The sequence below is a fragment of the Tursiops truncatus genome, chromosome 12 (assembly GCF_011762595.2).
Source record: "Tursiops truncatus isolate mTurTru1 chromosome 12, mTurTru1.mat.Y, whole genome shotgun sequence".
Lineage (NCBI taxonomy): Eukaryota > Metazoa > Chordata > Mammalia > Artiodactyla > Delphinidae > Tursiops > Tursiops truncatus.
In genome coordinates, this window is record NC_047045.1 from 34,510,192 (window position 1) to 34,582,280 (window position 72,089).

The window sequence follows — 72,089 nt, forward strand, 5'->3', positions numbered from 1 at the left end:
AAATAAAATGAATCAATTACCTTGGTATCTATATAAAATGGACAGATATGAATTACTTGTTATAAAATATTGAATAATTATTTCTCCCAATTTAATTCAATATTACAGATTGTGTAGAACTGGACATATATGCTAAAATTAATAAAGTCTTTTCAAAAAATTCAAGAAATGTGTAAGCAATATTGGACATTTCTATATATTTTACATTCCTAAATTTGGCTCTAAAGTATTCATCCCAACTTAAGCCAATTATAAAGGATACTTTGAGGAAAATATAATTGGAGTGTCTTATAATTATATTCTTGATATAATGGCTTACAGTAGAATTTTATTGCTTTTCTCAGTAGAAATTCTAATAATGATATTCAGATCAAATATTCTTTCAATTAAAAAAATAGAATCCACATCTTGTTAGCTAGCAACACATTGCTCTGCTTTCTAAGCAGTCCCTAGCATCCAACATACATTATACTTCCAAATTAATGCAATATTGTGACAAGATTACTTCAAAATTACTTGTGGGCTCATCAGAGTTAAACTCCAGTTTGTCACATGAAGCAATATATTTTTTTCTCGGGCAAACTCAATTTTTTCTAAAATTAAACAACTTCTGACATATCTTCATCAAGTGAAGATCAAATTTTCTTTCTCTTTTTTTTGATATAGACACGTCTTGGATACATCGTTTATAAAGAGTCATAATCCTTTAGATCGAAACAAAACACAATGTACCTTTAAAAAAACATTTCATTGAGGTATAACTGATGTATAAAAAGCTATGCATATTTAATGTGTACAACCTAATAAGTTGGAGGTAAGTATTCATCACTACAAACTATGCCATAAACATATCCACTCCCTCCAAAACATTCCTTCCACTCTCTTTTATTTATTATTATTTTGTGCCTTTTTAAATATACAACACTGTATTGTTAACTACAAGCACTGTGCTGTACAGTAGATCTCTAGGACTTACTCATCTTGCAAAACTGAAACTTTGTTCACTTTGACTAATATGTCTCCATTTCCCACTCCCCCAGGTCCTAGAAATCCCCATTCCACTCTCTGCTTCTGTGACTTTTACTGTTTTAGATTTTTCATGTAAGTGGTATCATGTAGTATTTGTCCTTCTGTGTCTGACTTATTTCACTTAGTATAATATCCTCCAGGTTCATCCATGATATTTCAAATGGTAGGATTTCCTTCTTGCTAAAGGCTGAATAATATTCCATTGTATGTATAGTATACCACATTTTCTTAAATATGATGACAAAATTAGAGATTAAAAAATAGTATTTTGGTAGGTAGTTGGACAGAGTGTTTATTTTTAGATAACTCTTTATTTCCAAATTATAAAGGAAATCATGTGAGCTCCCTAGGAACAATTTTTAAATTAGTTATAGGAGGTGAATTCTATATGCCTTCAAGAAAAATAAGAATTTCCATTTATGAAGCAAATATTTTGAGAGGGGATATTTCAAAATATTCATGACATGAGCATACCAATTCCCTTTTCAGTGACCCAGATTTTACTTGAAGTGGCAATGGAATAAATGTAGGGGCTTTGGAAGCCCTACCCCACCCATACTTTGGTATCTCCCTATTACCTGAAGAGAAAATTCATGGTTTAGCTTATTTAATTTGTTGTTCTTTATATGTTGAAGCGATGGCAAATTATCAAATGCATACGTGCTATACATGTAAGAATATATATTCATAAAATAAAATTGAGAAGCACAATTTTCATTTGTACATCTTCAAAAATGTCCACAAATGCTTTTGTGCAATTCATGAATATACATGATCAAGCAATGTACAGTAATAGTGGAATAAGAGTGCCATTAATTCAAGGTAATTACAAAGGAAAGCACTTAACAATTACTCAAAAATCATGTTATTACATGTTTGATAGAAATACTCTGTTATATATATATTTTTTACAGATAGAAAAAGATTGTTCCATAAGATGGAGCAATTTCTGAAAAATTATTAAGAATTTTCTTTTTCTGAAGAGTCTGTTTTCCTGGAAATGCAATAAATTCAGTTAGCTTTGTAGACATAGAACTAACACCCATGTCTAAGTGCAGTGAAAAGAATAACACCTTAATTAGAAAGTGTCTAAAGATCAGTTACTCTCATATGTCTATCAGGAAATATTATTGTGGGCCTGGCATGTTCCAGGCACATTACCCATACATGGAATATATTAGGGATTCATGGGCTCTACATTTAGGTGCTCAGACTCTAGTGAGCAAAAAAAGAGTACTTTTAGTAGCGTCCTAATTGTAGTATAATAAACACACTGGATCTACAACACTTAACAAGAGGATGGTGAAATTAGTAATTAACTATTTTATAAACTGTCTGGAAAAAAAAATAAAGAAGTGAAGGGGATGACAAATATTTTTTAAAAGATTAAAGCTATTGATAGTAAATGTGATTGTTATAATAAGTAAGTGCTTTAAAGGGATATGAAATTGTGGTCAGGCAGTGAGATGTAAGTGGTTTTTGATATGACAGTAAAAGTGAGTGACTAAAGTGAAGTGAAGGCACATATGCATTAAAATGAGAGAAAAAACTATATCCCAAAGATATCATATGCAAATTAACAGTATGCAAATTAACAAAATGTGGGATAAATGCAGAAATTGGGCAAACAGTAAAAATAAATAAAACCTGAGACAGATGCCAAGGTTTACAATAAAATTATTCAAACAATACTTTTGAGAGTGAACAATTTTGCAAATAGTTATTTGAAGATAACTGATATGAACACAGTCATTCCTAGGCAAATTAAGCCTTATGTTCACTGCATAATGCACAAAGAGATGAAATATTTGGAAATATCTGGGATGATGAGTGTAGGGGGTGAGTACAAACTAAGAGCATGAACCTCAAAGGAGAAAGGTTATTGGTAAGAGGGAAAAAAATATATGATCTGGGTCTGTCTTCTGTGAGAATGAAGACATCATTCCTACCTAAGTAGTTTACTTGGGTTAGAATTAGCCCTTTCAGTGCTCTAGGAGGAACCCGGATTTTACCCAAGGATGGGAGGTATAGGAGCTGTTCAGTGAAGGGAACGATGACAGAGTGGAGTTTACTTATGATGGAAGAGAAGCCAGGTTTCTCTCTAGGGAGAATGACCAGGATAGAAGAACTTTCCTAAATGAACAAATTCCCCAGAACACAGAATTTTCAGAGCTAAAACTGGGAGTGTCCTGGTTAACCAGGTTGGTCATCCTAAATCAAGGCTGAAGGTATAGGAAATATTCAGTAAGGAGACTGATGATAGAAAAAAGTTTGCATATGATGGATTGGACAATAGAAGGTTGAGGAAAGGAGAGGAGAGTTTCTAAGGGAAAAGAGATAAGCAGAGGCCAGGTCTTAAAGTGACTTTACGTCATGCTAACTAGTTAAAATGGAGGCACTCCTATTTTTTAGAAGAAAAAAAAAATTCCAAAATCTTCTTTTGCAAAACAAGTCTCTAATGGCTTAGGGAACCTTGCTTTTAATAAATTATTAAATTTAATGTAGGGAAACCCATACAGATTTTAATAACCAAGGAATGAAATAAAATAATAAAATATGCAACCTTTATATCACTGTGTAGGATATGGTTCATATACAGCTAGACTGAGAAGATGATCTTTATCTCTTGCGATCCCAGATGACTATCTTTGAGTCTTGGCCAAGATAAGGGCAGTGGAATTTAGGAAGTGCATTCATGATGCCCAAAGCTCTCTTGATGATCCATAGGGCCAAAACCACACCTGCTGGGAAATTCTGCCTTGAACTCTCCTGAAGCAAGATTCCTCACATAGATATCTGGTTAAATCCGGAGATAAGTGAGTCCATGTGTGTATAAGGACCTGCAGAGCTTCTAAATAATACATAAATATCCCGGGGATATCAGAGTACAAGATATTCTCGGACTTCTGCTTGCCTGCACTCTGATTCTTTACCTTCACTGTGTCTTTTGCCTTTAAGTAAAAGCCTTATATGAGTATGCTCTGTGGCATCTTGTGAGTACACTGAAATATTTGATGTGGTCAAATCTCCACATTCATTCTATAAAAAAATAACTGTATTTTCAAGATATACTTCTAAATTGATATGTAACTTCTATACATTTTCTGTTGTGTTTCATTCATAAAGCATCTGTTTCCCAGACAGTAAGGAGGGAAAATAGAGGGGAGAAATGATAGAATTAGGATTTATTTGTGCTATGTCACAGTTTATTTCCTAAATAGGACAACTGAACTACATGAAAATTATGTAAAGGAATAGTTGGCAAATTTTCCTAAAACATTTCTTTAATCTCTACTCTCCCTAAAATTACCTTGAATTAATTATCATATTCTAAGAATATCATAAATCATCAATGGTAATAACATGGAATGATCTCAGGATATATAGTATGCTGAGGACAGAGTTAATAGATGGAGTATTTTATAAGCAAGTCTTCTGTGTATTATTTAATGAGAAAATATAGATATTTTGTTGAGAAATGAAAATATTTTATGTAGCAATAGTATTATATAAAGGAATTTCATTATTAGTAAAATTTTATTCATTATATATTAATAATTTATTGGACCTTTAATTTTAAAACTTTGACAAATAAAGTTTAAATAATTAAGTTTTATATTAATATTATGGGATTACATGAGTTTTGCATTTGGAAAAATTATTATTTTAAATGGAAAAACATCGTTATAAGAGCATTGTGACACCGTTCAAGTGTATTAAGGTGTAGACATGCATGATGAACCTTGCATTTTGAAAATATTCCTGTGGCTAAAATCAGAAGAATGGCTAGATGGGGATAGACCTGAAGTCAGGGACAGCAAATTGGAGGCTAACGAAGTAGGAAATCAGGGGAGACTTAATATGGCCTAAAGCAGAAGAGTTTAAGGAATCAAGAAAAATGATTTTGAGGAAGAAATCTAAAAACAAGAGAGAGAGAAAGAATACTTGGTAAACATAAGTAAACTTCATCCTCTTTATAATTCTGTGAAAGATTGAACTGATAATTAATTAAAGTCTAGAGCAGAGTTTGGCAAGCTAAAGTCTGAAAGGTGACCCCCTGCTCCTGTGAGTAAAGTTTTATTGGAAAGCAACCACACCCACTGGTTCTTGTGTTGTCTATGGCTGCTTTCAAGCTATAAGGGCAGAGATGAGTAGTTGGGACAAAGACCACAGGGCCTGTAACACATAAAATACTTACTATGTGGCCCTTTACAGAAAAAAGTTTACTAAGGGTAGAGTATCTGAATTTCTGAAAATATTTTAGTGAAGTTTCACAATTTTTCTGATTTATATGTTGGACTCTTCCAATTCCTATACATGTAAATCTAATCCGAATTAAGGGATTTCTTTTTTAAACTGAATAAACCAAGAATATTTCTGATCTTATACAGCACTTTGAGTACCTTTTCTCACAACACTGACATTAATAAATTTTAAAAAGTAATAAAAAATCAGACGTTTTTTCAAACTCCACGCAGCATTCCCAGTTAAGTCTAAACCTTACCTCTTTTACATATGATTAGCTGAAAGTTTAAATGGATATAACTTTGAAGAAAATTTACCAAAGAACACATCAAATAATAGTTTTAGTAGTTAGCAATGATTTATAACTATGACACTAATTGAGCTTTATAAAGTGCTTCAGACATTTATAAAGTTTCAGGAAATGCATTAAACTGCATAAATACTAAAAGACTCTGGGCTCAATGGAATAAGAATCGAACTTTCCAATTAATTGTCTGCCAGGCACTTTTATCCCCCAGTCAAGTGGAAGGGTAAAACTAAACATATCAAAGAATGTAAAAGAAAAGGGAAAGTAATTTTGACATTGTTATTTATAAACCCAAATGGATAATCCACAGTCTTAATTCTTGCCCACTGTGATTCTATTTATTCTAAGTTACAGACTCTTATTTCCCACTCTGGCTTATCGATTAGGTTGTCAAATTAATAAAAACTTAGACGTTTTTTTTTTTTTTTTTTTATATTCTTTTTTTTTCCCTCCATATCTATTTTATTTTATTTTATTTTATTTTTTTAACATCTTTATTGGAGTATAATTGCTTTACAATGGTATGTTGTTCTATTTTCCAATAAAAATGATTTACCAAATGGTGTTAGCTAAAATTTCTGTAATCAAACACGTCTAAGTTATATATAACTTAGACGTGTTTGATTACAGAAATTTTAGCTAACACCATTTGGTAAATCATTTTTATTGGAAAATAGAACAACTATCTAATTGCTGCATATAACAGAGATATACAGTTTAAAGAGAAAGAAGACAAAACCTTGTATTTATGCTCTCTAATCTAAGAGAGAGAACACTGTCAGTATGACCAACACCCTAGGTGCCCTGTGTGGATTCAACCACTTCCTTCTCCACTGGTAACCACTCTTCTGATTTTTGTGTGAAATATTTCTTTAGAGTTCTTTTCTACCAACTTGATTTAGCAGTTACTGACAGAGGAATATTACAGGCTCCAACTATGATAGTAGATTTATTTTTCTTTTTAGTTCTGTCAGTCTCTGCTTCCTCTATTTTGTCACTTTCTTGTTAGATGCAAATTTAAAATTGGTATGGCTTCTTGGAGAATTGATTTATGTTTAATTATGTAATGACCCTCTTTATCACTGGTAATTTTCCTATCTGAAGTCCGCTTTGCCTGAAATTAGTATACTTTAGCTTTCTTCTGATTAATGACATGTCTTTCTCAATCCTTTTACGTTTACCCTATTTTAGTTTTTATAGTTAAAATTGGTTTTGTGTAGACTTCATATAATTAGAGGTTTTACCTTTAAATCTAATCTGACATTCTATGTCTTTTAACTGGTTTGTTTAGATCATTCACATGTAAAGTAATCATTGACATATTTGAATTAAAATGTACCATTTCTGTAACTGTCTTCTATTGTGCATTTATTCTTTGATTTTATCCCTATACCCCCGCCATTTTTTTTTCCCCTCTCTGGTTTTAATTAAACATTTTACGATTTCATTTTTCTTCCCTCTTGGCACATTATTAGCATACTTTTTTACAGACTGTGTTGTAATTGCTCTAGAGTTACAAGATACATTTCTAAATAATCTCAGTTCCTTTTAAATAATAATATATCAGTGTGTGTAGCACAGGTACCAAATAATATTCTCATTTCCTTTCTGCTGTTCCTGGTGACATTACTGTCAATCATTTTATTTTTACGTGCTCTATAATCACCCAATACATTGTTACTATTACTCCTTAAAATAAACATTTACCTTTTAGATCAGTTAAGACCATCAGCTTTATTCTTTGTCTGACACTCTTCTTTATGCAAATCCAAATTTCTGACCTCTATTACTTTCTTTCTGATGGAAGAACTTCTTTTAGCATTCCTTGCAGAACATGTCTGCTGGCAATGAATTCCCCCAGCTCCTGCCCCCCCCCAAAAAAACAACAACAAAATCTTTATTTCCGTTCACTTTTTAAGGGTAAATTCACTGCATATAGATTTCTAGGTTTGCAGGGGGTTTTCTTTCAAAATTTTAGACTTTATTCCAATGCCTTCTTGCATGTATGGTCTATTCTTCAGTTTGAGAGGTTTCTACTCTTTCTATCTTTAAATTCACTGATTCTTTTATAGGATGTGCCAAGTCTGTGTCAAGAATGCCAAAGGTGTTTTTTTTTTTTTAATTTGTTTCTTGTCTTTTATTTCTAACTTTTAATTTTCATTCTTTCTTATAGTTTCCACCTCTCTGATGATCTGATGACATTACCCATCTAGTCTTGCATGTTGCTAGTTTTTCCATTAGAACTCTTAACATAATAATCAGTTATTTTAAATTTCTTTTAATTACAACATTTGTCATATTTGAGTCTAGTTCTAATAACTGCTTTGTCTCTTGTGAATGTTTTTTTTTCCTCTGCTCTTTGGCTTGTAGTTTTCGGTGAAAGTTGGACATGTTGCATTCGATCATTGAAACTAAGATAAATCGACCTTTACTGGAAGATATCTATTATTCTGGCTGGGAGTGGGACTGTATGCAATGTTTGTTATAGTTGTAGGTGCCAGAGGATTCAGTTTCCTCCAGTGTCCTGGTTTTTGTCTCCCCACTTGGCTTTGGAGCTTCCTTTTATCTTTCATAAATCCCAATAATTTTACTAGATTATGTCTCAATATTGGTCAATCTATTCAAGTTATCCAGGAATCTAGTGTGGCACTCAACATGCAGTTTCAAGTTTTCTTTTATGTTTAGAAAGTTTCCTTTTAATAATTTTGCATATCCATCTGTTCTGTTGTTTTTTTGTTTTGTTTTGGGTTTTTTGTTGTTGTTTTTTTTTTGGAGACACCTGCCTCAGTCATGTTCAATTTTCCATCTTACCAGTCCAGTTTATTTTTCTTTTTGTGTATTTTTACAAATTTCCTTCCATCTACATTGGTTTTTATTAAGGCATTCTCCATGGTTTTAATTAGCTGTTATTTTTCTTCTAGTTTTGTCTTTATTTTTGGAATATTTTCTGTTATTTCTAATTCTTGTCTACTTTCTTTCAGCATTTCATTCAAGTGTCCCCTTTATTTTATATCTTAATTTCTGAGTTTCCCTAATTCTTATTTCTTCAATTTGCATCTGTCTGGCTCCAGTAGAAAATAGAAGCAAACCAGTTCTTTTTAATAAACAATTTAATACAAATGTGTTAACGAGGTATTCAAGAACTAAAATTTTATGAAAAGAGAGTGTTGCATTATAATAGAGGAGGAAGTAGTTACCACCTGAGATCTCAGAGAACAAAAAGGAGAGATTGGAATCGTTAAAGATTTGAAGGTAGAAAGGGTCCCTGCAAAGTTGAAGCTCAGATCTCTGAGGAGGTTGACTGCTTGGCTGGTGTCAGTTTCTGAGTTCATATGAGAGACCCCCATGGGACTGGGGCACAGACCTCTGAGAAAGAAGTACCAATAGACTGATGCTAAAATCTCTGAGGGGGTGCAATAAACCTAGTTTTGTGACGGTTGAAAAATCTGCAAACTAGGATCAACAGCTGCTACTTCAATAAACTTTAGTTTATTCCCATCTGTTAACTTTTTTTCCTCTTCAGTTGTTAAACATGTATCCATGAAAAATGTGACTTATCTTCTGGAAGATAAGTCTCTTCTCTCTCCTTCAGCCTCCCAGAACTCTGGAAGCACAGTAGCTTCTATTAGCCAAGCATGACAAGGAGGCAGAGGACAGTGGAAACAGGTAGTTTGCAGACTCCCTGCTCTAGCATCATAAAGCAAAGTATAAGAAGGTGGATGTGGAGCTAAGAGGCCATAGTTCAATAACTGACACTGTCCTTTCATTGTTCTATCATTTTCCTAAATGCATTTCATTTCCTATTGAACGGCAGAACTAAAATGTTCACCGGTCGTGTGTGCTTGTCTTTCTGGCATGTTTCATTTTCTAAAGTAGTGTTATTTACCTTATGCAGAAAATGAGGACTCCCTCTTCTGTTCTTATCAGGGAGTCTTCAAATATCTGACCTTTTAATTTACAATATTTACCTTCTCAGCTCTACTCCCCAGTTTATATCTGAATGTTCTATTTCCTTGCCTCTAACATCTTTGTCCTGACCAACTTAAATTCTGTTCTCAGTGGTTTCTCACCCGTGTGAACCTTTGTCCTGGAAAGGGTGCTCTCAGTTTGTCAAATGACCCAGGCCACATCTCACTGGAGTCCCTCTCAGTAACCCTCAAACTGTGAATCTCAGTTTAAACTGTGAAGTCTTCTCCAGGTTTTATTGGCTGTTCTCAGATTTAGGAGCCAAGCTTTCCAAGCAGAGTAAATACCTCTCAACATGAGGGCAGTTATGTATTAGTGATTTGATTCCTGGGTTCTTTGGCTGTCAGGGACTTCTTTTAATCTCTCTGCTTTCTGTTTATTGACCTGAGTGATAATTACATGCTCTTTTCACTTTGGGTTAATTAATCAAGTTGTAGAAGTATGTGTGTATGTGTTATACTTCCATCAAAAACATAAAACATGATTGTCAAACTTTGAGCCCGGGCAACTGGTAGAACAGTGATCATTCGTTGAAAGAGGAAAGGAGGGGAAATTAGGGGGAAAATATAGAGTAGATATTTTTATTTGAGTGATAATAAGTTTACAGATTTTAAATATTCAGTATACAGTTTGAAATATGAGACAGAACTAAAGAAGAGAGATATGTATTTAGGGCATGTTAGCATTGAGGAGATATTGAAATCAGAGGGTGGGTGACAAGGAAGAGATTTTAGAAGTAAAATATGTAAACAATATAGTGACCATTCTCTCAAATGGTTCCAATTTTTAGCTAAAAAAATTCTGCCTTCCATGTTCTGACCCATGCATTCCAGGAAATGAAATTATGATGCACAAAACTAATGTACTTTTCTTGTTTAGTATTAATCAGTCATATGCATACACAAATATACTATATATATATATATATATATATATATATATATATATATATATATATATATGCATGTATACACCTACACATACATATGTCTTTATGTATTGGATTGGCCAAAAAGTACCTTCAGTTTTTAAGTAAAAATAGAAGACACATTTTTCATTTTCACCAAGAACTTTACTGAAGAACGTATTCATCCTTTTGTTCCACTACCTTCTGCCATTTTTCGGGCAACTTCATAATTCCATCTTCCCAAAACTTTTTATCTTTTTGAGCAAAGAACTGTTCCGGGAGCCTTTTACAGTCTTCCAGGCAATTGAAATTTTTTCCATTAAGAGAATTTTATAAAGACCGAAATAAATGGAAATCCAAAGGTGCAATGTCTGGTGAATATGGCGATGAATCAGAACTTCCCACACATGCGGTAACGGTTTTTGCCTGGTCATCAAAGAAACATGTGGTCGTGCGTTATCCTGATGGAAGGTTATGCGTTTTCTGTTGACTAATTCTGGATGCTTTTCGTTGAGTGCTGCTTTCAGTTGGTCTAATTGGGAGCAGTTCTTGTTGGAATTAGTCGTTTGGTTTTCTGGAAGGAGTTCATAATAGAGGACTCCTTTCCAATCTCACCATATACACAACATCACCTTCTTTGGATGAAGACCGGCCTTTGGTGTGGTTGGTGGTGGTTCATTTTGCTTGCCCCACGATCTCTTCCATTCCACATTATTGTGCAGTATCCACTTTTCATTGCCTGTCACAATTTGTTTTAAAAACAGAACGTTTTCATTACATTTAAGTAGAGAATTGCATGTGGAAATACGGTCAAGAAGGTTTTTTTTGCTTAACTTATGTGGAACCTAAACATCAAAGCTATTCACATAACCAAGCTGGTACAAATGATTTTCACTGCTTGATTAGGATATTTTGAGTATGTCGGCTATGTCCCTCATGGTATAATGTTGATTGTTCTCAACTAATGTCTCGATTTGATTGCTATCAACTTCAACTGGTCTACCCGACAGTGGAGCTTCGTCCAGCAAAAAATCTCCAGCACAAAACTTCACAAACCACTTTTGACACATTCGATCAGTCACAGCACCTTTTCCACTGCACAAATCTTTTTTTGCATTTTTAATCTTTCTTGAAATAATAAAGCATAATATGCCGAAAATGTCGTTTTTTTCTTCCATCTTCAATATTAAAATGGCTACACAAAATTCACCAATTTTGATAAGTTTTTTTTAATGCATGCTGATATGACAGCTGTCACATAAAATCTAACAAAATTGCTTTGAGATAAGTTAAAGACAACTAAGTGCTACTAGAGCCATCTTACGGAAAAAAACAAAGGAACATTTTGGCCCACCCACTATATATGCATATTATCTATTAAACCTTGAACAACTTCAGAACTGCTACGATGAATTCACATAGTCCATCGCCTCACCCAAATGGGAAGATTCTTTGTGTCAGTTGTTGATATAGCTTCCTGATGGGTAATTTTTTTTAATTAAAATTTTTTTAAAAACTGAACATAAAGCCAGTGAACAGCCACCAGACTCTTTTTTGATTACAATGGCCACTTCCCCTTCCAGGGATACTAAATTTTTCATATTCCAAATCAGAAAAAAAAGTTCCAGAAGATAAGTCACATTTTTCATGGATACATGTTTAACAACTGAAGAGGAAAAAAAGTTAACAGATGGGAAATTGTACGTTTTGTCTAGGAACAGGAATTATTGAATCATAAAACTAGCTACCACTATTAATCCCTTGGAAAATGTTCTCTTGTTTCAATTTTCAAAATGCCAGTCCTCTATTTCTGTGTTACATTCTAGAAACAGAACAACATCTGATTTGTAAGCAATGCTACAGTTTCACCGAACAGTGAATTTTATTAGTAATATCTGTATGCACACACCTACCAAAAATAGAAAAACATCTTCAAAAATGTTAACAAGAATACAATCATAACACAGACAATTGTGTTATTACTTTTTGAAATGATAAAACATATTTTTAAGACCTGACTTCTGAAAATATTGACCATATAAGACAAAGTAGTACATAAATATCGCCTATTGTTACATAATTAAATACAGTTTGAATCTTCTGTAATTGGAAAAAAAGCTCAGATTTGTGTGATAAAATTACAGTGACTTAAAAAGTGGTTTGAGAAAGGTTACTAATAAGATGAAATCAAATGATTAAAAATTTTTTAAAATCCCTAAAATATAACTGCCTCACTGGAAATGTTCCATAACATTTATAAGCCCTTTGCTTCTTTTTTCCTGATTATTAACATTCTGCACCAAAGAAGAGATAATATCTTTATCCATGTTACTAACATGGTGTTTAAGAATAGACCAACCTCCTGTGGTCCACAGCTGCTTTTAATTCACAAGCAATTGGAATAAGTCAAGCATTGCTAGTGAGTCTTCGCTGTTACTTGCTATGTTATTTCAACTAGGAAGCCATTATGCAAACTAAGAACATCTGAAGATAGGTACCCCACTTAAAAAGTGTTCAGCAGGAGTTCCATTTTGTTGTCATTTTTGGAAAATTGCGTTGTTAAGTTGCATATGTTGTACTGTCGGTAGCCATGATTGCCTGGGATTAGTCAACATACACACAAACTCCATGACTTGACAAACTTAATTTTTCTTAAGAATCGAATGTGAAGTAAACTTTCAGATATTACTAATGTAGTAAACTAAGTTTGTTTTCGAATCATCCAATTAATTATATATTATGAAGTTTAGATCATGTTAACATGTAACATATAACAATTGTTATATAAATTCCAGGTAATACGTTACCTATGGCAAATATTTTACTGTGTGTAGAGCGTAATTCTAGGGGGAAAAAAAGAGAAAACCTAGTCTTACTAAATTATACTAGAATCACTAAATTAGTCCTGACCCATTAGATTTTAAGATAGGTCTGCAAGAATTTGGAGTGAAAATAATTTTTCAGAAGCACTCATCTCACTGGCGCTATGTTGTATTTTGCTGTATAACCCCATAGTGCTCCTAGAATCTTCCTTAATACAGGATTTACCTTTAGAGTCATTTTGGCACACCAAACAGAAGTATCCATTTTTTATTCTGTTTTACAGTTTACATGAAGCAAATGTGTGAGTTATGATGTAAAACATGTGTGATACATTTCACATGTAGTCACATCCTATTTACTGATCATTTCCATTATCTATAATGATAATAACTGACAGTTTTAAAAAAGATCTTGATGCCTGGCATAATATTAATAGCTTTTTAATTTATATCCTATTTAACTTTCACAGTAGCTTTGTGAAGTAAGTAATATTATTATCTTCATTCTACTACTGAGGAAACTGGGGCTCAGAGAGGTGTCTTAATCAGCTTCAGGTTACACAGCTAGTGAAGCTGCTCTTCCAAGACCGAACAATCTTCCTGAAAAGCCAAAGTAATTTGTACATCTTGCTCTTAAATTGCTTAGCAAGTTCTATATACCATAAACAATAAAACCATGTACTTACTGAGCGACTGGTTGTTAGAGAAAGAACACACTTATCCAAAAACTATCTGTTTAACCATTTAACTTATGAATAAAGACAGGAAGGCAAATATGTTACATGGTGATCACAATTCACATTTTATCTTTTAAAAAGTATCATAAAATGGATTACATTTCTCCAGGGACAAAATTTTATAATTTTTATCACATTCTGGAAAATCCATCATTGGTAGTACAGCCACACAGTCCATATGGATCTATCTTACTTCTAGCTGCCTTGCAGTCCACAGAGTGCTCCTCGTAATAGGAGATGGTAATTCTAGTTCAACCCATCACACACACATTCTGTCCAGGAGGAATAAGGTTGGACCAAGAAAAGTATGCACCTCCTATACAAGGGCATTTCTCACAAATGGTGTGTGAAACTTCCGCTCACAACTCCTACAACTTATGCACTTGACTACAAGTAGTTGCAAGAAAAGCTGAGAAATGGTAGTCTTTATTTGGGGCAGCCATGTGTTTAGCTAAAATTCTTGTGTTCTATCAGTAAAGAAGGATACAATGGATATTAAAGTCAACGAATAGGCTTTTACAAAGGCATACTTCAGCTAACGGAGTGTTTTCCATTCAAAAAATGTGATTTCCAATTTCATTTGATATATTCATAATTCAATTTGCCACAGGGTAGCCAAGGAAATGATGTATAGAAAAGTTCTGAAAATCAGTTTCTGTACCATTACAAGTAACTGTAAAGTTTATGATATAAAGATTAAATTGAATAAAAATATAAATTTGAGGGCTTCCCTGGTGGCGCAGTGGTTGAGAATCCGCCTGCCGATGCAGGGGACACGGGTTCATGCCCCGGTCTGGGGGGATCCCACATGCCGCAGAGCGGCTGGGCCCGTGAGCCATGGCCACTGAGCCTGTGCGTCCAGAGCCTGTGCTCCACAACGGGAGAGGCCGCAACAGTGAGAGGCCCACGTACCGCAAAAAAAAAAAAATAAAATAAATTTGCTATATGAATATTTAATACATTTGCTCTTTTTATTGGCTGTCTATGCAGTGTGCCATGAGTGTTTGCTTTAATATCAGATTTTGCCTAAACCATATCTCCAATGTTGCTGCCCCCACTTGCATCAGAGAAAGAGGATGCTTCAAATAATCTATGGTACTGTCATCACCTTAGACACCAAAACGAAAGCCATTTGTAGTTAAAATAGTTCCTTTTGTATTATAAGAAAGAAAATAAAAAATGGGTCAATATTTCTTAACATTTAGTGTAAAAGGCGTACTGTTATGACAAAGAAAAAATAGGCTTGTCTTGGAGAGCTGTGTTTTGTTTGCTTCTTATGTGATCTAGAAAGAACGCAGGCATGGCTCTCTCTGGAGGGAAGACTAAACTAGAGTTGAAAGTCCCAAGTGCACCTTCACTGGACTGTAGCCCATCTTCCCCTGACGAAGTCTGCCAGTTGAAACAGAGGCAAACCCCATTAACTAAATGATGAAGTTCTGCTCTAGGCCATGATACTCAAAGAACCAAGAGACAAATTATATACCTTCATTGGAGAGAATTATAATATCCAGAGGGTAGAGGTAGATGCAACTGACTGAAAAATATTAAGAGAAGATTATGGGCAGAAGGAAAGAGGACTTGAAGGTCTGGATGAGGCAGAGAGATCTTGAGAGGTAGTTGGATTCCACAGAGCACCTTCTGTTTTCAACTAGATGGTTATAATTTGGTAACCTCTGCTGTACATGATATAAGGCAGCCCCTAAACTAAAGAGACTTATGACTTTTCTTCCTCTCACACAGTACACATGCTTGAGATCTACACAATCCTCCAGTAAGAAATACCAAGCATCCCCATCATAGTTATGTTGGTATGGTCTGACAGAGGCTAGTAATACAGTATTTCCTGGGAACAGACTGTCCTCATGAATGCTAGAATAATGGGTCTGAAGCTAGTATGTCCCTCCATCTCTTTCTCAGGGGTCAACAGAAGACCACCACCGACACTATCAGCAGCAAGAGGAGAGGGTAAGGTAAACTTCTTCAATGCAATTGCACTTCAGTGAGAATCACCCTAAAGGGTAGGAAAAAATAGCCCTGCCCAGACAGGTTGCATACAACTAATTCTACAGTTTTAAAGTCAGCCTCACTTGCTGATAACGAATGGCTCCTGTAAGGCAACTTTCTAAGAATGCATAGCCTGGGTACAGCCACTCTTTTCCACGATAAACGTCAATAATCCCGAGGAGGTCCTGCTTGTTAGTTGGTGTAGCAGCATCATTTCTAAGCAATACCTAAACTGGCATTTCCACTATTTTATATTATATATTCCTTGGACTGATGCTGAATTTCCTTTTGAGAGTTGTGTTGTTCACAAAGATACTTTAAGACTATGGGTAGTGACATTTTATTATTTCTCATCATATCCTACAGGTGCATTAGGGGCTCCAAGACATCCTATTTTCTTATTTTCATATCAAATGTGTGTGTGTGTGTGTGTGTGTGTATGCGCGTGTGTGTAATATGTGTGTCTAGTAGATACAGATGTATGAAGGTGACAATTAACCTCTGCTTAGGCATAACATTTTATTCTCCCATTGAATATATTATGTGAACCATGCTCCATTATGTATGCCAAATCATTTCATTTCCTATCGCAAACTGTGGCCCAAAATAATTAAAAATATATTATTATTAAAATCCGTACTTTAGAGTCACCTCCAAGTTCTTCTCATCTCCAACTCTTCTAGCTTAAGAAAAGTACTGTGAATGCACACTCAAATATATTGCAGTTACTAATCCACAAATTTAGTCATCTTTTCTTAATCTTTAGTCTTCAATAACTATTAGGTTTTTTTTTAATTTAGTTGTTTATTTTTTAGGTTGCCTAATCCTTTAGGAAACTAATTTTTTTCTTTTGTTTTCTATGACAAAAGATTATCTCATATTTTCTCCTATTTCCTTTTTCCTATCTCCATCGTGATTTCTGACATTTTCTTTGCTTTGCGTAATCTGTAGTTTTGTTCTTAACTGTCCTGCCATAAATTCAATACTCTCATTTTAGATATCTTATTGTAATTGTTATTTTATATTATTTATCAATAGCCACTGCCTTCCTTCTGAATTTCAAAAAACTTTAAAATATTATCACTGGCAAATCTTGTTGACCCTTAAACTATAGCAGCACTGTCCTATAGTACTTGCCCTGGACATGAAAATATTCTGTACTCGTATTGTTCAGCATGTATGGTGTCCACTAGCCTCATTTGGATATTGAGCTGTTGAAATGTGGCTAAAAAGACTGAGAAGCTGAATTTTTAATTTAGTTTTATTTTAATGTTAGTAGCCACATGTTGCTAGTAGCTACTTTATTGGATTGTGCAACTCTGAAGACATATTCAGAATTTTGTCTTCTTTCACTCAATTTACTATTGCCATGAATGCCACACATGTTAATTGAATGAATCAATGAAAACATTCATATGTGAATTAATACATGTATTAACACATAAACCAAAGGCCTCAGATATTGAGGGTTCTATTCTACTTTCCCTTTCATTTTTACATTCAGAATATGATCAAGTCTCTGGTGTTTATAATCTCGTTTTCCTTTAGTTTATTTCATCACCTTTCTAGATCTCATTTCTTTTTGCTTGAACCACTAATTTTAGCTTCCTATATCGTGTTCAGATATCCTTGGTAGGTTAGGATTTGATCTGAGGTATTACCCATGTGAAAGGGCCTCTTCTCCACTGACCGTGATTTTTAGAATTTCGAATAGAATGAGCCTAGATTTCAGAATAATGGAAAGTGTTTTATCCTCAGTGTTCTACCTTTAGGTCACTAAAAACAACTCCACCTCATGCAGTTCTTAGACCCAATGTCTCCTTTTTTGACAGGGCTTACCCGGCTGTCCAAACTAAAGCTAATCTTGATCACCCAAAACATCTCCCTGCTTAATTTTGTTCATAATCGTTGTGATTTTATGAACTTACATTTATTCCTTTATTGCTTAGAGCAGCAGTCACTAAAGAAATACATAAATGAAATAATTACAACAAAATATTGTATCTCTGCAGATCCATGTGCATTCCATGAGGGCAGAGACTTCTTCTGTTTTGGTCAGCACTCTACAAAGTCTGGCAAGCATGGTGCCAGTACCACAGCAGATACTCAAGAGTTATCAAATAAATAAGTAAGTTGATGTAGACCATCCTTGTCTTAGATTTCAATGTGAAAAACTCACTTTTGACACTTCGTCCTGTGTGATGTGCATCATCCTCTCCCTCTTGCCTTGGTAATTTTGAAAGTTCTTGAGGAGAACAAAACTTCCCCCATCTAGCTCTGTTTGCAGGGTAAGCTCAAATAAGACAAACATGAGTATTTGGAACTAAAGCTCTATTTTTTTTTTTTTTTTTTTTTTTTTTGGCAGTACGTGGGCCTCTCACTGTTGTGGCCTCTCCCGTCGTGGAGCACAGGCTCCAGACGCGCAGGCCCAGCATCCATGGCTCACGGGCCCAGCCGCTCCGCGGCATGTGGGATCTTCCTGGAATGGGGCACGAACCCATGTCCCCTGCATCGGCAGGCAGACTCCCAACCACTGCGCCACCAGGGAAGCCCTGCTCTAACTATTATTAATTGAATGTGTTGTAGCTTTGAATTCTCCATCTCTCTCTTTCCAGACATATTATGATAACATGTAATGCATAGATGTGACTAATGCTCCTTGCCTATAGTTATTAAGGATTTAGGAATTTTTTTGGACACCTCTACATTTTGAATGTATTAATAACAATCTGTAAACTATAACTTTTTGCAGCACACACATGAAACATGTTCTAACAAGGGCCTCTCTCTCTCTCTCCCAAATACAGTTTCCTCTGTAACAATAATCACAAGATTTATCACTGACTAGGTATTACTATGGACCAAGAACACTACTCTTAGTTATTTGTTACTCCATATTCAGTGGCTTTGTATTTTTACACCTTAAGAATCTGAGGCTGACAGGACTAGGTAATTTGTCCAAGGTTACAAGCTTAGTAAGCAACAGATCTAAGGTCTGGGCGTTATGTCTCTTTGGCAATAAAACCTATGATAATTTCTAGTTATTGAAGTAAGTAGTCACATCTTAATGTGGGTATGATTCCTAAAAGTAGAATTTGTTATGGAGAGAGTCTCAGAAATTGCAAATAACCTGTCATGTAAAGGAGAATGGGTTTCAGGGTGGAGATTACTTCAGTGTCCAGTGAGCTCTATTCTCCCGTCTAGAGAGAAGCAGAGAACATGACTACACCAGCAACTGACTGGATGAACTTTGTTCTGGAAGCACTAGTAATATTCAATTCCCAACTCAATCCTTTACTTTTCTATAATAATAATTCTAATCCTGTACAACTATCTTGGAAATATATGAGCATATTATGAAACACCCCTTATTCCTCAGTAAGAATTGAACAAGGAACTAAAAAGTGACAAGATAAATGAAACACTGAACATACTGGATATACATTATCCGTTCTTTTGTGTGTGTATCAATGTTTTCAAGAAAATCTAAACAAAGCAAAATACTTTTTAAAAAACATTGAATTGCTTGAAATAAAAAGGTATGGGATACATAGTTCAGAAAATTCTGACATTCTCCCATTATTAAATTAAATTTAATAAATCTGAATGTATGACTATGTTTCAATACCTTTAAATTAATTTATATTAATATTTAAATTTTCTATTTTCTTAAAGATCTCTGAAAAACCATACAAGAAATAAGAAGTAATATACATGAGAAAATTTCTTAGTAAACCGTAAGATGTTTGTGTCTATGTGCATGTGTGTGCACATATGCAAGTGTGCAGGCATGTTTGCTAGAGAACATTTTATGAGGGCATTTACAGACATAATCATGAGCAAATGTACGTTTTTTTATAGCCAAGGCAAATGAAGCATGCCTTCAGTTAGAAACTTCTGAAAAAACACTGTGATAACCTACTGAGACTGGAATTGCTTTTCTTCACAACATCACACCCACCTTTCTTTAGATGCCCGTAGTATAAAGTTTAAGTGTTGTAAGTAAAATACGCTCTTCTTGAATCATTTTCGTTAATTAAATGCATTTTGTACTTCAAATACCATTCCAAGATTATACATTTGATAGCTCAAAAAGATGCACACGCTGCTTTTAGAGTTCAGGATGGGAATAAGGGAACCTCAAAAGTCTTAGAACACACAAGTTATATAAATGAAAATGTGAAACTTCAGATTATTAAGGCTTTTCTGAAACACCTGATACATTTAAATCCTTCATTACCTAATATGTTATTTATTTTCAGCAATTAAAGTTTAATTTTCTATACCCTTAAGCAAAAACTCAGAAAAAAGTCATTCTTTACCTTATGTTAAAAGCAAATATACATACATATATGTGTATATATATTATATGTATACATATGGCTTATATATGGCATATATATAGATTCATATAGATATATACACACATATCTATATCTATATTTATATTCCCAGGAGAGACTTAAGCATGGTTTCACCTGCCTTTGGGGAATTGTAAGGTAACAAAATCAATACCAAACCTTTATACCTACAACTCCTTTTTTTGGTGCTCCTGTAAATGTTATTTTTAAAAAGTTCAATATCCATATTTTCATTGCTAGTGCATATATATAAAATTAAGTTTTACATATTGATTTTTTCCTACAACCTTACCAAACTCAATTATTATTTCCTGTGCTTTTCTGTTGACTAAGGAGCTTACAGAGGTCTACCTCCATTTCCCCTCTTCACTTCTTTGTTAGGCATTTAATTTTTATATATGTTATAAACACAATATATTGCTACTACCTATTTTTTTAGACAGTTAACATTTAGCTTCAAAGATAAGAAAAAAATGATTTTGTCATTTACCTTGATTTTATTTTCAGCACTTTAATTTTTGTGTGTAGAAAGAAGGGATACATGTTTTTATCTAGTAACGTATTCCTTCTGCCTGAAGAGTTTCTCTAATATTTATTGAACTACAGGTCTGTTGCCAAGGAATTCTCTTTAATGTTTGATTACTTAAAAGGGTCTTTATTTTCCCCTCAATTTTGAAATATATTTGCATTGGTTATAGAATACTGGTTTCACAGTTTTGTTTTTTCTCTCAGCATGTAAAGCACATCATTCCATTCTGTTCTGGCTTGCATACTTTCTGATAAGAAGTCTGTTTTGATTCTTCCTTTTGTTCCCTTTACAAAAAAAAATTGTGTGTGTTTGTGTGTGTGTGGCTGCAATGAAGACTTTTTCTTTCCTTTAAAGCAGTTTACTGCTTTATTTACTGCTTTATTACTCAGCCATAAAAAGAAATGAAATTGAGTTATTTGTAGTGAGGTGGATGGACCTAGAGTCTGTCATACAGAGTGAAGTAAGTCAGAAAGAGAAAGACAAATACCGTATGCTAACACATATATATGGAATTTAAGAAAAAAAAAATGTCATGAAGAACCTAGGGGTAAGACAGGAATAAAGCCACAGACCTACTAGAGAATGGACTTGAGGATATGGGGAGGGGGAAAGGTGAGCTGTGACAAAGTGAGAGAGAGGCATGGACATATATACACTACCAAACATAAGGTAGATAGCTAGTGGGAAGCAGCCACATAGCACAGGGAGATCAGCTCGGTGCTTTGTGACTGCCTGGAGGGGTGGGATAGGGAGGGAAGAGATATGGGAACATATGTATATGTATAACTGATTCACTTTCTTATAAAGCAGAAACTAACACACCATTGTAAAGCAATTATACCCCAATAAAGATGTTAAAAAAAATAAACTAAAAAATAAAGCAGTTTCAGTATGCTATGACTGTGTGGGTGTGTTGGTGTGTTTTTGATATTTATCCTACTTGATATTTTTCAAGTTTCTTAAATCTATAAGAGTCTGTCATTAATTTTGGGAGAAAAAAGATGGCTGATATTTCATCAAATATTTCTTTGTCGTGTTCTCTCTATCTTCTCCTCTTGGCATTCCAAATTATACAGATGTTAAACCCTTTTATATTATCTCGCAGTTCTTGGATACTCTGTTTTGTTAGTTTCATTTTTCTCCTTTTATAAATTGTTTTGATTAAGCCTGTCAGGCATTCTGACTCTGTGTCTTGAGGGTAAGGTCTTCCCAGCCACAATATTTAAATATTTTCTAGGTTTTTTACATTGTTGTCATATCTAGTGCCACAGATGAAAAAAAAATACTCCATATCTGTAAACATGTAATGAAACTTAACTTGATTCATATTCTATTCATGGGTTCACTGATCATAAATTAAAGTCAATTCAAATGCTTATCTTTTATGTGCTATTCATTTTCTGATTATTTTTGAGTTTCTAGTATTAATTGATCTCTTTGCTAGCGAGACTATAACTTTGAGAAGAATTTATGTATGTGAATGTAAAATTCCAGAGTACCAGACATTGGTTTTTTGTAGCTTTCTCACTTGCTCACTTTCTTATTCACACTCTACTTCTCCCCATTTATACACAAATAATTTATTTCCTTGTTTCCTCTAAATAACTTGAGATTAATTTGATATCATATCCACTTCTATTGAAAATTCTCTTATTGACTAATCCTTGGTTTATAGTCAAATGTTGTTGATCGTCTCAACAATATTCTTAATAGCTTTTTAAACGTCTGGTCCATGATTCAACTCAGAATCATACATTTCAATTAGTCACCATGAAAGTAAAGTTTCCTTTATTCTGAAATAATACCTCGGCCTTTGTTTGACATTCATGATCTTGGTATTTTTGAATAGGTCAAGGCAGTCATTTTTTTTAAATGCTGCAATATATATTTTTGAATTAATATATGTTTCATCCAGGTTTAAAACATTTTATAAGCCCTTAATAAATGCTTAAATATCAGATATTGTGCCTATAATGTTAAATGTATTTAAAACAAATTTCTGAGAACAGTCACCTTTACTTCATTCATCAGATGAACAAATCCTTATTGAATTTCTCCACTGGCCCAGGCTCTGCCCTGTGCTGGCAGTGAGAAGATAGTGATGAAAAGAGTATAGCCTCAAGAAACATAAATATCATATGATATAACTTATATGCTAAGAAACAGACTCACAAGATAGAAAACAAGCTTATGGTTACCAAAGCGGAAAGGCTGGGGGGCTGTGAGGGGGATAAATTAGGAGTTTGGGATTAACAGACACACACTACTATATATAAAATAGATAAACAACAAGGAACTACTGTATAGCACAGGGAACTATATTCAATACCTTGTAATAATGTATAATGGAAAAGAATCTGAAAAAGAATATATATGTACACACATATATATGTATATACACATACGTATATGTATATATATATGAATCACTTTGCTATACACTGAGACTAACACAACGTTGTAAATCAACTATACTTCAATAATAATAATAATAAAAGTACGGCCTCTGCCCCTATGGAGCAAAGAGTTGAGTGAGGAGAGATATAAAAAATACTTTTCCACACTCATAATGGCCACCATTATTGCACGCTATGAACGGAATTGGAATGGCGTAGTGAAAGAATACAAACAAGTATCTGATTCAGGTTGGGATGGAGTCAGAGAAGTCCTCCCTATGGAGGTGACTTCTGACTTACAGCTTAAAGGGTGAGTAGTAGTAAGTTAAATGAAAGGCATCTCAGAAACTGAAACACATGTGAGAAAGTCAGAGCAGGAGGAGCGCACGAAGGGAGGATGAAAGTGGTTTAAGGTGAAGACAAAGGATGTAGTGTCACCAGAGTATATGAGTCCCCTCAGGTTTATTAAGAATTTCAGTGTTATCAGAAGTGCAGTTTTAACCACAGAAAGCGTTTATGGAGGGGGTCACATGATTAGATCTGCATTTACTTCCATAGAGCCACCTTGACTCTCCCTATTTTTTCAATATAATTGTCTTATTTCCTCAACATACATTGAGCATAAATAATGTCAGACGGTATTATAATTTTAGCCTCAATCATCAAATATGATATAATAAACCCATAAGATGTAAAATAGTTGTTTTATTGTTCTTTCATTTCTTACCCTATTTTGTTGTTCTTTCCTTTTCTGAAGTTCCAAGCCTATTTGGAGAATTCCTTTAACCAGCCTTCAAGAATAGTTTTGCTAGAAACATATTCTGTTTTCTTTCATCTAAACTTGTATTTCTCCTTCGTTCCTGATTCCTTTCACTGGATATAGAATTTGCCTTCATTACTTTCAGTACTGTAAATGTTGTACCACTTCCTTCTGCCTCAATTCCCAGCAAGGTCCTGTGGACACTAGGGGTGAGTAAGGGAGAAGCTGAGAGTGTCAACCAACTCTGCCCCCGACTTTGACTTTGTTCTGCCTTGTGGATGCCAGGTGGATATGGAGGCACAGTTCCTTAACGCTGGTAATGACTGTGGATGCTGTGGGTGGAGCAGAGTGGTAACTGGCCCCTCTTTGCCCTAAGTCATTCAGTCTCCGTGCTGCCCAGCAGCGGAGAAAGCTCAATTTGTGAACCCTACTAACACTGCCCTGAGGTGAAATCAGAGTGCTACCCGCCACCGGCCTCTCTGTCTCAGGCGTGGAAAACCAGCTCCCTGCTAGGTCCAATTGACACCCCCCTGCCTCCTGCTTCCAGGCCCTTCCGAAGTCACAGGAAGCGGGGGGGGGGGGGGGGGGGGGGGGGGGGGGGGGGGGGGAGCGGATACACTTTTTCCGCAGGCGTTTGGCTGGAGCAGGGTAAGTACTGCCGTTAAGGTTTTCTGTTGTTAAGCCACCCTTTTTCTGGCTCTTCGGCTAGGGCCAACGGGAGCTTTTATTGGAGCTTTGGTCTGTACCTGGGGGCGGTTCCGAACAGCGAGTTTCTTGAGTGCTCTGTGGGGATATGCCGTACGGGGAGTAGCAGAGAGACTCAGGGAACTCACTGCCATTTGTTAGCTAGGACAAGGCAGCATTTGAAAAGAGCCTTAGGAGTGGGGTGGAGAATGCGGGGTTTGGTTTCCACCCTAATATGATTAAGTTTTCTACAGGACAGCGGTAATATCACGTAGTGGAGGCGATGACTGGTAAAGTACAAATTCAGAAAAAAATGAGAAAGCAGTGTGGAAAGAAACACGTTTGTCTGTTTCTCTTGAGCTCTATGGGATAAACACTATTATGTTTTTTTCAAAGTCATTTCCTTTCATTATATATAAATGTTAGCCTAAGTATGAGTCCATTAGAACACATTTGACACCTTGGAAGAAATGAGAGCAATAGATAGAAATAAAATGAGCTACTAGGCAGCACATTTAAGTGGTTTGTTTTTCACAATGTGTCCCAAAAAGGAGACAAGGTGTCTGACACGCAGTCTTTTAAGTGTCTTTCTCTCCAAAACATATCTGAGCATCCAAATGTGGAAGAGAAGAAATTGGGTATCTCAAAATGACTCTTTTAAGAGCTTTCTCTAGCTCCCAAAGAGATTTGTTTGCTTCTGAGAGATTTATTTTGTTATTATCACATCTGAAATGCACTAGGAAGAAGAAGACTTTTGTTAGCTCAGAACAATAGTAAATCAGCTATCCTAAGTGCAGTTCTGTCTTAAAGATTTATTTTGTTTTGCTATAATTGAGATGAGTCAAGGAGATAGTAGTATGGAAACACTTTTGATTCTGCTTCAGGACAAAGGTCAGTAACTTAAGACTCAAGTTTCCTCATAGTAAAAACACTTTCTAAATATCTTTGATGGGAAATGCTGCTCTGGTGAGGACTAGATCTGTCAGCATGCAACAGAAAGCAAAATACAGCATTAACACTAAGAACCTGCTGTCCACTAAAATGAGAGAAGTGTTTTAGAAAATATATTTTATACTCTATTCTTAGGGTACATCGAGCAAACTAACTATAGGATAGAAATTGCTGTTTTACTGAGATCATCTGCTTCATGCTTTTTGAGATAGCTCGATTTCTATAGCAGAACTGCCAACTTTTATACTGTATTAGATGTAGTTTTTGTCAGGGACACATTCACCTCACACTGTTAAAGTATCTGGCTTTTAGGTTAATTTGCCTTTTGCTACTCCACATTTTTATGTAAAGGATTGTTATAGCAGATAAGAAAAAAAAAAAACACAAAGAGCAGAGTTCTACTCCTAGCTCTATGACCTATGATCTCTGTGTGCTTGGGAAAAAACTGTAAGCTTTCTTACCAGGGGGAAAGGGTGGGAGGAAAGGATAGTTAGGGAATTTGAGATTGACATGTACACACTGCTTTATTTAGAATGGATAACCAACAAGGACCTACATAGGGACCTGTAAGCACAGGTAACTCTGCTCAATATTATGTAAAAACCTAAATGGGGGGGCTTCCCTGGGGGCACAGTGGTTGAGAGTCCGCCTGACGATGCAGGGGACACGGGTTCGTGCCCCGGTCCGGGAAGATCCCACATGCTGCGGAGCGGCTGGGCCCGTGAGCCACGTCCGCTGAGCCTGCGCTCCGCAACAGCAGAGGCCACAACAGTGAGAGGCCCGCGTACCGCACAAAAAAAAAAAAAAAAAATATATATATATATATATATATATATATATATATATATATATACACACACACACACACGAGTTCACAATTCAAATGTAAGATTTGAGGAAAAAATATATATATACTTATCTTAAAATGTAATTCGATCACCTCCATAGTACCACATTTTGAAAACTCATTGCCTTTAACCACCTAGCAGACAGCTCAAGCAGGAAACAGAACTTAAATCTCCTGAGATTTCTTTATACATTTTTTCTCTGAAAAATGCACTTTTTCTTAACATTCACAATTACTTGAGACGATCATGTACATAAAAGGAAACAATTTGTTTATAAAGTGATGGATTTTTTACTTTTTATTTTTGATGGGGGATATGCTGCTGGTAAAATGAGAAGCAGACAAACATTATGCTCCTGTTAGCAGGCATCCTTTAAAGGGCTATTTTAGATTAAGTAATAAATAGATAGATGCTAATTGTTTTAATAGAAAATTTCCAAAAGAGTAGGTTATCAAATGATCCCTCTTTAACAGTGCAATAAACCATGTATGACTTTTTTAAAATTTCTTTTATGTGGACCAATTTAAAGTCTTTACTGAATTTGTTACAATATTGCTTCTGTTTTATGTTTAGGTTTTTTGGCCATGAGGCATGTGGGATCTTAGCTCCCTGACCAGGGATCGAACCTGCACCCCCTGCACTGGAAGGCAGGGAAGTCCCTATGATTTTTAAATTTTGGTTTAGTGTTTGGATTATAAACGTAACTGTGTCCTAATTCCCATAATCAGATGTCTAAGCTAGCTGACTTCGACTACAAAGATATATTCAATAGTTTTAATGTTACATTTGAAAAATCTCAAGAATATAGGCAAATGAAGCAACAACTAAATGTGTTACAAAATGGTACAAAAAGCATGCAGATCTTAAGTACATATATATAATTTTAAAATTAGAACTATTCAGAAAATATGAAGACCTGTCTTAGATAAAAAGTAGAGGAGGAATGGTGGGGTTTGTCCATTAATCCATCCATATGTTTGGGAAAATTTTTTTAAAGTTCATTTCAAATTATGAAATAATACATTTTAAACATATGGAAAAATGACATAATTTATGAAAAGGGTGTATTTAATCTCATGCTGGAAGAGTAGCAAAATTCATTTGTAGGGGTGAATTGACTTTAACTTTGTTTATTACACTTGCATTATTTAACAAAGTAGTCACATCTTTGCAATAATTTCAGTTTTACTACACTTTTAATGGCCAAGAAATACATCCAGAGTCCCTCCAAGTACATTCAGAAATCTAGTTCATGACGTGCAAGATAATTTGCACAACCAATGTGGAACAAAAGAAATACTTGCTTAAAATGTAAGTGCCCAGATTCCCATCACTAAAGAAATTTGCCTGCTGGAGAGACATATTTTTGACTTCACTAATCAAGTTTATTTTCTTTACTGTAATAACACTTGTAATTGCACTAGGGTGGCAGTCAAACAAATTTGACTCCTAAAGAAAATTAACAGGACTTTAAATGGAAAGGCCTCTGAAGCTGCAGTTTATGCAGTTTTACAGTTTAATGCAAAGCATTATAGTAAGGATACTCCTCATTGCCAAAAGTTGCCCCACAACAAATAATCCAAAAGAACTGGCACAGGTTCCATTCATCCCCTCTCTACTGGGCAATAAAGGACACAATTTCTCTCTTGAATCGGGAACCAAGGATGTATGCATGGAACACCTTGGGACCAGGAGGCTCAACATGGATTCTCAGTCAGGACTTCTTATACCCTGCTGGTCAGATGGGCACATTCTTGCTACATGACTCGCCCCAATGATAGAGCTCTGTGGATTTCATTAAAACTAGGTTCAAATCATAAATATCAATGTTATCAATAAAACATGCAGACAACCTAGTATAAACTTCCCTGAAATTTTCCTTGGATCCACGGTTACAAAAAAAAAAAAAATTCATTATTAATCAATATATTGCATGGCTTGTCTAGGTGTCCAAAGCATGTACATTTCTGACTTTAACAAACCAGCCCAGGCTAATTTTAGTTTCCCATAGCACAGAAATCTTTTTCTTAATTTTTACCTCCCTTGATAATCAGATATTGAATAAGGTATTTAGTTTGGATATCTTGATATTATAAAATATTTTGTGTATACTTTACACATAGATAGAGCTATAGTAGTTTATGCTATCATTGTCACCAGATGATGGAGGCTTTAGACTTATTTAAATAAGTTTATATAATTACTTACTCTTTTGTCTTATTGATAATTATAAATCCAAATAAAAATTAGATACAAATAATCCTTTTATGGTGATCTTGGTAGAGCAATATGCAGCATTCATAAGTCTGTCATCCTCCTATTTGTTCTTTAAGTTGCTCTTAGTTGTAATTCATCTGATTTGGCTCTTTTATGTCATATGTTTTTCCGTTATAATTAGAGAATTACACTTTTTACATTTACATTTTTACCGCTTTGAAAGAAGATTTAAATTATGTTTTATATCACATTTGCTAGAGTTCTCTCCCAGTTCTTCACTTGTCAGAATTATTTTTTGGTGGAACAAAACTAAAGTAACATGGGTTTGTTTTACTGAAACTGTTTCAAATATTGCCCAGTGTGCTAAAGTTGGTGATACCGATTTTGTGCTATAATTCAAGGTTGTTTTCGTTTAGTATATGAAATGACATTTTATTCCTTATGTTACCTCTTTAATACTTTAATTCCATAATGTGTACCGAATATCTACTTTTTGGAAGAAATTTTATAGTAGAGGAAATGACATAAACAAATGTGTAAAGGTATAAAATGGCATGGTGTAATACCAGTGCAGGAAGCTACAGAAAGTTGAGTATTTTAAGCTTAAACTGTGATGTGGAAAATTATGTTGGGTTTAATTACAAACAGCGTAGTTAAAATGCTTTAAACAATGAGTGTGTAGTATAGATTTCTGGGAGGTACAAAATGATGAACACAAAGTTTATTCACTAATGTTTGAATACGTGATAGCAAACAACATTACATACGTGAAGTTTGAACCTGAGGGTCCTGAGTGAGAAAGGTAGGTTGTAAGGAAAGAATAACTCTTCAGGGCTTTTCCTTTTTCCTTTCTTTTTTTTTAAAGTTCTTGGGCTACTCTGGAAAATAGAGCCTTTCTATCCCTGATGGATTGGAGTATTGTCCACAATTCTCCCCTCTCCTTGTGTCCACTCTCTTTGCCATGTAACTTTGCATTTTCTCCTTTGAAAGGCAGAGTGTATTCCTTTGTCTCTTGACTCCAGGCATGGATATTTGACTTGCTGTTGCCTATTAAATGTATGTGAAAGTGACAAGATGCCAATTTAGAGCCTACACTCTTGCACCTGTGCCATTGCCATGAGTAGCACATGTCCTTGCTAGCCTGCTGATATTAGAGACTTAGCAGCTGACCCAGTTCCATCTGTCCCTTAGAGATTTTTAACCAGCTGAGTCAGTAGAACCTCTCCAACCTATCCACAGACCTGTAAGAAATATATGTTATCAGGGTATTCAAATGAGAGTTTGTTTATTTTTGTTATGCAGCAATAGTTGACGAATATATATTTTTAGTCTTTAGTTTCTTCCTCATGAAGCCCTATCACTTTTCAATATTACAGTCCAAAATGGATGGATTAAAGGATAAAGAAGTTAGAGGTAGGTAGGTCTGCAAATGCCAGGTGGTTGTTATAAATTATCATATATCAACTCAAAATTACTACAACAGAAAATATATTACAAATATTTGCTTTGTGTCCATTCTTTCCTTTCCATATAAGAACAAGAGTGATCTTATCAAAACAAAAAAAAATGTGTTTATTGTAATCAAAATAAAATCCCAAACTTTTACGAGGCCACGCTGCATGACTTGACCCATACCCTCCCCTCAAGCCTTATCTTAATCTATACTCTCACGTTCATTAATTTGTCCAGCCACACTGATCTCATTAAAATCCATCAAAAATTATAATTCTATACCCCTTGCCACTACACATTTTGCACTTCTCCTACTCTCCCTGAACAACTTTATTTTTCTGGATATTTCTGAGTTCTTCAGGATTTCACGTGGTTCACTCCAGTTATCATTTAGGTCTCTGCTCAAGTGCCATTCATCATAGAGTTCTCCTTGACTAGGACATCAAAGATCAACCCTCTGGGCTTCCCTGGTGGCACAGTGGTTGAGAGTCTGCCTGCCGATGCAGGGGACACGGGTTCGTGCCCCAGTCCGGGAAGATCCCACATGCCGCGGAGCAGCTGGGCCCGTGAGCCATGGCCGCTGAGCCTGCGCTCCGCAACAGGAGAGGCCACAACAGTGAGAGGCCCGCGTACCAAAAAAAAAAAGATCTACCCTCAGTCAATATCTCCTATGACCTAGTTTTATTGTCTTTTTATCACATACCATTCTCTGAGAATTATTTATTTGATTACTTTATTGCTGTTCTCTCACAAGTAAGTAAGTCTTGAAAGCAGAGTTTTAGTTATGGTGTTTGTGCTCACAGCTGTACCCATAGAACTTGAAACTTTGCCCAAAATAGAACAAGTTCTCAAAAATGTGTTATACCAAGGAGTCAAGAAATTGGAAAACTTTAGTTGATGATGTATATATTATAATACTATTTTAGTCATGTTGCTTAACAAGGTTCAAACAGGTAGACCGACTCTCTCAGTGTCACCCAAATAGTTAATGGCAGAACTTTTAACCCCAATAGTGTTGACTCCATGGATGATTATATTTCCATCAACATTGCACATGATATTTCCATGAACACTGAATAGGCTCCTTAGGGTAAGCAAGGTCAGATGCCTATGCTTCTCATTTCTCTGTAGAAGATGAAGGTTTTTAAAAGATCCTTTTTTACTGAGAGTTCCCTCCCTCCCCAAGGTGACTTATACTAAACAGATGAAATCCACAAGTACCTCAGGAACTATAAAAATTCAATTAAATTTCATGTAACTAAAAAGCTGTTCATTTTGCAATTAATAAAACATAATAAAGAGATAAAGAAATATTTCAGGAGTTTCAAAATATCTAGCTATATCATTTTCAAGAATCTGGTGTCATATCATTCACTTAGATGAAGTTAAGGAATTCAGTGCAAGAATGAGAGAAAAATTTTAATTTGTCTCATTTTTTCTTTTATTTGGACTCTATCACCAAGTGTCTTATTAAGTGGGCTTAAGTACAACAATTAGAATCAGTCTGGGTTTTTAATTTTTTAAGACTAAAAGGTCAAACTAGGCAGATCACTTGGAATTATAAATACAGCTTATTAGATTAGCCAGTTTGTCATATTTTATATTAAATGAAAAAAAATTAATTGGAAAAAGTTTTAATAACACTGAAGGAAAATATCAAATGCATACTGGATATCTTGTCTCTTATGTGAGCAAAGAGATCTTCCTCTGTTAACTAAATGGGCTGCTTATTGTTCCCCCTTCTCTTTGAATATTTATTCCATTCATAGTTCAGGAACTCACTTTTTAAGCTCACATTCTATCCTTACTAAACTATTCTTAGGCGCCAGTAAAGGCACTAAGCTTCAAACTATTTTTGTTTATGCCTTTATCTGCTTCTTAATATCAAATCCCATTCTTAACCCACCATCACTACATCATCAATTTTAGATTGACATCACTCTAAAACATTTTTTTTATCAAATGGATAGAGTGGCTTTCTCCAAAATAGCTTCATTGTTTTAGCATCCATATTTTAAGATAAACAGATACAATCCCATTGTTTTCAACCATGTCCCTATGTTCCTATGTATTCTAGGTGAAAATGCACTCTTTCCAGGAAGGCAAACCTTTGTTTCCTTCTTTTTTTCTGAATCCAACCAAAAGTAAGAGGTTCAAGAAACAGAAACTACATTTCATGAAATCAGAAAACACTTTTAAATGCAACTATAAATGAAATCTATAAATAAATGAAGATTATCTGATAAAAGCAGAAAATATTGACCAGAGTGAAACAAGAAGCTGGAAGCTATAGATCATAGGTAACATTGGCAAGCACAGAATTTTACAAATCAAGGGGCACATCCTGAGAGACTGCATCAAGAATCTCTTGTTGAAAACATGGGTTAGCTGTGGAATCCTCTCAGAATGTCATTTATATCAGAGAATGCAAGGATAGAAAGGGCCAAACAAGTAAGTTTGCAGAAGCGGTACCTTTTTAAGAAGAAATTTAGCTGGTGGTAGTAACCCAGCCTTAACTATCAAATTAAGCAAAGTAAAAGGAGACTCCTATCCCCCAACAATTACTCTTCTTTAGAAAACTCTGTATCATAAAGTGTTATATATGGATTAAGTGAAACTTTGAAAGCCCAGAGAATTCCTCTGTGACCTCAGCCACGTTCTCCTTCTACATGGAGCACGTTCAAGAAAAAAAAAAAAAAAAACCTACTTCAAAATATGAGTATTAATTTAAAAAGGACTCATAAAACTAAAAGACCAAAGTGAAAAAAATGTAAAGGAGCACAACAGAAAGTCTATAAAAACGGGAAAATTTGCTTTAGAGAACATGAGAATTGTAAAAAAAAAAAAAAAAAAGAACATTTCCATGGATCCAGGTGAATAAAGTTGGTATTTTGAAATCAAGAGCAAAAGAAGTAAAATATTACTTAAAACATTCATGATTTTAAAACATGAGCTAAGGAAGATAAAAGAATGAAAAACTGAGTCTCGAAAACATGTAAAAGAAAAATACGACCACCCATGGAAATAAAGCCTATATTAGAAAAAATAATAGAAAAGAGATACTGTTCAGAAATTATATCCAGGAATAGAAGAGAGTCTTGAGAAAACTAAGCAAAATTTAAAAATAATTATTAGTAAATGACAAGATATAAAACTCTTAAAGGAAATGAACTATACAGGTAATAGTGTTGTGAGAAACAACAATACCTGGAATAGAAAAATATTTAAAACACTGTTTAAAATAAACTTTTTCTCAGTAAGCAAAACTTGAATTTAGAGATTAAAAGAGCACATCACTTCCCAGGAGATTAAAAAAAATCATTATTAATTGGTTATATTGAGACATATGTTTAGTAGAGTTACTGGGATATGTATTTACGAAGAAAAATAAAAGGCAATAAGAAAGAAGAGTCATTGATAATGGGAAAATATTGAAATGGTCCCTGACCTCTTTAAAGCTGGATTTAATGTGAGAAAATAATGAAATATTATCTACCAAGTCTTTGGGAATCTTTGGCATGATCCATTAGTATATATTTTGCTAAACTGTTCCTCACTTATAAAGTAAGCAACAAATATTTTCAAATATACAAGATTTCTAGGAAAATATTACTAATAAGCAGGATGTAGACATTGACGTTTTAGCCAAGTGATAGAAAATCAGTGCAGTTGTAGTAAAAAATTGATGGTAAGTTTTAAAAGTCATACAAAATAGAACTAAGGTTAAAATAATCAGAATAATGGTTACAGAATTATAGCATTTAAGGATGATATAGAAATAAAAATAAAGTAACATAAATCAGAATATGCAAGTGGAGAAAAGATGAGCCTCTATATCAGATTGTTTAATGTAAGGTGAATAGTAAAATATTAGACTTTTGAAGATAACTAGTATACTTACTTGAAACAGTCTTCCAAATATCAGAAAGAACGCACACAGGTGTGTACACATGGGTACATGTGCACACATGTGCACGCAGCACGTGCGTGCATGCGTGCGCACACACACGCGCGCGCGAAGAAGAAACACTACATAGTAAAACTATAAGTTTTACCACTGGGAACACAGAGCAATGTGAATAGTATGATACCCTGAGTAAAAAAAGCTAGGATATATAGACAAGCACATTTGCTGGTAGAAGGATACACAAAAATCTTTTGACACTATTACTGGAAAAGGTTTTTGGGATCTGTAGCTAAGAAGCTGGAAAGGGACAATTTACTGAATACTTTTGAATTGGTTTACATTGTTAGTGTAGTTTTGACAGATTAAAAAATAATCTACTGAAAACTATTTTTTGAAGTACCTCCAAATACATATCTTGTATTTTGACTGTGGTGCTTTTCTTCCATAGTATGTGAGCACAGAACTTGACAAATAATAGATATAAAAAGAATCTTGATTATAAAAACAACAGGGAAATGTCTTTATATTTTTGCAGTAACTTTTAAAAAATAATGGTAAAATATAGGTGGTATGATATTTTCAAAACTTTAAATGTCTTGTTCACTTAAAGCTATTGTTTAAATTAAAACAGATAAACATATTCATTACTCATCAGTCTCTCAGAATAGGTGCTCTTGCAGTCTGTAGAGTTGTCTATACTGCAGTGATTTAAATGCATATTGGTTTAAATACAAAAATTTACTTTTCTAAATTTATCAACAGTATCTGTAATTTATTATTTTTATACATTTCCTATTTTATTGAAGTATAGTTGTTTTATATTGTTATATTAGTTTCAGATTACAGCATAGTGATTCAATATTTTTAGAGATTATACTTCATGTAAAGTTACTACAAAATAATGGCTATATTTCCCTGTGCTGTATAATATATCTTCCTTGTTGCTTATCTATTTATACATAGTACTTTGTATATCTTAATCCCATAACCTTATCTGGCCCCTCCCTTTCCCTCTCCACACTGGTATCTGCTAGTTTGTTTTCTATATCTGAGAGTTTGTTTCTGTTTTGTTATATACATTTGTTTATTTTTAGATTCCACATATGAGTGATATTATACAGCATTTGTCTTTCCCTGCCTTATTTTACTAAGCATAAAATTTCTAGGTCTACCCATTTTGCTGCAAATGGCAGAATTTTATTGCTTTTTATGGCTGAATATATATGTGTGTGTGTGTGTGTGTGTGTGTGTGTGTGTGTGTGTGTGTGTGTGTGTGTGTATATCCATTCATCTGTTGATGGGCAGTTGGGTTGCTTCCATATCTTGGCAATTATAAATAATGCTGCTGTGAACATTGGGGTGCTTTTCAAATTAATGTTTTTGTTTCCTTCTGATATATATCCAGGAGTAGAGTTGATGGATCATATGGTAGTTCTACTTTTAGTGTTCTGAAGAACTTCCATAGTGTTTTCCACAGTGGCTACATCAATTTACATTCCCACCAACAGTACACAAGGGTTCCCATTTCTCCACATCCTTGCCAACATTTGTTATTTGTAGACTTTTTGAAGTCTGCTCCTCCTAGTATGTTTTTCATTAGTTATTGTCAATATATTCTTCAGTTTAGACTGACTTTTATATTTCCTAGTTCCTTGGTAAAATTTTCACTGTGTTCATCTGTTCTCTTCCCTAATTCATCTAGCATTCTTATTAGTAATGCTTTAAATTATTTATATGTTAAGTTGTTTATTTCTCTTTCATTATTTTTTCTGGAGTTTTTTTTCTCTTACTCTTTCAATTGAGAACAGTTCTGTTTTTTAATTTTGCTTAACTTTTTCTGTCTCTATGAATTTAGGTCAAACACCTACCTATTGAATCTTGAAGGGGTTCCTTATGTGAGAGCATCCTTATACAGTCTGCATGTGCCTGTTCTCTTTGGTGGGATTGCTGGATGTGATATGAATAGAAGCCATGTCTTTCCTCAGGGTGTGCTGGCAGTTATCACTTTGGTAGGAAGTGGGGTTGGAGATGGAGTGGCCAGGGCCAGAGCCAGGCAGGAGGTGGGGCTTCCCCTTTGCTCAGTGGCCATTACCTTCCTATTAGGGATGGTGTTGGATCCCAAGGTGATGGAGCTGAAGACCTGAGGGTCTGGTCTGAGCTGGCTCTGTTCCCTTTAAGTGTGTGCTCTCCCCCTCCCAACACTGGTACCCTTGCTCCAAAGACTGGAGTTCTTGACTCATGACAGGGTAACATGGCTGTGGCAGGCCAGTTGAAGACAGAGGTATGGGCTGCCTCCAATGTGTAGCCTGTGCAAGTGCCAGCAAGGGCTGTCCCCCCTACATCCTAGTCTCCTTTGTCCCTCACAGGTGATAACTCCCCCAGGCCTAGCCCACCCCCCACCTCCCTGTTGTGGAGCTGTGCCACAGTGCAGGTGGGGCCCTCCTGGGCTCTTAGTGTGTACTGGGGCATGGGCTGGTGCTGTCTGGCTACTCTCTGAGATTGGGGATCACCCCTTGATGTGCTCCCTGTGAAAGCGCCAGCAATGGCCACCCCTGCCACACTGAGATGCTGCCCCAGGTCAGTCAGGGTCACCTCTGCATCCCTGGACCAAGCTCTCTCCCTGTTCAAGGTAGCCCTTGCTCTGGCAGTGGGCTATGATGTGAAGCAAGTGGGGCTAGAGTGTTCACTTGGCTCAGGCTGGGTCACTTAAAACTTGCTGGGTCAGCAAGTGGGCAGCTCCTCATGAGTTCCCAATCCATCCTTTCCACCCTGCCTCGGGAGCCAGCCAGCACCCACACACTCCTCACAAGCAGAGTCCAGCCCTCCTATTAGCCCCAGAGACACTCCAACCAGCCAAGGGGGCTGATTTTCCCTTTGTTGGACTGCAGGACCCGGGCATCCAATATGTGGCTCTAACTGCTCACTCCTGAGGGCGGATCTCCACCCCTATATTTTCCCTCTTCCTCTGAGTCCCCTCCCCATGGCACAGGTCCGACCTGATCCCTTCTCTTTTCTTCCTACCTGATTCCATGTGGATCTTTCTTACAGCCTTGGTTGTAATGGAATCTTTCTGCCAGTTTCCAGTTTGTTTTCAGTGAGAATTGTTCCACATGTAGATGTATTTTTGATGTGTTTGTGAGGGAAGGTGAGTCCAACATCCCCCTACTCCACCATCCTCACCAATCCCCTCTATTTGTCATTTATTAAAAGAGTAATAGTTGTAGCAATACTGTGCTGTTAAATGCTTTCAACAAAAACTGTATCAGAGAAGACTCTGACCATGAAGGGTTCACCAAACTGGCCATTCCATCCAGAAAAACAAAGATTTTGTGTTTATCTGGATGCACAAGAGAGGCACTTACTAGTATGTGAATTCACATTCTTAAATATATAAATGATGGTTGCAGTATGCTCTTTAAATAAATGTCATTTGTAATGTAATGTGAGGAAAATACAAGGATGTTTTCATACACACAAATAAGATCTGGGTTCAGGAATACATATTATCCTTTAGGGTAAATTAAGGTAACCTTTCCTGCCTCTGTTTTTTGATAAGATCAAACAAGATTACTTGGAATTTATAGTTTTAAAATGAATTTAGTGTCTCAGATGTCTCAACTACTAGAAAAATTTTCTAACATTTTATATGAACCTCCTATAGTCAGAAAATAGTTATCAAATGACATTCTTGAATCTGAGGTTAATGAAGCCCTAGTAATTCCTATTATAGGTATTGATTTATAAATTAACTAGGAAAGTTGATTATTTATCATGTGAAAATATTCCATTATCTGGCTTCTGATCAAATTGAAAAATAAGCTGAATTTCAAATGTCATTAATATTTTGTAATGCACAAAGTTGATTTTACTTTTCACTGTGGAGAGATAAATTTCTCAAGTGCCTCTATAATTTGAGCATGTGTTAATATTGGTCTGATATTTATCTATTACATTAGAATGCCTTAATCCAGGGCTTTTAAATATGTATTTTACCGCCTTTATAATGTGGATACCCGCTTTAGAGCTTAAGCTAAGTCTCATGTTATAACATAAAGTCACACTATACTCATCCCTTGAGTGGACTTAAGATGTTTTTCCTTTTCTCTTACCGCTGCCATGACTTAAAATGACCTTGCCCAGGGCAAAAATAAGTCTGTCAGATCTGTTTATAAAGTTATTAGTTGAAAGCCTCTTCTAGGACACATAGAAGTTATCTACATTGAGCTAATTACCCAAACACAAAGACACTTTATCTACATTCAGAACAGATTGCTTCTGGGTTGAAGTAGTGCCCTTCTGACCAGCCTGCATTGATTCACACTACTTTTACGGAAAATAATTGAATCATTTTGCCCTCTTCTTCTCAAGAAAAAGATTTTTTTCTTGCTTGACAGTATGAATGCCATTTGTTTCAGAGTCATTATTAATGATTAAGAAAGGCAGCCAAATAAAACATATTTAACTTTAAAAAATGGAAATATGATCTGATATTCAAGCATGCTATTATTCAGAAACAAGTAAATTAAAACAAAAATGAGATGTCATTCACCTATCTAACTTTTCAAAAGCAAGGGTGTGGTGAATTAAGTACTCCCATATCTTGTTGTTGAGAATGAACATTAATATTGTGCTTAAAGAGCAACCTAGATATATCAATCAAAAAATATAATGTGCATAATCATTCAGCCAGCATTTCTAATTCTAGGATTGTACCTTACAAAAATGATCATCAAAATATAAGTTTTTATAAAATGGTTCATTGGAACATTCCTTATACGAACAAACACATTTTTAAAAAGAATTATTATATAATTATTTACAAAAATCATATTATGTATTGTATTATTTATAATATAAACAAATATAATAATCCAATCTATGGAAATGGAAGTAGGCATTAGAAAGAATGAACTATATGGACAGTAAAGATCTCTACTAGAACTCAAGGTACAATATAATTGTCAGAATAATATGTGTAGTATTACTTCTGGGGATGGGAATGAATTGGAGATTTTTTGTTTGCTTTCTTGTAGATGGACTTTAGTGTTTTAATTTCATATTTTGCCATATAATTGTAGATACTTCACAATGAATAAATATCAATGTAAAAGTTTAATGAAACAATTTAAAAAATAAAATAAGGCTTACTTAACAACACATTGAGTTTTCTGACATAGATTATATATTTATAAAAGAGGGTTCTTTTGGATATATTTTAACTTTGGTAGTATTTAATCTTTCTACACAAAAAAGTCAAAATTTCAACTAACATAATTGTACACTGAAGTAGTAGAGATAAATGGTACAAGTCTCAATATGCATATATGTATACTAGCATTCCTATGAGTAATTATACGGAAAACAACTCAATTCCTTACTACTTTAAATATACCATAATTATCTGCTGTGGGTCATAAAAAGATCAATATTAAAGTGTTTTGTGAAAATTAATGTGTTTCATAGGTAATTTTTTTTACATATGTTAGCACAACATAATATACATATTTCTCCGTGTTTTTAAAATGACTCATCTTTCAGAGTCTCTGGAACAATTTTGAGAAATAAAAATTTCTATCTCTACCTATATATATAAAATTACAATTACTGGATCTATTCAATGAATATATAGCATTTTTGTTGAAAATAAAATTTGAGTTCTAGATCTTATATGCCCTGTAAACACATTCATAGCAATCAGATTTTTTTCAAAGATTAATGTAATAATAAAATATTCTAAACGGATCAGTATAAAGAATTTTGCCTCTACTCATATTTATCAGCTAGAAATGATTAACTAAGGCAAATTAAATTATTATCAAAAATGACAAGAATTGTACCTGTATATCCCATATATCAAGTGCAACTTAGAATTATTTTTAATGTATGTCAGGAGAAGGGAGTTATAAGGCCTTAGGACTCCAAGTAAAGGTTAATTTCTAACCATTTTCTCTTTTCATTTCAAGCTTTGTCACTGGACTAATACATTTGGTTCCTTATTCTGTTTTCATTACTCTGTGATTTCACAATTGACAGGAAAATAAATAAATTATCTGTAGTCTTCTTTTCTTTGTTCAGAAGAATGCATTATCAAAGAACTTTATACCATTCATTGCAGCTTACTGCACTGTATGTTTCATTTGGTTGGACAATGATGTTAACACAAATAGAAAGAGACTCAGTACATTTTGGAGAATATAATTAGAATAAAGAAAATGGTACAAATATAAGCGATTCTGACCTACATTGTTTGTCAGTCTTTCTTGGCAAAATAAAACATGTCCTAATAGGTACAGATTTACTCACAAACATGTCTCATATGTATTACTGAAAATATTCTGTAATACTTTTATTAGAGCCATGATAGGTTTAAGAGAATATCGTAAGTTTTGGATTTCTTATAAATCAATACTTTATCAATATGATATGCTTTCTTTATCATTTTATTTTTATATATTTACTAGAGTTTAGGTCACATATACACCATAATTATTTAAATTACATATACCATCTGGAACAATGAAAAGACCAAAATACTTTCTAAGTTTCTAATTTAATTTATCCAAAATTAAAAGAAATTGATTATTGCTTTGGTTTTCCTCAAAGAATCTTCAGTCATTCACTTGTTTTATAAGCCATTAGATTTACGTACTAAATATTTGTTACTATATTTTTTCTTTAAACATTTACTTAATTAAAAGCATGACAAAACTGTATTGAAATCTGTATATTTTAGATGAGCTGGCTTCAAAACTAAATTTTTCTTGCATTCTATAACATATGTTTTATTATGATGAGTTGACAGTATTTTCAAATTAATATTGGATAAACATAAATTTTAAAAAAATAGTTCTAAAGTTTTGAATGGTTATTAAAACATTGGTCATACAAAGATCAATATTGTAGCTTCACTGACTACAATGCTTAAAGAATGCTCACAAGGATTAGAGAAATCCTTAGAATTTGTTGGAGGATCATCAGTTGCAATATGAAGTATTTTCATGCATACTTGTGGCATTTTCTTATCCATAGCCCTTCAAATTATTTTTTTCCAAGAGTCAGTGTTTGTAGAGTAACTATGTTATCCTCATCAGTCTTATCACCTTCTGGACAAATCCTGTGTACTCTACAATATATTCACTAATAGAAATATTTACATTGAAGAAAATTACAAATCCAGTAATAACTGTTTTCTGTCCTACATGAATTTTCTTCAGAATTATAGCTAAAACAATTGAGAAATAATCAACAAATGGTTTCATTCATTATATCTGTTACAGTATCAAATCTTTGCTTTTGTATTAATCCTCTGAAAAATATATATAATTATTATTTGGTGTAGAAGTTTATATTCTGAATAAATGCCCTACTATAATGCCATAAAATTTTCTGTGGTTTATGCCAGATAATACTCATTAGTACACTCAGTAACTTTCTTAGATGATCTTCTGAACATTAGATATCACTATACCACAAATAAAGTCAAATATGCTGAGTTCAACAATAGCACAGTTTTTTTTTTCTCATTTTCTCATTACCTCCAATCTTCATATTCAGTAGTAATACATTTCTAAATCAAATATCAATCCTTATCTGTTATTAATACTATTGATTATGCACATGCCTTTTACTTTCTTAGTGTTTAATATAAACTAACTTGCCAATCTTCTGGCAGTCTCATTTTTTAGTTGAAAAGTATGCTCTTTAAATATTATATAATGTAAAATTGGAATGTAAAATAATGTAAGAATTGCATAATACATCAATTGGTCATCCATCCACACATTGCTACCTATAGCTAAATAGCCTTTTTCTTCTATTACTTTTCTCTTTCTTTTCCCCCAAATTTTATCCTAACTCCAGGTGTTAGCCTTTCTTCCCTATTCTTACATTTCTATGAAATGTTCATATTTCTCTTTGATGTTGTCTTCATTATTTCCATGACTGCAAGAGAATGAGACTATGCTCCAAGCACAGTCTATATATGGCACAGGGAATGAGTCACACGCCAGAAAAGATGAACTTGAACACAACGTGCAATGTAAGCTTTCCTCCTACTTTAACTCCACCCTACTACCACTGTTGTGTATGCCTACTACAAAAAGAGCTGCTCTCTAGCTTTTCTGGAGAGAAACTATGCTTGGCTAAGTAAGGACAAGGTCTTTGGGACAGTAGTAGAATGTTGGGAGTGGGGGTATTACTGGTGTTATAGCATATTGGAGTCTTCTCTGATATCAAAGACACATAAACAGTAGTAGGACAAGGATAAACCTACTCTTTGTCCTGCTCCTGAGTAGGGGAGGAACATATAATGCTGTTTCACTTTTACTCCAAACTGGCCTAGTTGATCTCGGATAAGGGTGAGAGCTGGAATTACTGAGATCGTTATATAGACCTCAGTGGAGACCTGCAGTTCAAACATTTAAAAATGAGTGCCCTTCACATCTTGGCATGTTGCCTTTGGCTTAGTTTGTTCCCTGTTGAAAATTACCTTTCAGGTAATCTATCAATCACCTATAGTAATATCATCTGTGATGGATACAAGTTTTATGGGTGTCAAGTTTTATATATCTGGGCATGCAATTTTTTAAAAAGAATATACAATTATGAAAACAAATAAAATAACAAGAATAAACAAAATAGATAGTGAACAACATAAGCATATTCTAATAAAGCCAAACTAAATGTATTCCACTGTGTAACTTTTCCTTAGCCAGATCCAAAAAATGCCATACCTTCTACAGTGTCCCCCAACAGGTGAGGAAATGTGCCCTAGAGAAGCAGAGGTGAATCAACACATAAAAGTCTTATATTTGCAAATTTTCCAAAATCACATAACCATATGAACATATTGCTAGTGTCTATCTTAAGAGCTTAGTAGGCTCCACGTAAGAGATGACCACTAAATCTTAAGCTTCGTTAGAGTCATGGTGAATCTGAATTAATAATCTTTCATATATTTTTCTGCATTCAATTTTGCTAAAGGTACTTATGGATGCATGTGTGACAAGGCTTATATCTTTATAAGGTTTGTTTCTTTATCTATAAGGAGCTCTTATAGTTAAATACAAAATTGGGCAAGAGAAAAGAAAATGAAATTCACAAACTAATAAATGTAAATGACCAATAGACACAACTTCACTATCTAACAAAGAAGTATAAATAAAATTCACATCAAAATATGAAAGGCTTTTGAAACAAATGACGAAAACAATGGCATTTATAAAGATGTGCTGTATCAGCAAGATAACTGACGTTGGTATAAAATGGTTCCACCTTTCTAAAGGGAATCTATATATGAAAAGCTTTCTATTGTTTGTGCACTTTATTTATTTTTTTTTTGCGGTACGCGGGCCTCTCACTGTTGTGGCCTCTCCCGTTGCGGAGCACAGGCTCCGGACGCGCAGGCTCAGCGGCCATGGCTCACGGGCCCAGCCGCTCCGCAGCACGTGGGATCTTCCCGGACCAGGGCAAGAACCCGTGTCCCCTGCAACGGCAGGCGGACTCTCAACCACTGCACCACCAGGGAAGCCCTGTTTGTGCACTTTAAAACACAAATAGTATCCTTAGTAATTTATCTTAAAGAAATAGTCTAGATAAATACAAATAATTTTATACTAACTTATCTATTGCAGCATTGTCTGCTTTAGCAAATAACTTCAAAATACTAAATGTGACACATAGTGGAATTACTCCATTTTTATGCATTTATCCATACAATGAAGCAGTTATTGAAGTTCATGTTTGCAAAACATTTCTATCATAATATCTGAAATAAACATGCATGTACAATATCATTTAATTCTGTCAGATATCTGGATAAGTGACAGATTGATATTTAAACAGAAAAAGAGCTTCTAAAATGTTCCCTAAAATGTTAACAGTAGTCAAATTTATATACATTTATATATATATATCAATTTATAAATGGTGATTATATTATTATAGTATCATTACAATTTTTATAATTTCCAAGATTTTCTAAAATGGACTATAAGAGTTAAGGATATCTTATTGCCTCATCCTGTTATCAGTCATCTATTAAATGTACAGGTTAATGCAATGTATCAATATTTCAATATTTTTTCAAAATTTAAATTATATGAAATGTGATTTTATTTGAACATTCTTCTACTCTTTCATTCTATTTAGTTTACTTTGTGTGTAACAACAACAGTAAGTAGCATTTTAAGCAATTTAGAGTGTACTAAGCATTTTACTTAGTCCAGGTACTTTACACATTCCAAATTCACCTAACAATCTCAACCCCAGTTTACAGACAAGGAAGTTGAGGTTCTGAAAAATTAAGTAATCTATCCAAGATGAAGCAGCTAGTATGAGCAGCATTGAGGTTTTCAGCCCAGGTATTTCGGTATCATATGCTTCCTCCGTGATATCACACTGCCTCACAAATTATTGGTAAAACAGGAAGGGGCTTATTAATATTTATGTGTGAGACTTCTTATAACCAAGCAGTTTATGAGATGAACTGATACAAAATGAGAATTTTTCTTATAGCTAATCTGATGTCATTTGACCAGATTTATTAATTTACTTAAATATACAAAAACATGTAATTGACAATAATGGACCAGAAAAGTGCTGTGGGTATTAGAGATGCACAAATAATAAATGAAGATCTATATCTTTTTAGCAGTGCAGGTAATGTGGTGAGGAACATAAAACTGGTAGAATCTAGTATGCATTCTAGTGCTTATATCCAGCCCATCTGCTTTGGTGCAACAGTTTGCTTATTAATTTTATGATAAGCTTAACCTTTGTCCATGTTCCAAACCGTACTAAGAAATGATTCTACATATTTTATTTTATAAGATAATTTAAAAATTTACCTCCTGAATTTATTTCAATTTATATTGTTATTTCTGTACACTTTCCCAAAGGCCTTCAAAAATTGGCGCATTTACAATGGATAAAAATAAGGTGATTTTTTGTGTGTGAGACACCTCGTTTAGATTTAGAGAAGCTCAGCTCAGATCAAATTACATTCTGAAACAGAATTCATGTATACAAATTATGAACAGTGCCACGATTAACTTAGAATTGGATGCTCATTATCCTGCTGTTTTGTTCCATTTTTTTCACATGTCAAAAAAATCAAATATAAATGCAATTACTTTCCAGGAGGAAATAAATGGCAGCACTTCAACATTCAAAAAGGCAACAATCACAATCACAATGCCAGATGACCAAAGCAATAACTCTGGGAAGATAACAGGCAAGCAATTGACCCTGGAGCCACGTCATCAAATCATTCAAAGAAATCTTAGATCAATGGAGGAGGGTTGCAGTGTGTCTTTATAAGGTAAATAAAACATATTAAAATCACTCCTTCTCAGTATGACTATATGATTTTGTTAACCTCTATTGAGCCCCCTCAATTTGATGGCAGCTATATAGTAGCAAAGAATCGCTGCTGAATTAAAACTTTTACAAAAGTCCAACTCTCCTAAGCCTATGTTGTATTTGCACTGCCATATTGGTCATACTAAGTCTTTATCTGTTTATAGAGAAAGACAATGAATTCCTTCTTAGAGTAATATACCATTGTTGTGTCTCTCAGTTTTCAGTTGAAGAAAGGGGCTAAACTGGATGCTAAAATATTGTATGGGATGTCAAAACTTTCCTAAATATCTGAATTCATTTTGTGAAATTAAATTTTATTTGTTCAAAACTACAATGAGGTATCAACTCACACTGGTCAGAATGGGTATCATCAAAAAATCTACAAACAATAAATGCGGGAGAGGGTGTGGAGAAAAGGGAACCCTCTTGCACTGTTGGTGGGAATGTAAATTGATACAGCCACTATGGAGAACAGTATGGAGGGTCCTTAAAAAAGTAAAAATAGAACTACCATATGACCCAGCAATCCCACTACTGGGCATATACCCTGAGAAAACCATAATTCAAAAAGAGTCATGTACCACAATGTTCACTGCAGCTCTATTTACAATAGCCAGGACATGGAAGCAACCTAAGTGTCCATCAACAGATGAATGGATAAAGAAGATGTGGCACATACATACAATGGAATATTACTCAGCCATAAAAAGAAACGAAAGTGAGTTATTTGTAGTGAGGTGGATGGACCTAGAGTCTGTCATACAGAGTGAAGTAAGTCACTCATATATATGGAATCTAAAAAAAAAAAAAAGGTTCTGAAGGACCTAGGGGTAAGACAGGAATAAAGATGCAGACGTAGAGAATGGACTAGAGGACACAGGGAGGGGGAACGGTAAACTGGGACGAAGTGAGAGAGTGGTATGGACATATATACACTACCAAATGTAAAATAGATAACTAATGGGAAGCCACCATATAGCACAGGGAGATCAGCTCGGTGCTTTGTGAGCGTGGGAGGGAGACACAAGAGGGAGGGGATATGGGGATATATGTACACATATAACTGATTCACTTTGTTATACAGCAGAAACTAACACAACATTGTAAAGCAATTATACTCCAATAAAGATGTTAAATAAATAAAATAGAACTAAAAAAAGGCACTCTGCATTCCCACCACAAGCCCCATGCTTTATGTCTCTGTAGATTTGCCTTTCCTGGATATTTCATGCAAGTAGGAATGAAAAAATTAACTTTTTAAGAAACTGCCAAATCATAATTTTGATTACTGTTAGCTTCATAAGGAATTCTGAAACCATGAAGTTAAAAAAAAAGATTTTATTTGTAATGATTACAAAATAAACATATATGCACACACAGAGAAGTACATTCAGAGCTCCACTAAGCAGTTAACCAAAACAGCCGTTAGAAGTAAAACATCAAAGTATTTTATAAGCATTTAGCAAAAGTTTTGCTTTCAAAGTTCTATCAGATATATGAAAGTTTAGAATGCAGGGGGACTTTAGAATTTCTAGAATCCAACCCTATTATTTCACAGCTTAAGAACTAAAAAGCAACACACACACACGTAAACACACAAATACACACACAAAAAACACTTGTGAGCAGCCATGCCTTCTGAAGTTTTGTTCTGAAGTTGGCCAACACAAATGCAGGAATAGACACAAAGACTCTCTCTGTATTCTTCATTAAGATACTTTCTCTTCTATTTGCATATGAGTACTTATTAAATTTCATGTTTGGGGAATCTAATATTTTCTCAAAATACATAAACAAAAGTCTGAATATAGGAAAACGTAAGTGGAATGTAACTTCTCATTTTGGAACCCATGATGAATCTATCAACAGCCTCCCCCAAATAATACTAACTGGAATATTTTAACTTAATAAATGTGACTTTCATCTCTAATATGAATATGCTTTTTAGAATAAATATTATTACTTTTCTCCACCTTCCCTTTCCCATTTCCATCTTATAATGGAAACTACAGAAAGTCACTATTGGTGGTAACTACAAGCCTGGCATCAGTTCAGGCTTCCATTAGCTGCTGCAAAAGGATGATTCTGAGTAAATAATTAAATGTTTCTGAAAATCCCAGCTAGGGCCAGAACAGGGGGAAAGGGGCACAGGAGCCTGGAACAAATCAGGGTGCATGGACTCCACCTTGGATATGGTCAGCTTGGAACAAATACTACAAGATTTTTTTTTTTTTTTTGCGGTACTCGGGCCTCTCACTGTTGTGGCCTCTCCCGTTGCGGAGCACAGGCTCCGGACACGCAGGCCCAGCAGCCATGGCTCACGGGCCTAGCCGCTCCGCGGCATGTGGGATCTTCCCGGACCAGGGCATGAACCCGTGTCCTCTGCATCGGCAGGTGGACTCTCAACCACTGCGCCACCAGGGAAGCCCTACAAGATCTTTTTGTTGTATGATTTTTCTTCATCTGCCTGAAAGGTTGAGTCATATCTGCAGTCATGTGTACTCTACACATTGAAGGACAATAGTTTCATAGAGAGTTAAATGGTGCCTGTCAGTGTTTGAACATCTCAGAAGCTTGCTGTATAAGTTCCCAATTGTCCTTTAGAATTGTGCATGTTGTAGCTTATGTTTCCTTAAGATAGGTCATAAAAATATACTAGATTATATGAAAGTTAGACTCAGGAATTAAACCCACAAATGGACCTGTCAAAGGACAGTGTGCTACACATTCCTAATTAGATAAGCAAAAATAGGTAGTTATATTATTCATAAAGAGAGACTCATTGGAATTATAATTATTCTGAGCAATGGCACCTTTACACTTCATAATTATATTTTTGGATATTTGTGAAAAAATAGTTTACATTTTGAATAATTGTCTCACATAAACTGATTTTATCCATAAGTTCATATTCTTCCACTGTAAAGTACTATTCGTGTTATACATTTTTTCATCCATATAAAATAAAAGTTTTCCACTATGAAGGGTCGAACGCCTTTTGCATTTATGAACCCTTACAAATCGTGACCTGATTTCAAAGTTATACAAAGACTTAAAATTTTAGGTTTTTACATATGTTCAAAGACCTACAGTTCCTTAAATTGGAATATTAAATAAGTTGATAGTTAATTGATATAGTCTCCATACTGAGCATTTTCTTTTGTGTTATGGGAATGACCTGTAGATATTGTAAACCTAGGTACATCCATACTGATGTCTTCCATTCTGGTTTAAGATTTATTTCTAAACCTGTGCTTTCACATGCAGATTTACAAATTAAAAGTAATAATACATCTAAAGTGATGAGGATATATGAAATATATACCTGTAATACAGAATTATTAAATGTGATATGAAACAAACATACTTTCACTTAAATTTTAAATTTTCTTTACAAATGTATAACTTGGGATGTTTGTTGAAACTGCGTATCAATTTCTACTTTCCACTCTTCAACAAACTGAAACTTGACTAAAATCCAGATGCACATAATAACATGAAATATTTTTCATTGTGTTAAAACAGACTGAGGTCAGTAATACCACTACTACAAAGATTTGACTCTGATCATATTATATGTCATGGTTGATACATTCCAGCGTGGAAGACGTTTTGAAGTTACGTAGTCAAGATGATCAGTGAATAAGGCAATATTACCACTATCCTGGACTGCCTGCCACAGAAAAGAGTGTGATCATTTCAAATAGAGTATTCAGGATGCTTTTTGAAAAATATATTTAATCTAGAGTATTTCAGATTAAATCGCTCTCACAAAGTTGAGGTTATTTCTTAATAATGTTACCATGAAGACTTGAACGCTATCGGTAACATTCAGTAGCTTTACTTTTCTTATATCTTATGTGAACCACTGTATTTGTTATACTACAGATTTATGCTCTTATCTGGGAATTCACACACTATACTATAAGATTTCCATGAATAAATATTTGTCAACCTGAAGGTTTAGAGATTATTATTAAAAAGAGGTGATGTTTTGTCATGTATAATGGATATATTCAAGAAGTTGGGCTAAGGAAATATTTTGACAAAGTAATAAAAAATAGACATATCACCATGGTTTCTCAAGTAGTTTGTATTAAAATTGAAACATTAAATTAGAATGCACTCTCCTCTACATTCATTTTCACCTAAATGAAAAAATAATTCAGCTAAGAGATATTACTGTAAATGTAACATTTAAGTGATTGGTCAGATTTTTATTTTTTGATGCTGAAAGCACCTATTTCGTTCAATATCATGGATGAAATTAATTTTAGATTTATTTTTATTATTCTTTTGTGTGTTTTTATATTTCTATAGCTTTCATGATTAACTTGGTAGAAAAGAGCATAATATATTTATTTGATAATATTATCAGTATAAAATATGGCAAAATCTTGGTCATGGGGAAGTTTCATTGCTGCACTGGCATAACTCCATCAACTATATCCAAATTCAAGGGATGACAACACTGACAATGAAGATCACCCTGGAGGTTATTTAGAAGAAAATCTATCATCTGTAAACCTAAAGTGATAACAGCCATTAGCTACAAGGGACGTGGATGTGCTCCTTGTCAACTTTCCAAAAGAGAAAATGCATTTACTGAAAAGATAAACTGTAACTGTCAGGTAAAGAAAACAGTCTTATTACTGACAAGATTAATCAGAAGAGGTACAAAATGATTAGTGTTCTAGGATGGTTTGCAAGAATACTGGATATTTTTGTCTAAAACAAATTTAACTCAGTGTTATTTACTTTGCTTCAACAGAGAGTAAACATACCTAAAATAATGAAACCAAAAATCTCTTAAAATTGACAATTTTCTTCATTCAAAACAAAAGTCATGTATGTATGTGGACATGCTTGAAAAAACGAATGACTGAAAACCTTTCTCTGCAAACAAATGCTATCTGAATTTTACAGACCTTACTGACATTTAGTCTAGTCACGCTTTCTATGATTTTTAAGAACTATTTCAGTTTTAAGTTGATCTTTTTATTCCCTAGCTTTTCCACCTATCTGAAGCCATGGTTCATTTCAGAATATCCTTAAAAGAATGTATTCTGCCTGCCACCCCTGCCTGTGTCATCTCATGTTAGTTCAGCAGCCAGCAGCTGTTGGGCATCTTGCTGTCATCTACCCTACACACATCTACTGAAGCAGAGCTGTGTTGTGACAGGAATCACTTATCACAGGCTGCTTTCCAGGTCTGCCTTTTGGATAAGCACGTTGTGTCATTTAAAGCTGATGTGAGTACAGTTTATGATTGAAGCTTATGAAACAGCTTTGAGAACCAAACATGTCTGTGGAGTGTCAATTATTTTGTTGCTTCCCTGCTAAAACATAATAGATAGATTACAAAACTGATCTCTTCCAACTGCCCAATCTATAGAAGGAAAGTAGAGTTACCAAAAGTCATTTCCATAACAAGCTTTAGATGACCCATAGCACGCATCCTGCCCCAGCTGTTAAATAAAACCTCTCCAGATTCCCTGTTTGCTGTGCAACTTACTTCCAGGTTGTTCCACAACTTTTTACCAGTCGTCCAAAAGGTATGATATATTGGGCTGGCCACAAAATTCATTCAGGTTTCTGCAACATTGTGCAGAAAAACCCAAATGAACTTTTTTGGCCAACCCAATATTTTAACCAGTAGTAATATTATGGAAATTTTAGGTGAATTATATTATCATGTTTCTAGAGCAAATTGAAAACAGGAAGAGGGTCTCTAATTCCTTTAAGGCGATAGGTTTTATATTTAGACCTGCTATTGGGGTAATTAGTATTGAGTTGAAACTTAAATATAGGAGAATAAATTCATTGTGTAATGGTGTTATTAATTCTTTAGAATAATAGATATTGGAATTAAATATTGAATGTGGGTCATTCCTTAATTTGCTGGGAAAACACAAAAGAAACACTGATGGTCACACAGTTTTCCCTTCTGCTATTCCTACTACTACAACTTTGTAAAATAAAGGCATTCACTATAAAACCTCTGGAATGCACTGAGATATACTACTATTTTGTGCACTCTAGCCTTTGGAACCTCATAGTTACAGATGGGAACAACATACTACTTACAGAGCTCAAGTGGGATCCACAGTCACTATACTAACAGACTTAGAGAACCATAGGTCAAATATGTTACACAGTCAGGTAGGTATAATATCTGCCCACTCTATAAGTTATACTTTGGAAATAACTATTCATATTGAGCATATATATACTCTCTCCTTTACTCTATAGTCTGGAAAAGATTCACCTTACTCTACCAGATTCTACTGTGGAAGAGTTGATATATAATAAATATAGATGTACAATGTTGTTGTTTTTCCCCCCATGGTTTCCATCATCAAATACGGAAAATTCTAGAAACTGGACTTGAGAAACAGAAAAGGTGATATAATGGGAGATGGGGTTAAAGAGTTAGAGAGAAGTCAAGCAATGCAGGGGATTTGAGGTCATAGTTGAGTATCATCTTTAGCCAAAGCCAAAAGGTCAGCTTTCCATTTGTTATCATCTTGTGAGGGGATGACATAATCAGATTTAGGTAACAAAAAAGTTATTCGAATAGCAATGTATAGAATAAATTAGAAGAATGCAAAACTGCATATGAGGAGAACAGATATGACAGCAGTGTAAGAGTCCAGAAAAGAGATTATGATCACTTGGAATAGAGTAGAGGGGTAAAAAGGAAAACATAAATTTGAAAGATACCTAGGATGTAAACACCTAGCAGGTGAACAACTGCATAATGCTGTGAGAAAAACAAATGGTATCAGAGATACTTTGGATGCTTTGGGCTTGATAGATAACGATGATTATGTACTCAATAGGGAAAACTGGAAAAAAATTAATTTAAAGGCGGGTAGGATACAGTAATAAGGTTGGTTTAGAACAACTAAAGAAGTACTTCTGAGATATCCAGAGGGATCTGGGAATGGTGGGTTTCATCCTGGATATTAACTGTGAGTAATTCCTAGGAAAGTGGTAATCATAGTTTTAGGCAATTGTCATTTCTTAAAGAATGCATGGCATGAAAAGAGAAGAGAATTTAGGATAAAACATAATTAGCAAAATGTTTAAAGGCTGGATGGAAAATAATAAGGCAACAAAGGAGACCCAGAAGGTATAGGCAGAAAGGTAGGCATTACATTAAAAGACAGTTCACCAAAGACAAAAAAAGGAAAAAAAAAAAAAAAAACATTTTCACAGTGATAGTACCATTGAAAGTATTGAGTGTTGCTGAGAAATCAAGGGAAAAAATACGCAATATGGAAGGTAACTCATGCAGAAATGGCAATGAGTTGTTTCTATGACGTAGCTGAGGTAAAGCCAGAATGAGACAGAATAATTGAAAGAGAATTGAGAAAACCAGAAATTTGATTATAAATAGAATCAGACGGGTGTAAGAGGCCCTGAGACGGATTATTTTGTTGCAGGTCGAACAATCTTTACGGCTAAGGTAAATGATTTGACTGAGAGGAAGAGAGACAGAATATTTCAGCCAGTTTCCTAAAGGATAATGATGAACATTCAATACAAAATCTAGCACAGATTAAGAACTAATAAGCAATGTATAGTCTTCTCCTACAATATAATTAGGAGAAGAATACAGTGAATTTCAAACTATGTGTACATGTGCAAATGCATTGCCAGATCCCTCTGGCCAGGTCCAGAGCCTAGCAGAGAGCTAGGTAGAAGTTGCACAAAAAAGAGAGGAGGTAAGAACACAGATGACATAACTCTCAGTTAAATGGAAGAGAGAGAGTTGAGGGGAGAGGAAAAGGGAGAGAGAGAGGTGCGGAAAGATATTAACAGCGAATAAAGCTAAAGCTAGGCAAAGATATAATCATTGTACTGCTCTTTAAACTTTGCTATAGTTTGAAATTTTGCAAAATAAAAACTGTGAAAAGTAAATTTGCAGCACTGCTTCATGTGTTCTATTTTAAAATGTATAATGATAATATAGTGTCTTGCCATTAAATCAATGTTTACTTCTTTTCCTTAATAAGCATATAATGACCAAATTAACCTGTGAAGTATTTTCCAATAGTTTTATATTGCTAATTTTGTCCATTTTATTACAAATAATAGTATTATTAATGTGATTTTAATATTTCTAATATCAATTTGTAAATTACACTCCTATTCTCAAAGAACCTTTTTAATCAGTAAAATAGAATTAATTTTGGTTTTGGTACATTGCTCTGTGAAATAATTACAGTTTGTAAAATAAGCCAAGGATTATCACATATACCTCCACCTCCATACATATGGATAAAAAGAAAATCTGGTCTCTCTGACCTACATATCACGGAGCAAACAGTTTTTCAATAATTTCCATCTTCATAGGCTCATCTGTCATTATGACTTCTTAGGAAAGGTTGTTTATTTGTGAAACAGACCATGTTCACAAGTTCCTAGGAATAAATTCAAATAATCCTTTACATGTTTCCAACTCACTGTGCACAACAGACTGAAATGTTGAGAAACATCTAAGCTGAATTCGGTCCCTTCAGTGTTCAATCAATCTCATGACGTGCTGAGGTTTTAAATAAATAAATACAATTCTTTAAGTGAAGTAATAAGATGAAACAAAATCATTCCCAAGCAAGCTCCTTACAGCCCACTGTGCTTATAAAACTATTTTATTAAAAGCTTCAGTAATGTTTTAACTACTAAGAAAGAATGTGCTTCTACTTAACAAAAGCTATTGTGATATCAATTCATGAACAACTTAATGCTTCGAACCAGTCCAGAATAGGGTGTCTGGGGTTTTGTAAGTCTCTTTGCTTTTCCTTCCTGTGTATATGTTTGAGTGATAGAACAATTTGAAGCGGGAAGAAATTATTTCATGGGACCTTGATCTCACCATGATAATCACAGTGAAAGCAGTCACAGGCTTAAATCCTAAGGGGTCAACTGCACAGTTCCAGCTTTAGTGTTAGATACATTAATACTGTGTGCATGGCTCTGTGGGAGACTTGGAATGCATTCTTCAAGATGGCTATGACACAAGTGTCTCCAATTGTGAAAAATAATGGTACATTTTCAAGGAATAGCAGGACTGTTTTTCTTCCTTGGGAGAAATACCAATTGAAATACTGAACAAATAATACTAGTAAAATTCTCAATATTGGAGAGCTGAGAATGGTGAAACATTAGACTCTTTGCCAAAAGCCAGTACAGAGTAATATGTATGTGTTTATGTAATATTTAACAATATTTATATACATATACCTACATATATTTATATGTATAATATATAACATTATATGTAATTATACACACACACACACACATAATGAGAGGCTACCTCTCACTAAACCTAGCAATAATGTAGGAAGGAAAGTCAAAGCGATTATATGTGATATGTAGGTTGCACAGTGAATTGCTACACTGAGTGCTCTTCACCTGGGAATCTTTGTGAATTCTACATTAAGCGTTGGGAGGTACAGTACCTGTAAAATCATATCCTATAGCCCCAAGGGGAGTTAAGAAAAACCTGGGTGATTATGAAATAATCTGATAGAATATCTTTCCTTAAAATCTCACAAGGTTTTAAAATATATGTATATTAATGCCAGCGAAACTCATTTAGCAGAAACCTTTATTATCTCATAAGCAAACTGTCTTCTCTAAATATTCAGGTTCAATTTATGGCTGATAAATCGCATGTGGCACTTAGGTATACTTTATTCTCTAAGAGTAGATCCAAAATTGCTTATTTCATTAACATGATCATTCCACACACTAACTACTCACTAGAGAAATAGCTCACATTTAAGATGTCATAATATGCATGACCTTTCCACAGAATATAAACAGGTGAAGCTAAAGCAAAATGCAATGATGAGCAATACAAATTAGTATGTTTCAAGTACAAAGTGACTAGCAGAAATGCTGAATTCTTAAAATGGCCCATAAATATAATACGGAAGCTGTAAAATTTTCTATTTCAATTTAGCTTAACCTAAACTTTCATGACTTCCATTTCCTCAGTAGTAATATTACTTCTTAGTGGAAGATAAAGGAAAGACGGTATATCCATTGATAGTCACTGGTTAAGAAGTTAAAACTGAGAACTTTCAAACTATTATATTACTAATTTATTTGAAATAACAATAATAACCTATTATGCTTTAACAAAAATAACATTTTTAATGAAAAGTGGCAATATGTACCAGAAAAATAATTGTGAGGGAAAAAAACATTTTTATGTTTTTGCAGATTTCTTTAATGTCTAGCTAAATAGAAGACAACTAGAATTCTATTTCTATATGCCATCTATGTGAATTCATACTCCTTATAGCCTCTGGAAAATTCAACTCCATGCTCTTGAGAGAACGAAAGTGGAAAGGCAAATAACATTTTAGGGTTATTTGAAAAAGTTTAACCTTGCTGATCCTCTCAAAAACCTCAGAGAACCCCAGAGGTCTCCAAACCATATTTTAGGAACTGCCACCCCAGGAAACAAGTTTAATGATATATCCAACATTTGTTGTTCCACATTTGTTTCTTCCTTTGGGCACGTGTTCTCTAGGACATATGAAGTTACAAGAAGAGGGTTTTTTGCTTTCCATCCAACTTGATCTAAATTGTAATGATCCAAACCTTAAGAGAAATGAAACTCAGTCCCGATCATCAAATGGAAGTAAACAGTAAATAATCCAACTTACTTCTTCATTTAGGCACTGAATTTTACTAAAAAGAGATTCTCTCTCAGCTAAAGACATTTAAGACTATGGAAACAAGGATAGTTATTATTATTAATTTTTAATAGACACAAATTTATTATCTTACAGTTCAGAAGTCTAGCTGAGCTGTCTTCCCTTCTGGAAAATCTAAGAATTGGTTTTCTCGTTCCTTCCAGCTTCTAAGGGCTGCTGCACTCCTTGGCTCATTGACTACCTTCTTCATCTTCAAAGCCAGCAGCACTGCCTCTCTCTGGCCTTGCTTCTGCCATTTACACTTCTTCCTTTGACTCTTCTGCCTTCCTCTTCCACTCTTAAAAACCCTTGTTCTTACATTGGGCCCACCTGAATAATCCAGGCTAACCTCCGTATTTTAAAACCAGTTAATTAGCAACCTTAATTCCGTCTGCAACTGTACAGTAATTCCCCTTGGCCATGTAACCTAACGTATTCACAGGTTCTGGGAATCAGGACATGGATATTTCTGTGGAGCCATAATTCTGCCTGCCACAGTGCCCATACTTGTAATCAATACACTATAAGAATCACACTGATCTGGGGGCTTCTCTGGTGGTACAGTGGTTAAGAATCCACCTGCCAATGCAGGGGACAAGGGTTCATGCCCTGGTCCGGGAAGATCCCACTAAGCCCATGTACCACAACTACTGAGCCTGCGCTCTAGAGCCCGTGTGCCACAAATACTGAGCCTGTGTGTCACAACTACTGAAGTCCGCACACCTAGAGCCCGTGTTCCGCAACAATAGAAGCCACCACAATGAGAAGCCCGTGCACCACAACGAAGAGTAGCCCCCGCTCGCCACAACTAGAGAAAGCTCGCGCACAGCAACGAAGACCCAACACAGCAAAAAAAAAAAAAAAAAAAAAAAAAATCGCACTGATCTGTTAGGGTTCAGAGTTTATTATGATTTAAAGCTAATTCTGTACTAAGCAACATAACTTTGCTAAATTAGGTGAATGGTTTAATTTAACTAAGTAGAACAAAGTGGTTGAATCAATCAAATGAACAATTCACTAATTTAACTAGGTCTTAAAGGGAAATAAGCCAATAAGAGTACCACCTTCCTCTTCCCTTACAAGGGATAGTTATTTTTTAAACTATAAGCCAAGTAAAGAAATGATGATGTACTTTGGCAAGCAAATGACAAAGCAGGAGAAGCCATAGTCCTTCAAAGCAAGAACAATTAGTAATAGAGAATCATCTGAGAAGATGCTGCCAGCAGGTAGGTAATTTTCATCTTCCCTCTGGATTAATCAAGACGGCGAAGTTTGGCACACAACACTGATTCATCAATTATTTCTCTTGGGGCTTCTTTTTTTTAAAATTGGTGTACAGTTGCTTTACAATGTTGCATTAGTTTCTGCTGTACAGCGAAGTGAATCAACTATATGTATAAATATATCCCCTCTTTTTTGGATTTCCTTCCCATTTGGATTTTCCTTCCCACAGAGCACTGAGCAGAGTTACCTGTGCTATACAGCAGGTCCTCTTTAGTTATTTATTTCATACATAGTAGTGTATATATGTCAATCCCAATCTCCCAATTCATCCCACCACCAACCCTTTCCCCCCTTGGTATCCATAAATTTGTTCTCTATGTCTGTGTCTCTATTTCTGCTTTGCAAATAGGTTCATCTGTACCATTTTTCTACATTCCACATATATGCGTTAACATACGATATTTGTTTTTCTCTTTCTAATTTACTTCACTTTGTATGACAGTCTCTAGGTCCATCCACATCTCTACAAATGACCCAATTTCATTCCTTTAATGGCTGAGTAATATTCCATTGTATATATGTATCACATCTTCTTTATCCATTCATTCATCAATGGACATTTAGGTTGATCCGATGTCCTGGCTATTGTACATAGTGCTGCAATGAACAATGGGGTGCATGTGTCTTTTTGAATTATGGTTTTCTCAGAGTATATATGCCCAGCAGTGGGATTGCTGGGTCATATGTTATTTTATTTTAAGGAACCTCCATACTATTCTCCATAGTGGCTGTATCAACTTACACTCCCACCAACAGTGCAAGAGGATTCCCTTTTCTCCACACCCTCTCCAGCATTTATTATCTGTAGATTTTTTTTGCTGATGGACATTCTGATCGGTTTGAGGTGATACCTCATTGTAGTTTTGATCTGCATTTCTCTAATAATTAGTGAGGTTGAGCGTCTTTTCATGTGTTTGTTGACCATCTATCTGTATGTCTTCTTTAGAGAAATGTCTGTTTAGGTTTTCAGCCAATTAATCTCCAAAATATACAAACAGCTCATGTAGCTCAATATCAAAAAAACAAACAACCCAATCAAAAAGTGGGGGCTGGGGCTTCCCTGGTGGCACAGTGGTTGGGAGTCCGCCTGCCAATGCAGGGAACACGGGTTTGTGCCCCGGTCCGGGAAGATCCCACGTGCCGCGGAGCAGCTGGGCCCGTGAGCCATGGCCGCTGAGCCTGCACGTCCGGAGCCTATGCTCCGCAACGGAAGAGGCCACAACAGTGAGAGGCCCACGTACCGCAAAAAAAAAAAAAAAAAAAAAAAAGTGGGGTCTGGGCTTCCCTGGTGGCACAGTGGTTAAGAATCCGCCTGCCAATGCAGGGGACAGAGGTTCGAGCCCTGGTCAGAGAAGATCCCACATGCCGTGGAGTAACTAAGCCTGTGCGCCACAACTACTGAGCCTGTGCTCTAGAGCCTGTGAACCACAACTACTGAAGCCCGCACACCTAGAGCCCGTGCTCCGCAACAAGAGAAGCCACCACAGTGAGAAGCCTGCGCGCCACAATGAAGAGTGGCCCCCGCTCGCCGCAACTAGAGAAAGCCCACATGCAGCAACAAAGATCCAACACAGCCATAAATAAATAAATAAATAAACAAACCAAAGCTGAGATTATTAAAAAAAAAAAAGTGGGGGCTTCATTTAAGATATACTGAGAGTTGCACATGAGAGCTGGGGTTCACTGGGGATTTAAACAGTACAGATGAAGAGAGAGCTGTCACCATTATTCAATCAAACTTCCAATGGATGTTTACTGAGTGCCTACTTTGATTCAGGTACTCTTCTAAGGAATAGTATAGAAACATCAAGGAGTTTTTATTTCATCAAGTATTGACCCAATTTAGTTCACAATTGCTAATAGTAGGTTCTAAACTATAAAGTTAAAAATAGACACTCAGAAATAATTCACTAAACAAGTGAAGGACTTAAAAAATCGTATAATACTTACAGATGCTTCCTTATCACCTTTGTTTCTTAGTGTCGAAAAAAAATAATCAAATTTCCTATAATGATTGCAGTTGCCATAGATTAAAACTGTTAGATAAACAGGCAATTAATTAGCCTTTAACAGAGCTTTCAATAGGATCTCATATTGATGTGGAAAAATTTAATTTCTAATTTCATCAAAAATATAAAGAGCCTCCTCTCCTTGGAAGACAAAAATATCGCACAGCCCTGATTTTTTTTTAAAAGGGATAGAAAAACTGGGCTTTTAAGAACAATTTACTTTTTTACATATAGTTCCTATAAAATAGAGACTTCATTTTATTAATTAAGATTCAAAACAATATAATGCATAAAGAATAAGATCTCAAAAACATAAAGTTGAGAAACATGTATAAAAATCTTTCATAGTCTCACCAGATATATTGAAAACATAAAATGTAGCATATAATTATTCAACAATACTGAAAAGATATAAATATGCAGGCAAAAGCAATGAAGGTTTGCTTTTATAAAAAATAAAGAATAAGGGAAGAAAATTTGATTGTAGTATCAATAATTTATACTAATAATTTACCGATAAACCTACAACTTTCAGGTTGAACTTCTTCTACACAACTGACACAACTGTGTTCAGTTAATGTTTATTTATCTCATGGTTAGATAGTTATATATATATGTACATATGTAACATATATACAGGTATATATTCAAATTAATTTATAGTCATGCCCTACATGCAAAATACAGTGAATATACCATATTACAGAGCAACTTAGATTGTAACTGAAAAGTAAATTTAGAATTCATAAAATGAAGTTGAATAAGTGAATTTTTAGACATCAATTTAGAAAGATTTTGAAATATGAATGTGTTTGTTAAGACTAATGAGTAGGCTCAATTAATTCCAGACTGTTTTCTATTCTCTAACTTAATCAAGTTCTTTCCTAATAAAATTCTTTTGTCTTGGACTATCATGCTTTCTACTTTTCTACTTATTTGAATTTTATGCATCCTTGGAAAATCAGATCATAATAGTCATGGAAGATATCTATGTCTTCTTCTTTGACATATTTAAATTATTTTCACTTAACTGGGTTTCTAACTCAAAAGCATTGTTATATAAGATATGAGGACATAACCTAAGACATGTGGTAAGCTTGAAATAATGTTTTGAGGAAGAGCGGGTTGAGAATGCAAATCAAAATAAAAAAGTAAGTTTCTGTACAGTATGGAGAAATCAGTGCTTCCTCTATTTCTAATGTGCATCTGTTATTTCATGCTTTCTTTTTTTCTCATCATTTTTTCATTTTAGAACTGCCCCTCCCCAAAAACAGTGGTTTAATCAGAACTACCAATTAGTTTTCACTGTCACAATGATGAAACCTCTTGGGCATTCCCATCAAGGAATCACATTGCCCTGGATAGAGTTTTACTCAGGGGTAGAGAGACATAACACAAGCATGGAAATCCAGCCAGAGAAATCAACGCCACAGCAAAAAGAATCTCAGAACTTCTCAGTGAGCTTCAACTTTAGGTACTATGTTAAGCTGTCACTGACTATTTTTAGGGCTACCTGAAGAGGAGAGGCCCGAGAATGAAACAAAGAACTATTATATGAAAATATACAAATATGTGAAGACATAGCATGAGCACCTGGAGTCAGATATACTGGAAATTAGGTTTATCCATGGAATTCTCAATATCAGGTGATAAATTTCTATTTTGTGCATATGTAGTTGTGAGTTGCAAATGTAAGTGTTCTGCCTAAATAAGAGTTTATTATCAATATTATGCTAATGGATAAATGGCTAGTCTCTTCCTGGTGAGGTATCATATTGGATATTAAGACAGAGATGCCTTCACAAGCAAATTGCGCAGTCAGCAGCAGTGGTATCAGCTTAGATTCACATTATTGAATTCATGCATAGTTTCTACCCTTGACACATTGAGGGCTTTGTTCATGAGCCCAAAAAATAATCACTGGACACCCTTGGAGGCTGGATGCTTGCTATCTACAGAATTGATCATTGTGGCATTCTGGTTATTAAGAAGACTTTCGTCCATAGAAGACTTCTGTGACACTCACATAAGAAACAATATCCTCTGGATTTGGGATAATTAGAGAGGTTCTTCAACAGAAGCTTCCCCAAATCTCCTATTTAAGCATCTTCCAATTTTGCTTCTTAATAACCCTTGCCTATCTAGCCAGAGTATTGGAACTGATCAAGAATCAGTAGAGGTGGCACTTCCCTGGTGGTGCAGTGGTTAAGAATCCACCTGCCAATGCAGGCGACAAGGGTTCAAGCCCTGTTCCAGGAAGATCCCACATGCCGTGGAGCAACTAAGCCCATGCGCCACAACTACTGAGCCTGTGCTCTAGAGCCCGCAAGCCACAACTACTGAAGCCTGCACTCCTAGAGCCTGTGCTCTGCAACAAAAGAAGCCACCACAATGAGAAGCCACCACAATGAGAAGCCCGCGCACCGCAACAAAGAGTAGCCCCCGCGCACCGCAACTAGAGAAAGCCCGAGCGCAGCAAGGAAGACCCAACACAGCCAAAAATAAATAAATAAAATAAACAAATTTATTAAAAAAAAAAAAAAGAATCAGTAGAGGTGCTAACGTCAATCTATATCTCTTTCTGGGTGAATCTGAAAATTATATTCATTGCCTACAGTACTGACATAGGGGAAGGTGGGGGGGGTTTCCTTCTCTATGGTCTTTCTGTGCCAATACTGAGTGTTAATATCATGATGATCTGCTTCCCTTTGGTATCTGCATATTATTTGTGGCCTCTTGTATATCTGATTCAGACTTTCCAGTGTGTGTTTGTGTGTGTGTGTGTGTGTGTGTGCGTGTGTGTGTGCTGTGTGTCTGCATCAACTGGTTACAGGGAATAGCTATAAAGTAATATACAATGGTGGAAAGAAGAATAGCTGTGTGGCCCACCAAGGACTAGTTCTCATTCCTAGTGGTAAAGTGCTAAAAGTAAAGCAACTTTTTCTCCAGTCCGTAAGCAACATTTTATCCTTAGATGTTTGGACTCCCAGATCCCTCACTGGTGTGACAAACTGTATTTTGGTGGAATATATCTATTGCCATCAGTTATACATGGATCTTAACAAGACATTTAGGGTCTTTGATACTTTATGCTATTCAGGTTTTTTGTACCAGCATAACTGAAGTTGGACTACCTTTGAGAGAAAATGGTAAAGTCACAGTACTGTTTTAACTTAGTGAAAGCTACTTGATTTTATGTATCTATGTATGTAATCACATTGATATTCATAATATTGAAAGCTGCACCTAAGTGCCAAGCTTCTATTAAATCCTTAGAGATTAAACTTCACATAAACAAGCATCTAGTCATCTCTGAAAAGTTGGAGATTTCCCTTTCCATAGTAACTGACCATGGATACAATTAAAGGAGACCTGAAGAATGTATGTTATGAATTTGGGGGATTATAACAGGGAATCTGCCTTTCTTTCATTCAAGATGCTATCTCTCTATAAGCTAATTAGTTCTGGAAATTGGATGAGGTCAGGGCCACTGAATACGAAACTGCATTTTAACACAGGCACGGAGAAGGACAGCAGATATGGTTCACTAAAAGACAGGGTTTTTAAAAAGGTTTTATTATATAAATGAAGCAGAGCTTTGGTGTATTATCATTCAGTTTCTCAGAAACTTATGATTCATTAACTTCAGGGAGAGATCTCTTTGGGCAAGACCCCTGATACTAAAACCTTTTGTCCCATGGATAAGCAGATGGTCAGCACCTGAGAGCTCACAGAAATTCAGAATCTCAGACCACACCCCCAACCTGCTCAATCTGAATCTGCATTTTAACATTATACGCAGGTAATTCAGTTGCCTATTAAGCAAATGAGAAGCACTGGATTAGACTATTACATTAAACTTTTATGCCACTTGCATGTTTATTTTGATAAACATTCCTATACTTTATATCTGATGATTCAGTTTCATGACTCTGAGCTTCCCTTATCCTTGCTGATATCAGGAAAATCACTTCATTTGCAGATTTTCCAACTACCACTCCATATGTAGAAAAGTCATATACAAGTGATTGTTGTTGTTGTTGTTATAAAATCCTAGTATTTCCTGGCATGAGTGAAAGTCAACTATTCCCTGAATTTCCATTTATATAAATTAGTAAATCTTTGCATTCTATTTGAGTATAATCCCTCCCTTCCTTATGTTAGTTTCATATTATACCACCTGGCTAGGTTGAGTTTGCATTCTGACTGGCAATCAGTAACAGTAAAGGAAAATCTTTCTTAGGAAACTGAGGCACAGAGGAAAATGCTTTAAAGATACTGAAAAAAACAAACAAATAAAGATATTGAACATTTCAGTCAGATATTTTCCAGTGTCTTCAATTTTTCCAGATGTGCTTATTCTAACTGCTGGACACATTTTTTTTCTAATCAATATATTTACTGACACATAAAAGACATGGCAAAGCCATGCATTCAACTAATGTTAAAATTCAGTATCACACATATTAAATTTCTGAGCTTAGTTTTCACCACTCAGCTACAAAGAGCAAATCACTGTCTTCTGGAGACCAAGAAAGATCTTGCATATCATTCTATATTTTGATGAACTTTGAAATTACAGCTTTATTCCCACACTTTAAATTATCATTGCTCCCTGAAGTAGCCAGCTTAATCTCCAGTGCTTGCATTCTTCATTTCATGTAAGTTTGTCTATGACAGCAGCTATTTACTTCCAGAAAGTATTTATTTGGTGGGTACATGAATGTCCATTGTTTATAACTATACTCATTCATTAATGTATTCATTATGCTGATGGTATACTACTTAGATTTATTCAACCCGTCCATTCAACAAATGTTTTTGGGGAACTAAGTACGTGCTAGATGCTATTGTAAGCACACAGAATTTATCAGTAGACAGATTCTTTTGGTTACAGAAACTCAGAAAGGAGTCACAAAGAACAGAAACTATAATTAAGTAAGCATATAATGGAAACTCTATTGGAATAGCAAAGAGTATGAAAGGATGAAGGACACAACAAAGTTCCAGGAAGGGCAGGAACTTGACGAGCTGAAAGAAATCTCAGCAATGAGAAGAAAAACATTTTGGTTGATGGGAGCTGTTTGATAATTCAGCAATATCTACTTTCTTTGCTGTATGCTTCTGCTCAGAAAAGGTAATACTTATTTAATATATAAAAAATAAGTTTGTCAAAAATATAGTACAAGCTAACATTAAGAATTTGTGGCCATTTTTTTTTCTCTTAGATTCATTCTAGCCCATCCACATGGCTCAATGACAGAAAATGTTTATAGGAAGGGACCTTAAGAAAAAAAAAAATACAATCATTTCCTTAAATATTTGGCTTCAGTCACTCAGTTCTCTCATTGTTCCATCACAGGGCTCAGAGAAAACAATGAGGGATTCATTATCTTTGACTCTATTCATCATAAAATAGAAATATACACTATACATATATGATGATTTTTGGTCACTTCCATCTTGAGGATTTGTAAGTTATTCTGAGCTAAAATAATAAAGCCTAACTTTCAAAAAGAGTGAAAAACACCATAAAATTCCAGTAAAGAAAATTCCCAAAGGCTAAGAAATATATTAGTATTTTTTAACCTATTTCTCCATAAAAACAAATTTAAGATGTTTTTAATTTCCAATCACAAAATCAGAATTTTTTTCTCTTTTTATTATAAACTACTTGAAAAAATGAAAAATCAAAATATGACATGCAAAATATAGTCTTCACTAAAATGATTTGAACACACTTGCTTTATTTCTTTCTCCTATTATCTTTAAGTAATTAAATAATACAAATATAACTAAAACCCTGCTACCCATCACTTCTAATTTTCTCTCACCTCCCAAGAGACAATCATTATTTGAAATTAGTGTACAGCCATCCTATGGATATTTATAATGGTATTATATATGTTTTAATCCATACAAAAATATACTACCATTTAGTATGTCTTTATACATTAAATAATTTGCATCAAGTGTAGCATCATGTTCTGCAATTACCTTTATAAAATTATATTTCCAGGATTTATCCATACATGAATGTGCACACCTACAATATTTACTTTCTCTGTTGTACAATATCTCATCTTAGAGATCATTTATGGGCTCATTATATTACTGAAAAATAGCTTTTCTATCATGTTTTATTTCTACAGTTAGCCCTTCACAGAATGAGTTTAATTGCAACTTTTTCATATGTACAGTGGCTCTCTAGAACAGAATCAACCATGGAATTGCTGTGGCAAGGTTTGGGCATTGGACTTTTTTTTTTCCAAAATGTAATGCAATTTTTAACTATATTACACTCATGAAATAATTATAATTTATAGATATTTATACAGATTAAATATCTATAAATTATATAAATTATGCATATAATTTCTAATTATTTTATTGATAAATGTTTATTAGGTTTTTTATGTCAATCAAGTTTTGCACCATTCTCCTAAATTTATTCTAAGAAAGTTGATATTTGAATGCTATATAAGTGGTTTCAAACTTGGTAAAATGTTCCCTTTTTAGAATGCTAATAGTTATTCAGTAGATTATTTTGAATTTCCATCATATACAATCCTATTATCTATAGATCATAGCAGTCTTCTTTCTTTATTTCCTAACCATATAACTTTTAATTTTTTCTTACTTTACTGTACTAATTAGAAAAACTGCATAATTTAAAGAGAAGTGGCAACTGTGGATATCTATGACTCATTCCCAATCTTACAGGTAAACTTTCAATCCTTTACAACTATTTGTTGGCTGTGTCTTTTTTCTCTCCCCTCTTTCTTTTCTTTAATTTTTTCATCTGTTTTATTTTTATAGATGAATTTCCATCCCTAATCTTCTAAGATTTATTTTCATAAAATGAATGTTTAATGTATTAAAGGCCTTTAAGACCTGTGATGCATCTATTAATTTGATTGTGTAACTTTCTCTTTTAACTTATTAACATGCTATCTTGCATTAGTATATTTTCTAATGTGAAACCAACTTATTTCACGATTAGAACTTCACTGGCCAATGATGCATGAGATGTGTGTGTGTGTGTGACTGACTGAATGAGTTTGCTAATATTTGCAGGGTTTTAATTTTACATTGATAGAAATTATCTTATAATTTTTATTGTGCTTATTTGAGAACATTCTTTAAAATAAATGTATTTATTTTTGGCTGCATTGTGTCTTTGTTGCTGTGCACGGGCTTTTCTCTAGTTGTAGAGAATGGGGGCTACTTTATGTTGCAGTGCGCGGGCTTCTCATTGCAGTGCACCCGCTTCTCATGGCAGTGGCTTCTCTTGTTGTGGAGCACAGGCTCTAGGCGCACGGGCTTCAGTAGTTCTGGCACGCGGGCCCAGTAGTTGTGGCGCACGGGCTTAGTTGCTCCACGGCACGTGGGATCTTCCCGGACCAGGGCTCGAATCCGTGTCCCCTGCTTTGGCAGGCGGATTCTTAACCACTGAGCCACCAGGGAAGTCCTGAGAACGTTTCTTATTTTCAATTTTTTGAGATATGTGTAACGCTTCCGTGAAATTTTCTTAAAACATGGATGTAAAAGAAACTGACTCTTTTTTGTGAATTTGTATATATGTTGGTGGGTATATTTTAAGCTACTAATTCATTTTCCCAATATTATGCTTCCAATTGAGTTGTATATATTTATATAGTTTTAAATTTTTCCTTGAGTTAGATTAAGGTATATGTCTTAGGATATCAGTTTTGTGTTAACTCAAATGGTTGAATTATCAAAGCAGACTCAGTATAAATCATAAATCTTACCCAGCACCAATGTTTATGACAGATTCAAATGATAAGGCAAGCCCCAGAAACATATGAAACATTATTTTCCTTAAGGATCAAGAAACTGCCAAACGCAATTTCCCAAAATTTATATTTCTCCTGTATTGGATCTCTTTTTTGTTTCAAATTAACAGGAGAGATTTGAGCAATGTATGAGAAAACACTGACATGAATCAAGCCATTTAATTTGACTCCACTTGAGATCCCACTAATTATATAGTTTATGTGCCCACCCCTCATCATCCAGTTTAGCCCTGCTACATAAAACCCAGGAAGTCCAGGTTTGTTCTTGTTTTTGTTTCTAATGAGCAATCAAGAGAAACCAGGTATATCATGCTACATATAATTTGTAGATAGGGGCTCCTGGAATTTTCCACTATTAAATACCGGTAACATGTTTAAAAAGTGATTTCTTAGGGTTGTTGAAATGTTAACAAGGATGGTTTTCATTCAGGTCGTTCATTCCCTCCAGCATCTCCCAGCAGTGGAGAGGTGAGTCACAGGCCCTTCCCCACAGCTGACCTCAATCAAGTTTTCCTCGCCACATATTTCTCAGGTATCTTTTCACACAAGTTATGAAAAGGTATTTCATCTTATCTTACAAGATATTCTATGATATTTCCTATTAAATAATAACCTACTAAGCCCCTGATGATGGCTTGGACTTGAGCCATCCAACAGAGAATGGTAATTAGCTCTACATAACGTATTCGTTGCAACCATAGCCATCTTTCACAGAACTTTGGATGTTCTCTTATTCTTTTATTCCAATATCAATAGCTATTTGAACTTTTATACATGTATTGATGAGGAGATGTAATTATGTGTTTAGATTTTCTAAGACCTATTTCATGTGTTTTTTTCCTGCCCTATTTTTTCCCTAGCTGTCAAATCAGTTGGGGGCTTCAAACTGGCCCCCTGAAATCTTTTCTAATGCTGGGAATCACTAGCTACATACGTTTAATCACATCAAGTAAGGTAATTTTTAACACACCATATATTATTTAACTTATAGTATCACTTACATTACTTCCCAACAGAAATCTCTTTACTTACCACCCATCTTCAGTGATAGGGGATGTAAGTAGAGGAGATTATTCATAAAATTCTGTACCCCATTTGGTTTATGGACATAAACCAAATGGGGTTTGGTTTTGTACCCCAGGTATCACGCACAAGTTTTTAGTGACATCAATTTCCAAGTATCATTACATAATATCGCCTGTAGGATAGGGAGAGACTGTATTGGTAATTTACTTGTTTTATCTCTACCACAAGACAGACATGTTAACCTTTTTAGCCATGGTGTCCATGTCATTAGAAAATAAGAATGAGGCCACACTATCCAGTGGCATCCTTCTTATAAATTCACTCTGATAACTTGAGCTTCTAGCACTAACCTACAGGGACATTTGTATTGTTTTCCAAGTTTGGATATTTGAAAGCCCTCACCAGACTCCACAGAGTACATTCATGTAAGTCTTTTCATTTAAAGGTGAAGGATACAGTGAAGTGAATGAGAGAGAGACCACAAGCAATAATCTGAGGTTCAAGAGACATCCCACAGCACAAGCTCCACATGGGTCCATATTTTGCGTTCCTGAACCACACTGAGTCTCTGGTTTGAACTACTTAGATCTGTGGCGGGAATCTTGACTTGAAGAGAACAGCCAGAAAAAGCTCTCAGTGGCCCTTTAAGTAACAGACACGGTTTTCAAACCCACTAGCCCAGATGCAAATCAACAGTAAAGAAGCTAACATTGGGGATCAATAGAGGCTTCAGACTCTAAACCGCGTATCATAAATCCCTCTGCACTCATCTCGGCCAAGAGTGAAAAATCAGATATCCAGACATCCCCAGAGAAAAAAAGAGAACATTCCCACTGCAGCTGTAAATCAACTCTGTAACCACATTAAATTTTAGAATGATCAAAATATCCAACAGTTCCTCCTGGGTGAGCTTGCAGCTCTCTTCAGGCAAGGTTGACAGTTGTGATAAAGTATCAACTCAGGTGACACATTCAGTCCTCTTGTATTTTATTAATCTCCCAAGCTTACTGTCAACTATGGCCAATACCTTAGAAAAGATCTAATGATCAAGCTAGAGCTTGGTGATCACCATGAGGGTGCAGGAAGAACTTCTTCCTGTGCTTCTGCTGCAAGGGCTTTATCACTCCAACTTCTTGTACAAGGCCAGGCATATAATAGGGACTGATAAATATCTGTTTGCTTAATATAAAAATTACTTATCTGTTTGCTTAATATAAAAATTACTTGCTTAATAAAAAATAATAAAAATTAGGGAGTGGCCCTAATGAGTAAGCAAGTCTATTTAATTTGATAATTTGTATCCAGAATGTAAGTTTTGTTTGATATAGTAATCTGAGAACAGGTCTAAAATGTTGGCACAATGGCACCTGGGTTAATCCCCTACATGTACTGTTGACATTGTATAACGCTGGCTCGAGTACACTTTGAGTATTCATGTGCACACAACACCATACCTTGAGTAGACCACATGCACAAAAAGCTACTGTGTACTCCATATAACAGTTACTTGGGGATACTCTAGCCTCAGGCACGACTCAGTCTGTGTGTGGCTCCTCAGAAGCATCAAAGGAGAGTCAACAGTGCTTATACGGCCACCATACCACTCCTCAGCCACTCTGCTTAGGACTACAAAATAATACCTCCTCCATCTCTAAATAAGTAGGCCACAGTTCCACCCACTGTGCAAACTGAACTTGCTTTCTTTTACCAGAGTTTGATGAACTGTAGGATATATCAAAGCCAATTTCAAGAAAGCAGGGCAAAGCTCCATCTGGGAGCTCCCAACAGAGAATCAAGCAGCTTGTTTGGTGGTAGCTGGGAGATGATCATAGGATTCAGAAACAGAGCAATGAGCAGGCAGACCCTCAGAGGGCTCTGTCATAACACTTCAGGCAATCTGTTTATGTATGTGGCAAATTCCCCCTGACCTTCTCTTTCATGATCTTGAATATGACATTTCCATTTTATCAATGAGGTTTGCTGATCAGTTTCTTGTGTACTTGAATGTTTCCCTTACATTACCCAAAACACTCTAGGTATTACCTGTCTCAGGATTATTTTATGTACTTCCATGGTGGGGGCATTTTCTACAAATATTCAATAAAAAGCTAGCAAGTATCTTTCAAAGGACTATAATGAATGGCTGCATCAGGCAGCTTTTGAATCTAAAACCCCAATGGTCTCTGCTGAGTAGCATTATTCAATTTCTGCCAAAGTCTCGTGCTATGCTTTTCAGTCGAAGACACTTTTAAAATCAGCTGGAAAGTCAGGTCATAAGATCCCAATGGGAATTCTTGGCCACAAACCTTTATGAAGAATTTAATGCCTGTTTCTGCTCAAAGCCCCATTCAAATCCATACCTCTTTCTGGTGACTTTGTGAATAGAGGCCAGCAGTATCCCTAAGTGAGCAGTGTGGTTTTGCCCACATCCAAACAGTCTCACCTGTCTCTGGGGTTCTTGTTTAGTGACACTGTCAGTAATAAATAATAATTTATGTCTCACAGTACAAGGGATATTCCTAGTTACTCCCACCCATGTGGTTGGCAAACATTTCACAGACTGGGTCGGACCTTGAATTTAGCTGATATGTGAGCCACTCTCTCGTGGTGTTATGGGAGACTAAGTTCTTAAATCCTGTGATTCTTCCTCTAAGGAATTATTATATCAGCATTGTAGTACATAAACTTACTTTTGAAGATCATCAAGTCCAAATCCCACTGCAAGTCCAAGATCGAGGTGCAGGCAGATTTGGTGTCTGGTGAGAGCCCACTTCCTGGTTCACAGCCGGCAATGATCTGCTGTGTCCTCACATGGTGGAAGGGGCAAGGGAGTTTTCTAGGGCAGTCTTTTTTTTTAATTGAAGTATAGTTGATTTACAGTGTTGTGCCAATCTCTGCAGTACAGAAAAGTTACTCAGTTATACACATGTATACATTCTTTTTCAAATATTCTTTTCCATTATGGTTTATCACAGGATATTGAATATTCCCTGTGCTAGACATGAGGACGTTTTTGTATATCCATTCTAAATGTAATAGTTTGCATCTACCAACCCCAAACTCCCAGTCCATCCCTCTCCCTCCCCACTCCCCCTTGGCAACCACAAGTCTGTTCTCTATGTCTATGAATCTGTTTCCCTCACACTGGTCACAATGGCCATCATTAAAAAGTCTACAAATAACAAATGCTGGAGAGGGTGTGGAGAAAAGGGAACCTCCTACACTGTTGGTGGGAATGTAAGTTGGTACAGCCACTATGGAAAACAGTGTGGAGGCTCCTCAGAAAACTAAAAATAGGTCAGCTTCTATAAGGTCACTAATCCCATTCATGAGAGCTCCATCCTCATTGCCTAATTACCTCTTAAAGACTCGACCTTCTAATACCCTCATCTTGGGAGTTAGGTTTCAACATAGGGATTTTTAAGGGACACAGCATTTAGATCATAGCATTACGCTATCTTCAAGTTTCAACTTTGGACCACGTAGAGCATGCACAACGTAATCACAAAAAGCTTTGCAAACAAACCTGAGGCTGTTTGGCCCATAAGATTGCAAAAGGCCTTGGGTCTCCCCCACCCCAAGTGGGGGAAAAGAGACTCTATTTTATCTTTTTAAAATCTTTTTAAGATCCCATGGTGATTCAAACACTTTTCATTATAAATGACAATCCTCATAATTAGATATTATTTTATTCAAGTTGGCATATAAAGAGCTATTTTGACAGGGAACTTAAAGAGGTGTGTTTCTGGGGT

At 35.0% G+C, this 72,089-nt stretch overlaps 1 long non-coding RNA gene across 2 annotated transcripts; it reads left to right on the forward strand.

Moving 5' to 3' along the window:
• The first annotated feature begins 23,552 nt into the window (after positions 1-23,552).
• Positions 23,553-50,943, forward strand: LOC141276087 (uncharacterized). Of its 2 annotated transcripts, XR_012325028.1 has the most exons (5): positions 23,566-23,613; positions 42,071-42,160; positions 45,262-45,442; positions 49,944-50,114; positions 50,493-50,943. It is a non-coding gene; the product is annotated as an uncharacterized lncRNA (long non-coding RNA). The 2 variants fall into 2 exon arrangements; XR_012325027.1 differs by lacking the exon at positions 42,071-42,160 and having other exon boundaries at positions 23,553-23,613; positions 50,493-50,939.
• Positions 50,944-72,089: the final 21,146 nt, after the last annotated feature.